Source organism: Pseudophryne corroboree, chromosome 9 (genome assembly GCF_028390025.1).
Source record: "Pseudophryne corroboree isolate aPseCor3 chromosome 9, aPseCor3.hap2, whole genome shotgun sequence".
NCBI lineage: Eukaryota > Metazoa > Chordata > Amphibia > Anura > Myobatrachidae > Pseudophryne > Pseudophryne corroboree.
The window spans coordinates 335,307,463-335,379,551 of record NC_086452.1 but is presented as its reverse complement, the minus strand read 5'-3'; the positions used below and the strand labels follow the sequence as shown (position 1 = coordinate 335,379,551).

Sequence of the window (72,089 nt, the reverse complement as noted above, 5' to 3'; positions counted from 1 at the left end):
CAGTATTATCCCGTACTTGGACGATCTCCTGATAAAGGCGAGATCCAGGGACCAGTTGCTGCGAAACATTGCTCTCTCCCTGACAATTCTTCAACAACATGGTTGGCTCCTAAACTTGCCAAAGTCGCAGTTGCTTCCAACAACGTGATTGTCGTTTTCGGGAATGATACTGGACACAGAACTTCAGAGAGTTTTTCTTCCAATGGAAAAGGCTCTGGAGATCCAGAGTCTGGTCAAACAAGTTGGAAACCAGCAAGAGTGTCAATCCATCAATGCATTTGGTTGCTGGGGAAGATGGTTGCAGCCTACGAGGCCATTCAGTTTGGCAGGTTCCATGCCAGAGTGTTCCAGTGGGACCTGTTGGACAAGTGGTCCGGGTCCCACCTACACATGCACCGGAGGATAATCCTGTCTTCCAAGAGCAGGGTCTCACTCCTGTGGTGGCTGCACAGCTCTCACCTCCTAGAGGGGCGCAGGTTCGGGATCCAGGACTGGATCCTAGTAACCATGGATGCAAGCCTCCGAGGCTGGGGGCAGTCACGCTGGGAGAAAACTTCCAAGGAAGATGGTCCAGTCAGGAAACTTGTCTCCACATAAACGTTCTGGAGTTAAGGGCCATTTACAACGGCCTTCTGCAAGCAGAACATCTTCTTCGAGATCTACCCGTACTGGTCCAGTCGGACAATGTAACAGCAGTAGCATACATAAACCGTCAGGGCAGAATGAAAAGCAGAGCGGTAATGGCAGAAACCACAAGGATTCTCCGCTGCCCGGAAAAGCATACAAGCACTCTGTCAGCGATCTTCATTCCAGGAGTGGACAAATGTGAAGCAGACTTCCTCAGCAGACATGATCTCCATCCAGGAGAGTGGGGCCTCCACCAAGAAGTCTTCGCAGAGGTGACAAGTCGTTGGGGAGTTCCTCAAGTAGACAAGATGGCATCTCGTCTCAACAAGAAGCTTCAGAGATATTGTTCCAGTTCAAGGGACCCTCAAGCAATTGCAGTGGATGCACTGGTGACACCGTGGGTGTTTCAGTCGGTGTATGTATTCCCTCCACTTCCTCTAATTCCAAAAGTTCTAAAGATCATAAGAAGAACAAAGATTCGGGCGATCCTCATTGTCCCAGACTGGCCAAGGAGGGCTTGGTATCCAGATCTTCAGGAATTACTCATAGGAGATCCCTGGCCTCTTCCTCTGCGTGAGGACCTGTTACAACAGGGGCCGTGTGTGTGTCAGGACTTACCACGGCTACGTTTGACGTCATGGTGGTTTTGCGCAAAATCCTAGCCCGTAAGGGTATTCCCAGTGAAGTCATTCCCACACTTATTCAGGCCAGAAAAGAGGTAACGTCTAAACATTACCACCGTATTTGGAGAAAATATGTTTCTTGGTGCGAATCCAAGAAGGCTCCTATGGAAGAGTTTCAGCTAGGACATTTTCTCCATTTTCTACAAGCAGGTGTGGATGCGGGCCTAAAATTGGGCTCAAATAAGGTACAGATTTCAGACTTATCGATTTTCTTTCAGAAACAATTGGACTCCCTTCCAGAAGTTCAGACTTTCGTGAAGGGCGTGTTGCACATCCAACCTCTATTTGTGCCTCCAGTGGCACCATGGGATCTTAATGTGGTGTTGCAGTTCCTTCAATCACATTGGTTTGAACTTTTACAGAAGGTGGAGTTGAAGTTCCTCACTTGGAAAGTGGTCATCCTGTTGGCCTTGGCATCTGCAAGGCGGGTATCTGAGTTAGCGGCCTTGTCTAACAAGAGCCCTTATTTGATCTTCCATGAAGATAGAGCTGAATTGAGGACACGTCAGCAATTTCTACCGAAGGTGGTTTCCTCTTTCCACATGTACCAACCTATTGTGGTACCTGTGGCTACGGACGCTTTCGCTGAGTCAAAGTCTCTGGATGTGGTTAGAGCTTTGAAGATTTATGTTGCCAGAACGGCTCAGATTAGGAAAACAGAGGTTCTGTTTGTCCTGTATGCTCCCAACAAGATTGGGTGTCCTGCTTCCAAGCAGACCATTGCGCGCTGGATCTGTGGTACGATTCAGCGTGTTCATTCCATGTCAGGATTGCCGTTACCGAAATCGGTGAAGGCCCATTCTACTAGTAAGGTGGGCTCGTCCTGGGCGGCTGCCCGGGGGGTCTCGGCGTTACAGCTTTGCTGAGCAGCTACTTGGTCGGGATCAAACACTTTTGCTGAGTTTTACAAGTTTGATACCTTGGCCGATGATGACCTCAGGTTTGGTCAATTGGTGCTGCAGAGTCATCCGCACTCTCCTGCCCGTTCTAGGGCTTTGGTATAACCTTATGGTTCTAATGTGACCCCAGCATCCTATAGGACGTTGGAGAAAATAGGATTTTAATACCTCCCGGTTTATCCTTTTCTCTTAGTCCATAGAGGATGCTGGGCGCCCGTCCCAGTGCGTACTGTATCTGCAGTTATTAGTTGTGGTTACACACATGTTGTGTTACGTTTTTATTGTCAGCATGTTGCTGCAATTGTTCATGCCGTTGGCTTGTGTTCTGTTGAATGTCACGTTGTGCGGCATGCTTGAGGTGTGAGCTGGTATGAATCTCACCTTAGTTTAACAATAAATCCTTTCCTCGAAATGTCCGTCTCCCTGGGCACAGTTTCTATAACTGGAGTCTGGAGGAGGGGCATAGAGGGAGGAGCCAGTTCACACCCTTTCAAAGTCTTAAAGTGCCCATGTCTCCTGCGGATCCCGTCTATACCCCATGGTTCTAATGTGACCCCAGCATCCTCTACGGACAAAGAGAAAAGGATTTACCGGTAGGTATTAAAATCCATGTGATCAATAGGGCTCTCACCACATTCATTTGGGCGAATAAACGCCCACTCATTGTGCTTTTTAAGCCAAAACAGCCCCCCTTATTAGGAGGTGTAAACATGCCTTGACCAGAAGACTACTCTTTGGCAGCCAATTATAGATATGCTATGGACTGGATGAGGGGCAGTGACAATTATGTTAATATGACACTTGAACAGTCTATGTTACCCTATGGTAATTTATTAAGCCTTTTACATTTTCTGATCCTGCACTATTGGCTTCCTTATGGTAGAATCCATTATTATAGTCTCCTCATAGAGCATGGCCCTGCTACGGAAATGCATGGGCCTCACTGGTATCTTGGAGGCTTACGTTTGATATCAGTTTTTGAATGCTGATTGTTCTGTGGTTCAAACCTTATCCAACTTAAACAAAAATTCCCAACCCAACCCTTAATTTTCCACTGTTCGCTTACTTCCAGGTAAGAAGTTTTGCGTAATATTTGATTCCACGTTTAAGACTGATTTTACCTTCCCCTTAGACAACCAGCTAAGATTGTGTATTCACTCCTCCTGTTCTACATCTTTGATATATACACATACCAGGTGTAGGCTAGATCTGTCCAAACTTACAACTGGATTGGCTAAACAGAAAGATACCTTGCCTGGAACGGATCTTCAAACTGTACTTAAATGGCATGTGTTGCTTAATAAACATTTGGGGCCAAATGTAATAGAGTGAGAGTTTCAGAAAGTGAGAGATCTGATAAGTATTTTTCAGTTTTTTTAAAAGTGGCAATCATTTACACTGCAAAACCAGGTTGATCTTGCTGTGTAAATGATTGCCACTTTAAAAAAACCTGCAAAACCTTACTAAATCTCTCACTTTTTGAAACTCTCACTCCATTACATTTGGCCCATGGTGTCTTCCTCATATGCAGAAATGCATTTAAAAATTCTCCATAGGACTTACTATACCCTTCGCCTTAGATTTATTACGGGTGCTTCTAATGATTCCTTAGGTTTTAAATGCTCCTCAATTGATGCAGATATTGTTCACTATCTCTGGGCCTGCCCCATACTTTAAACATTGTGGAAAGACATTAGTGACTAATGTCAATTTGAATATCCCCTTTACTGCTACCCTAGTCTGGGCTATTTGGAATCAGTATGCTGACCAATACTCCTCGCTATCCAAGGGTACCATATTATTGTTAGCACATATAGCCGCAGCCACAAAGAAAAATATATTATCCCGTTGAATACATAAAACTATATTGTCCCAATTAATACTTAAGGGCCGTACAGAGACAGACATGGAGATGTGGAGAGCGAACCACTCAGCACAGCGCGATGTGTACTGAGTGAGGGGTGGGGACACACACGGGGGGGGGGGGGCTTAGAAATTAAGTGAATGTCGCTCTGTGTGTACCCTCCTTTATGCTCCCCTGATTGTCCTACCTTTATCAGATGGATTGGGTGGAGTGTTCAGTGGATGCAGAATCTCGCTCTCCAAAAAATTTTGCTGTCTGCCTGCCATACATTGTCACCCTTCCGTTGCCCACTAGAGATCTTATACGTAAAGTGGTCAGATTCACTACATGGTATCATGGTATAACTTGCACGAGGATCTCCGCCTTTTTAATTAATTCTGTCGTATTGCCTACACTGCTCCTTTTATACACTATCAGTGACCATCATGGCTTTCTTTTATATTTTTTCAGTCACATTTTTGACTTTATTGTGTGTTGTATATTCTGTTGCAGCAGTGGTTCTTATATTTTTGTACTGTTGTATGTGTGAAATTATTCTTAATAAACACATAAAAAAAAGAAAAAAAGAAAAAAAAAGAAATGAAGTGCTCGCAGCTAATAACAATGTTTATTGAGTTTCTCCGGGATACCAGTGAGTCTAGTTATTTGTCATCAGAACATATGAATTAATAAATGGTTGGATACTGTCCAGAACCCTTGGACAAGCCAGGATGGTTGGCTGGTAAATAGTATATAGTAAAGCTTTCTCATTCTCATTACATCTGATGCTACCATGCCAGGCAAATGATTAAAAGGGCAATCATTTAGTAGGCATGGTTTAGTCTTGTAAACGAGTGCACCTTTAAAAAACAGTTTAAGTTCAGCTGGCATCCTGCCGACCAACTTAGTGATGCTAGGGAATAAGGTCCTAATTTAGACCAGAGGTTTGCGAACGGATAGTTGCCGCCCAGAGAAATCCACCCCGTGCAAGTCTGCGTACACCATGCAAAAAGCTTTGCAAACGCCAGTCAGCTGCAAATCCGTTCGCAACTCATTCAGTGTTTTTTCCAGTCTGTGCATAGACCAGGATTTACTCCTACGGTACGAAAGAAACAGGCTGATCGGGCCAGAAATGACATCACACACCCTCCCTGAAATTGCTTGGGAACACCTGCGTTCTTCCTGACACTCCAAGAAAACAGCCAGTTACCACCCCGAAACGTTTTCTTCCTGTCAATCAATCTGCTTTCACCTAGCGATCAAAAAAGATGCCGGATTGTTTTGCAGTTTGGCCCCGCGCTTGTGCATTATGATCTGTACGCATGCGCAATCGTTCGATAATTGGCCACTTTGCAATTTCGCACAACAGCGATCAGGCCTGAATTAGTCCCTAGGTCCCAATACACAGTACTTTGAATGTTGATTAGATATATATACTAATACACAATAGAGCCTTAAGATCAGGTGTGTGAGAAATCTCCCCCAGTTTTTGTTAGGGTGGGGGTAATATTAAAATTAGTGAGTGGGAGGAAATTTGAGCAGATAATGAATAGTGCATGGAATTTTGGTTATTTCCTGCTCTGCAACAACATGATCGTGACAATGGGCCTGATTCATGTTTGTAAGTAAAGCATCTGGGCAAAACCATGCTGCACTGCAGTTGGTGCAGATGTAACATGCAGAGAAATTTAAGGGGCTGGGCCTACACACGTTGCGATTTTGGCTATGGCTGATTTTGACTTTGCGATGTCCCTTGAACTCCCCGGTGGCCAGAACCACCGATATTGACTATACACTCGGTGCAATTTTGGCTATACTAGAAATAGCTCATTCAAATACTGGGCTATGATGACATATATCGGTATCGCAGGCTTTTATTGGTCAGTGCTGTACACATGTACCAATATGCAGTAGATTGTTAACTTTCTAGTCAAAATTGAGCTGCCTGCACAGTCTATATTTTCCTGCGATACCGACCCACGGGAGCGCGCATCGGCATCACAAGCTGTATACACACGGTGCAGTATGTACTATGTTTGACTATATAGTCCATATGGGTAGTCCATATCGCACAGTGTGTATGTAGAATTGGATGGGATATATTTTTTTGTATACGGTATATACTGGCTACTTTTGCATGTAGCCCACAAATACTTAATTTTTACACTGCAATTTAGTTTTCAGTTTGAACATACCCCACCCAAATGTAAATCTCTCTGCACATGTTGCATCTGTCCCATCAGCAGTGGTGGAACATTTCAACAGAGGAGGGGTCCCACTCCTCTTAGAGGTGCATTAATGCCAGCGTCTACTGCGCATGCACGGACCACCATGTTCTGGAGTCGTAATCTCTACTGCGCATGTGCAGTGGCTATTTTGGTGGAGATTTATGCACCGCGGCTGCAGCTCTGACACGGAACTCCAGAAGGGTAAGTAATAAAAACGTGGGTGCAAAGTGTGTGGTGTGGGCCTCTCCTGAACCAAGGGCCCATGTGCACCACACACACTGCACCCATTATGGAAACGCCAATGCTGCAGTGCAATATCATTTTGCCCAATTGCTTGCTTTTATTGCTTTGCTTACAAGCATGAATTAGGACCAATGCAGGGCCGTCTTTTTGTATGTGCTTAATAGGCAGTTGCCCAAGGGCCCATGGAGTATAAGGCCCTAGGCTGATAGCTACGGGTCCTCTTTTTCGGCCCTGGGGAACCAGAGATATCTGACTTCAAAGCAGTGGTACCCATCTGAGCCTGTTAATTGATCTTCCTAGCCAGATATCTCGGATTCTGTCTGACTTACAGCTTTTCTGAGGGAATATACACCAAAAGCTGGGACTATGCCCTTTCGGTGGACACTGGCAGCTTGTCTCTGCTATGCCCAGAACCAGAGATATTAGCTTTCCAGCAGCTGATCCCTGTTCCTGCTCCACACGCCTTGTATGCAGTTTTATATTTTCATCAGTGGGTTGCTCTGGCTCCTGTCCTGAACTCTGATCTTCAAGTCCCTAGTACCTCCTGAACGGTTGGACTCTCAGTTGTTTATCCCACTGAATGCTAAGAAATCTATTTCTGGGAACTGGAGATATCTGCTGTCAAGCAAGCTGCCCTCCCACCAGAAAATGATGAGTATTAAGCCCACTCCACTATCCACCCCTCCCCTGCATATTAAACACCCCAAACCACCTTGAAAGTCATGTACTGGGGCCCTTTCATTCAGCGTAATGCCCCCTTCTACAGTTTTGTGTTCTCCCTTCCACCCCATCTCCCACCATCTGTGCAGTAAAGGAGGAATTAGCAGAAATTACTGTTCCAGGTCCTACATGCTGAGTAGAAGATAGAACACCCCTATCTCCCACAGGACATCAAAGCTGCTGCTGATAGCACCCCCCACCCCTACCGCTGGAGGATGGGTAGGGGCCCCAGTGCATTGCTTTGTCCAGGTGCCTACACTGCTGTTAAGACGGCCCTGGCCCAATGTACATGTTCATTCAGATTTAACTATAGTATCATACAGGGCAAGGGTTGTGTGCATATTGTCTCACATTATGTAAATTAATCCTGAGGAAACAATTTATTAATTTTGGTAGATTACATTTATGACCAAGAAGAATGATGTCCAACTAGTCATTACTTATTACCAGATACTCTCAGGGGTAAGTTTACTAAGAATCGTATTTCACCCGAGATCTAACACGGGTGATATCAATCAGACATAAGTGGTTTTTGAAACTAAAGCACAGGAATTTTCTATATTCCCATGATTTAGTTAATCATGTTTTCCGACAGTATGTGCTTGCGTTTGGCTGCCATGTTTGCCGGCAGCCAAACACTCCTGTACATGAAGCCTGCACAGAGCAGTGAGAACTTGCAGTGCTTCTGTGTTAAAAATGTATAAAAAGAAGTTAAAAAATAGGATTTTAATTACCTACCGGTAAATCCTTTTCTCGTAGTTCGTAGAGGATGCTGGGGTCCACATTAGTACCATTGGGTATAGATGGGTCCACTAGGAGCCATTGGCACTTTAAGAGTTTGAGAGTGTGGGCTGGCTCCTACCTCTATGCCCTGCTACCAGACTCAGTCTAGAAACTGTGCCTGAGGAGACGGACATCTTCGAGAGAAGGATTTTACACAGATAGTGGCGAGATTCACACCAGCTCACACACAAGGCAAACCAAGCTAACCAGCTTGAAACATCAGCAACGGCTGAACAATATTACTTACCAATTAACAAAACAGTACTTAACCAAGAACTAAACAGTACTGAACTAAGTAACAACAGCAGGATCACGAAGCGCTGGGCGGGCGACCAGCATCCTCTACGGACTACGAGAAAAGGATTTACCAGTAGGTAATTAAAATCCTATTTTTTCTTACGTCCTAGAGGATGCTGGGGTCCACATTAGTACCACGGGGATGTACCAAAGCTCCCAGAACGGGAGGGAGAGCGCGGAGGCTCCTGCAGAACTGATTGACCAAACATCAGGTCCACAGAGGCCAAAGTATCAAACTTGTAGAACTTTGCAAACGTGTTCAACCCCGAACAAGTAGCCGCTCGGCAAAGCTGTAAAGCCCGAGACACCCTGGGCAACCACCCAGGAAGAACCCACCTTATGAGTAGAGTGGGCCTTAACAGACGTAGGACACGGCAATCCTGCCATAGAATATGCATGCTGGATAGTGAACCTGATCCAGCGAGAGATTGTCTGCTGAGAAGCAGGACACCCAAGTTTCTTGGGATCATACAGGACAAACAGAGAGTCCGATTTTCTGTGACGAGCAGTCCTCTTCACATAGATTTCAGAGCACTTACAACATCCAAGGACTTTGATGAAACTGAGGATTCAGTAGCAACTGGCACCACAATAGGTTGGTTGATATGAAATGCCGACACAACCTTTGGAAGGAACTGCGGATGTGTCCAGAGCTCAGCTCTATCTTCATGGAAGATCAAGTATGGGCTTTTACATGACAAAGCCCCCAACTCCGACACACATCTAGCAGAAGCCAAGGCCAACAAAGTGACAGCCTTCCACATAAGAAACATGACCACAACCTCCTGTAGAGGTTCAACCAGTCTGACTGGAGGAACTGCAACACCACGTTAAGATCCCAGGGCTCCGTAGGCAGCACAAAGGGAGGTTCGATGTGCAGAACTCCCTTCAAAAAGGTCTGAACCTCAGGGAGGGCAGCCAACTGTTTCTGGAAGAAAATGGATAGGGCCGAAATCTGGACCTTTACGGATCCTAATCTCAGGCCCATATCCACACCTGCTTGGAGGAAGAGGAGAAATCGTCCAAATTTAAACTCCACCGTAGGAAACTTCTTGGATTCACACCAACACACATACTTTTTCCAAATGCGATGGTAATGCTTTGACGTTACTCCTTTCCTAGCCTGTATCAGGGTAGGAATAACCTTGTTCCGAATGCCCTTCCAAGCTAATATCTGGCATTCAACCTCCATGGCATCAAACGTATCCGCAGTAACTCTGGATAAGCGAACGGCCCCTGCTGCAGCAGGTCCTTCCGAAGAGGAAGAGGCCTCGGCTCTTCTAGCAGTAGATCCAGAAGATCTGCATACCAAGCCCTTCTTGGCCAGTCCGGAGCAAAGAGGATTGCCTGAACTCTTGCTCTCCTTATGAGTTTTAGAACTCTTGGAATGAGTGGAAGTGGAGGAAACACGTACACTGACTGGAACACCCACAGAGTCACTAGGGCGTCCATCGCCACTGCTTGCGGGTTCCTCGACCTGGAACAATATCGCCGAAGCTTCTTGTTGAGACGAGAGGCCATCATGTCTATTTTGGGTACGCTCCAAAGATCTGTTACCTCCTTGAACACCTCCGGATGGAGACCCCACTCTCCTGGATGGAGATCGTGTCTGCTGAGGAAGTCCGCTTCCCAATTGTCTACTCCCGGAATGAAGATTGCAGACAGCGCCAACGCGTGTTTTTCCACCCAGAGGATGATTCTTGTTACTTCTGACATTGCAGCTTTGTTCTTCGTTCCGCCCTGTCGATTTATGTAAGCCACTGTCGTTACATTGTCCGACTGCACTTGGATGGCCCAATTTCTCAGAAGATGGGCCGCTTGGAGAAGACCGTTGTAGACGGCTCTTAGTTCCAGAATGTTTATTGGCAGGCCAGCTTCCAGACTTGATGACCTTCCTTGGAAGGTTTCCCCTTGAGTGACTGCGCCCCAGCCCCGGAGACTTGCATACATGGTTAGAAGGATCCAGTCCTGAATCCCGAACCTACAGCCTTCCAGAAGGTGAGGTAATTGCAGCCACCAGAGGAGTGAGATCCTGGCCTTTGGTGACAGACATATTCTCTGGTGCATGTGTAGATGAGATCCCGACCATTTGTCCAGGAAATCCAGGTGGAAGGACCGAGCATGAAATCTCCCGTACTGCAGAGCCTCGTAAGAGGCCGCCATCTTCCCCAGAAGGCAAATGCACTGATGAACTAACACCCGGGTTGGCTTCAGGACATCCCGTCCATTGTTTGTATCACCAATGCGTTTTCCTCTGGAAGAAACACCCTCTGCACTTCCGTGTCGAGGATCATTCCCAGAAAGGACAACCTCCTGGTTGGTTCCAAATGTGATTTTGGAAGATTCAGGATCCAAACATGTTCCCTCAGAAGCTGGGTCATGAGAGCTATGGACAGTAACAGCTTCTCCTTGGATGATGCCTTTATCAGCATCGTCCAGATATGGAGTTATGTTCACCCCCTGTCTGCGGAGGAGAACCATCATTTCCACCATCGGTGCTGTGGAGAGGCCGAATGGCAGGGCCTGGAATTGAAAATGACAGTCCAACAGTGCGAATCGGAGATAAGCTTGATGCGGCGGCCAAATCTGAATGTGGAGGTACGCATCCATGATATCCATGGATACCAGGAATTCCCCCTGATATCACCGCCCTTAGAGACTCCATTTTGTACTTGAACTCCCTCAGAAAGGGGTTTAGTGATTTTAAGTTCAGAATGGGCCTGACCGAACCATCTGGTTTCGGTACCATGAAAATAGTAACCCTTGTTTTGCATCTGGGGAGGAACTTGTACAATAACCTGTGCCTCCACTAACTTCTGGATGGCTCCCTGTAGGATAGCCCTGTCTGCCGGCAAAGCTGGCAAGCCTGATTTGAAGAACCGGTGAGGAGGGAGATCTTGAAATTCCAGCCCGTACCCCTGGGACACAATATCTTGTACCCAGGGATCCAGGCCAGACGAAACCCAGAGTCTCGCCCCCACCAGCCCTACCTCCAGGCCGCGTGGTCCACCGTCATGCTGAGGACTTTGGCGTACCTGAAGTTCTGTTCCTGGGAATTCGCAGCAGCAGGTTTCTTGGATTTTGGTCAACATTCTCTAAAGAAGGTGTTGGACGGTATGGCCTTTCTTTGTTTTAGCAACCCAAAAGGACTGTGATGCAGCTGAAGAAAAAGGTTTCTTCGTAGCAGGTGCAGCTGAGGTAAGAAGGTGACTTACCCGCTGTAGCCATTCAGATCCACTCATCCAATGCTTCCCCAAAGAGAGCCTGACCTGTGGTAGGGTCTCCACACCTCTCCTGGATTCCGCGTCGGCAGACCACTGGTGCAGCCAAAGTCCACTACAAGCTGAGACAGACATGGAAGATATCCGTGCAGCCATGGAACCCAGGTCTTTCATGGATTCCACCATAAATCCTGCAGAATCCTGAATGTTACGTAAAAACAATTCAACATCACCTTTATCCATTGTATCCAAATCCTCAAGTAACGTGCCTGACCACTTTACTATAGCCTTGGAAATCCATGCACAGGCAATAGTGGGATGTAGAATCGCCCCTGAAGCCGTGTATATGGATTTGAGCGCTGTATCAATTTTGCGATCAGCCGGCTCCTTTAAGGCGGTAGATCCTGGAACAGGTAAAACCACCTTTTTTGAGAGTCTGGATACAGACGCATCCACTATGGGTGGGTTTTCCCATTTTTTCCTATCCTCCTCAGGGAAGGGGAAAGCAACCAGAACCCTTCTAGGGATATGGAATTTTTTCTCCGGCTTTTCCCATGCTTTCTCAAAAATAACATTTAATTCTTTGGACGCAGGGAAGGTTAGCGAGGCTTTCTTATTGTCAGTGAAGTAAGCCTCCTCAACCTGCTCAGGTGTTGTATCAGCAATATTCAACACATCTCTAATAGACACTATCATCAACTGCACCCCTTTAGCAAGAGATGCGGCCCCCCTCAGCACATCCCCATCACCGTCTGCCCTGTCAGAATCGATATTCGTGTCATCTTGCATAATCTGGGCAAGAGCACGTTTGTGGAAACCTACGGAGGGGGGCCCTGAGGTAACATAACCAGACCAAACTGCCATAGAGTTCTGTAAAACCTGAGTTGCAGATTCATTCTGTGCAACCCTAATAGAAATCTGAGAAATCATAGATTTGATAGAGGATAACCATTCAGGATCCCTTGCTGGTATCTGTGCTAAAACAGTGCAATCCTGATTACATGGAATGAGATCATCCTGGGAGGACATATACTCTGCAGCATATGACACAGAGTCCCTGGACATAGCTAAATGGAGACCACAGACACTCCACACACACAGAGGGGAGGACAGAGTTTCACCCCCAAGAATGGCAAGAGAGACACAGAGATTGGTGCCAACCCACACACAGCGCTTTCAAGGTATAGGGATACCCCAAACAATGCTGACTGTGCACCTTAATAGGTTACACAGTCTGTACACAGCCTCCCCCCTTCTACAACTTACTGGTACTGTAAGAGATAGCTAGAGTTGATATGGAGGGACTGCTCTTCACTGACAGTGTTTCTGTCGGCAGGAAAATGGCACTGAATGCTGTTGGGTCCACCCTGAGGAGAAGCTCTGCCCCCTTAATGGCGCTGTCTTCCCTCACTTCTGGAGATTATACTGGCCTGAGGAATCATGCTGGCAGCGATCGTGGAACCCTGACAGGCTTAGAGGTCAGTGTAGGGTGTAGGCACTGGCTCAGGGAGCCCCTCACAGCACCACACTATGTACCGCTGAGCCTCGGAGCGCAGTTAGTACTGCGCTCCATACCCTGTTGCCGCCATCTTCATACCAGCTCCCCGCTTGATGGGGGGGGCAGTGACTGACTCGCCACTGATCTTCTGGCTCTGTAAGGGGTTGGCGGCATGCTGCCAGGGTGAGCGATCCCCTGTGGCGGGGAACGTTCGATCCCCTCAGGATCTCAGTGTCCTGTCAGCAGAGATAGTGGCTCAGACCCCGCAGGGCGGACACTACTCCCCCACTTAGTCCCATGAAGCAGGGAGGCTGTTGCCAGCAGCCTCCCTGTAAAATAATAAGCTCTAAAAATAAACTTTTACCAGAGAAGCTTTGTAGAGCTCCCCTAGCTGTGACCGGCTCATCCGGGCACATTTTCTAAACTGAGTCTGGTAGGAGGGGCATAGAGGGAGGAGCCAGCCTACACTCTCAAACTCTTAAAGTGCCAATGGCTCCTAGTGGACCCGTCTATACCCCATGGTACTAATGTGGACCCCAGCATCGTCTAGGACGTAAGAGAAATAGAAAAAAAAACTGTGTTGGGTCCCCCCTGTCACAACTGAGGGCTGAGGCTGACCAGAGTAAGCCTCAGTTGTAGGGGCTGAAGTGTAGGAGAACTTCGAAGGCTGTATTGGGTTCTTAGATATGCAGACTACCTCTGGAACAAATGCCCGAAGGCGTGACCAAGACATCTTTGTAAAAAAGTTAAAGAGTTTTATTAATGCTCAGCAGTGCTAGGCAATGATACAACGTAAACTGTAGAGACTGGTGTAATGCCAAACAGGATGAATACTTGAGATAGTTGAGAAATAATTTGACACCAGTGTGATGGAAAGTCTATTGCGGAAACACTGGTGAAGCTGGAGATGTACAACAGAACAACAATGATGACTTGAGATTAGTGTTAGGAAACCGGTGGAGTACTGAGTATTGTAGAAAGGCACCGATAGTGACTTGAGATCGATGAGAGACACCGATGGTGACTTGAAATTGATGAGAGACACTGATGATAATTTGAGATCAATGAAAAGAACTAATGGTTACTTGAAATTGATGAGAGACACTGATGATAACTTGAGATCGATGAAAGGAACTGATGGTGACTTGAAATTGGTGAGAGACACTGATGATAACTTGAGATTGATGAAAGGAACTGATGGTGACTTGAAATTGGTGATGGAACACCAGTGGTGACTTGAGATCGATGTTAGGACACTGCTGGAAACTGGAAACTGGAAACTGGCAGCTAGAAGCTGGTACTGGATCACTGCCAATTGCTGGACACAATGCTGGTACACTTGCAAAGTCAGGCTGCACCGCCAGATGGTAGCTGGTGCGGGTCTCTAGTGGAGCTGAACTCAGGAGCTGGAATACCTGGAACAATAGCTGAATAACCACAATAGAGGAGACATGTAACACAGGGTTTGACAACCAAAGCACTGACCTCTTTCCAGGCTAAGAACAGGATATTTATACCTGCTGGGAAGCAGGGATTGGCTGGCTTAATTAAGCAGAGTCCAGAGCACAGTGGATAGGATGAAGTAACCACATGTGACTGGGAAAACATGGCTGCACCCATGTTAGCCTTTGGAGGGAAAGTGTGTTTGGTAATTCCATGTGGGGACAACAGTAATGGCGGCGGAGACCGCAGAGAGCAGAAGACGCCAGACTGAACATCACACGGCAATGGCGACAGAAGCTGAAGCGCCACTCTGGCATGTTACACATAAGTAGCCGTGGTAATAGCGGCGGAGGCCGTGGAGGGCTGGGGGCACCATGCTTAGTGTTAAACTTGTGAAGCTGTTGTAATAGCGCAGCGGGATCACAGGGAGATGATATGAAGTGGAGAGATCAGCACACTACACGCTTGGAATGCAGATAGGATCCCACCCTGGAATGCTGGGCCAGCCTCAGGAGACACTTGAAGGGTAAGTAATGATAACCAGTTATCTGGATCGTGACAGCACCCCCCATTTAGGAGTGGCCCCAGGACACTTCTTAGGCTTGAGAGAAAATCTGGTGTGGAAATCCCGGACCAATTTCAGAGCATGGACATCCAATGCATTAGTCAAGGAACGAACCTCAGGGCCATAGCCCTTCCAATCAATCATGTACTGAAAATGACCGTACCGAAAACGTGAATCCAGAATCTTAGCGACCTCATACTCAACACCACGTTGAGTCTGAACTTTGGGTGCAGTTGGAAGCGCAGAATGAAAACGATTCAGGATTACTGGTTTAAGGAGAGAAATATGAAATGTCCTGGGAATCTTCAGGAATGGAGGTAACTTGAGTTTATAGGCAACTGGATTGACAACTTGCTCAATCTGGAAATGACCAATATAGCGAGGAGCAAACTTCATACTCGGAACTTTCAATCTTAAATTTCTAGTGGACAGCCAGACATGATCACCAGGCTTAAGAGGATGAATTGCTCTACGTTTCTTATCCGCAAACTTCTTGTACCTTGAGGATGCTTTTAACAGGGCTGCCCGAACATTCTTCCAATTTTTGGAAAATTGATGAAGCGTGATATCAGCTGCAGGCACAGATGTTGCAGGAAGCGGTTGAAATTCTGGAACCTTTGAATGGAACCCGTAATTGGTGAAGAATGGCGTAGAAGAAGATGAAGAATGGTACTGATTGTTGTGACAGAATTCAGCCCATGGAAGAAGATGAACGCAGTCGTCTTGAGAAGAGGATACATAAATTCGAAGGAAGACCTCCAAATCCTGATTCACCCTCTCAGTTTGACCATTAGTTTGGGGCTGATAAGCAGTGGAGAATTTTAACTTGACTTGGAGTGCCAAACACAGACTTCTCCAGAATTTGGCTACAAATTGAACACCTCGGTCAGAAATTATCTCTTCGGGTAGGCCATGTAGTCTGAAGATCTCCTGGATGAAGACTTGAGCCATCTTGGAAGCTGATAAAAGACCGGTAAGAGGAATGAAATGAGCCATCTTGGAAAACCGGTCAACTACCATCCAGATGGTATTGTACTTGTTACACTCTGGAAGATCTGTAATAAAGTCCATTGATAAATGGGTCCAAGGACGGTATGGAACAGACTTAGGACAAGATGCAATAAATTCAGTAATGTCCTTTTTTAGGGTCGGCCACCAGTATTATCTGGAAACAAATTCTAAGGTCTTCTAAGGTCTTCTGAATACCCGCATGTCCGGCAAAGCGTGAGGAATGTGCTCATTGCAAGAGCTTCCTTCTGAGAACCAATTTTGCGAGGCTTTTCCCTGGCGGAGCCATAGAGTCCATCCTCGCTGAGGAGAATGCCACTGGATCGATAATAAGATGCTTGTCAGTAGATTCAGACTCATTTTCTTGCTCCCAAGAGCGGGAAAGGGCATCAGCCTTTACGATTCTGTGACCCTGGACAAAACTGAAGTTTGAAGTCGAACCTGGAAAAGAATAGTGCCCATCGAGCTTGATGAGGATTAAGACATTGAGCGCTTTTTAAATACAGAAGGTTTTTGTGGTCCGTCAAGATTGTAATAGTATGGGAAGCTCCCTCCAGCAAATATCTCCACTCTTCTAAAGGCGAGTTTGATAGCCAAAAGTTCTTGGTCGCCAATGGCGTAATTGTGCTCAGCAGGAGAGAACTTTTGTGAGAAGAAGCCACCAGGGTGTAAGTGCCCATCCTCGGCTCTTTGAGACAGGACTGCCCCCACTCCAACAGAAGAGGCATCCACCTCAAGGGTGAAAGGTAAGCTGGTATCTGGCTGTTTCAGAACTGGAGCGGAGATAAACTGTTGCTTCAGAAGATGGAAAGCTTGCGTAGCCTCTTCCGACCACTTAGAAGGATTGGCACCCTTTTTGGTAAGAGCAGTGACTGGTGCCATAATAGTAGAAAAGTTCCGAATAAACCTCCTGTAGTAATTGTCGAATCCTAGGAATCTCTGAATACCCTTAAGCGTTGTGGGTGTCGGCCAATCACGGATTGCTTGGAGTTTCTCAGGGTCCATCTCTAGTCTGGAAACGGACACAATGTAACCCAGAAACGGAATGGATTTGACCTCTAAGACACAGTTCTCCAACTTACAGTACAGCTGGTTGGCACGGAGACGGGACAGAACCTCCTTGACCCAGAAGCGATGTTACTCTGGTAGAGAATATCTCAGAAGATCTCATTGACGAAGTGTTGAAACACAGCTGGAGCGTTACTGAGTCCAAAAGGCATGACGAGGTACTCGTAATGTCCGTCATGGGTGTTAAATGCGGTCTTCCACTCCTCGCCTTTCCGGGTACGGATGAGATTGTATGCACCCCTCAGTTCTAATTTAGAGAAAATGGTGGCTCCACTGACACGGTCAAACAATTCAGTAATAAGAGGCAGAGGATACCGAATCTTCACAGTAATGTAATTTAACCCATGGTAGTCAATACAGGGCCGCAGGCCACCATCTTTCTTCTTTACGAAGAAGAAGCCTGCCCCAGCTGGAGAAGAGGAATTCCGGATAAACCCTTTAGCAAGGTTTTCTTTGATGTACTCTTCCATAGAGTGGGTCTCTGGTAATGACAACGGATACGTACGTCCCCGAGGTGGAGTCTTCCCCGGAATGAGATCGATAGGGCAATCCCACTCCCTATGAGGGGGAAGAATATCTGCAGAGGATTTGCTAAAGACATCTGTGAAGTCTTGGTATGGAGGAAGCGGAACATCAGAAGACTTGGAATAAGATGTACACAGTGGAAGTACTTTCTGAAGACAGGTCTTAGAACAGGAAAAACTCCATGCCAAGATATGTGTAGTTTCCCAATCAATTTGAGGGTTATAGAGACAAAGCCACGGAAGGTCTAAAACCACAGGATGTGTGGCCTTTGAAATCACCAGGAAGGAAATCAGTTCAGAATGAAGAGCTCCTACTTTCATACGAATAGGCAGGGTCTTGGAGAAAATGATTGCATCAGAAATCCTGCTGCCATCCACGGCAGTCAAGGATATGGAAGACGAAAGTCTCTCGGTGGGTAGCGACCACCGTTTTACGTATTCTTCAGTCATAAAATTCCCAGCTGCTCCAGAGTCCAACAGAGCAAGGAGATTCCTGAAGCGCTGAGCAACCTGAAGTGAAACTGGAAGATTACAACACATGGAGATGGAGAGGACTTCATTACTTCTAGCTAACCATCTCCCTGGCGGGCTAGGACTTGGAGTTTCCTGGATGCTTTGGGCAAGCATTGATGACATGAGTAAGAGCAGCACAATACAAACACAGATGTTCAAATAGGCATCTTCTACGCTCTGCAGGTGACAGACGAGAATGCCCTATCTGCATGGGCTCATCCCTGGGTGGAGATGACTGACAAGGAGAGTGAGCAGTAGAATTCCTAGGAAGTGAGGACTTCCCTTGCTCATTCGCCCTTTCACGAAACCGAAGATCAACTTTGATGCAGAGGGATATGAGCTCATTAAATTTTGAAGGTAAGTCTCTAGTGGCAAGCTCATCCTTAATTCTTTCAGATAACCCATGCCAAAAGGCTGCATAAAGAGCATCATCATTCCAGGAAAGTTCAGACGCTAGAATCTGGTACTGTACCAGATATTGACCGACTGTCCGTGTCCCCTGACGTAGCCGGAGGATCTCAGAGGAGGCTGATGTCACACGACCTGGTTTGTCAAAGATACACCTAACGGTTGCCACAAAACTAGTATATGATGAAGCAAGGCATCAGATCTTTCCCATAGAGGTAATGACCAATCTAGAGCTGAGCCACTAGGGAGGGAGATGATGTAAGCAACCTTGGTGCGGTCTGTTGGAAAATGACCAGGCTGTAGTTCGAAATGTATCTCACACTGATTTAGGAAACCCCGACAGGCTTTTGGGGAACCATCAAATTTGGCAGGTGCCAGTAAATGGAGACGTGGAGCAGAAATGGGAATAGTGGGTGGGGAAACCACCGAAGGTACTGCAGTTGGCACACTAGACGCCCCTGAACCATGGAGGGTTGTTTGTATCCCATCCACTCAAGAGGAGAGGTCCTGGAGACAGTGAATCACATGGCCCTATGCAGCCTCCTGATGTTCAAGGCGAGCTGCAAGTTCTTGTATCGGCCTGGTTGCTTGGACCTGATCTCTGGCCGGATCCATTAGGTCAGTGCTTACTGTCACAACTGAGGGTTGAGTCTGACCAGAGGAAGCCTCAGCTGTAGGGGCTGAAGTGTAGGAGAACTTGGAAGGCTGTATTGGGTTCTTAGATATGCAGACTACCTCTGGAACAAATGCCCGAAGGCGTGACCAAGACAACTTTGTAAAAAGTTAAAGAGTTTTATTAATGCTCAGCAGTGCTAGGTAATGATACAACGTAAACTGTAGAGACTGGTGTAATGCCAAACAGGATGAATACTTGAGATAGTTGAGAAATCATTTGACACCAGAGTGATGGAAAGTCTATTGCAGAAACACTGGTGAAGCTGGAGATGTACAACAGAACAACAATGATGACTTGAGATTAGTGTTAGGAAACCGGTGGAGTACTGAGTATTGTAGAAAGGCACCCATAGTGACTTGAGATCGATGATAAGGCACCGATGGTGACTTGAGATTGATGATGAGGCACCGATGGTGACTTGAGGTCGATGAGAGACACCAATGGTAACTTGAAATTGATGAGAGACACTGATGATAATTTGAGATCGATGAAAAGAACTAATGGTTACTTGAAATTGATGAGAGACACTGATGATAACGTGAGATTGATGAAAGGAACTGATGGTGACTTGAAATTGGTGAGAGACACTGATGATAACTTGGGATTGATGAAAGGAACTGATGGTGACTTGAAACCAGGGTGACTTGAGATCGATGTTAGGACACTGCTGGAAACTGGAAACTGGCAGCTAGAAGCTGGTACTGGATCACTGCCAATTGCTGGACACAATGCTGGTACACTTGCAAAGTCAGGTTGCACCGCCAGATGGTAGCACTGACCTCTTTCCAGCCTAAGAACAGGATATTTATACCTGCTGGGAAGCAGGGATTGGCTGGCTTAATTAAGCAGAGTCCAGAGCGCAGCGGATAGGATGAAGTAACCACATGTGACTGGAAAAACATGGCTGCACCCATGTTAGCCTTTGGAGGGAAAGTGTGTTTGGTAATTCCATGTGGGGACAACAGTAATGGCGGCGGAGACCGCAGAGAGCAGAAGACGCCAGACTGAACATCACACACACGGCAATGTCGACAGATGCCGCGGGAAGCTGATGCGCCACTCTGGCATGTTACACATAGGTAGCCGTGGTAATAGCGGCGGAGGCCGTGGAGGGCTGGAGGCACCATGCTTAGTGTTAATCTTGTGAAGCTGTTGTAATAGCGCAGCGGGATCACAGGGAGATGATATGAAGTGGAGAAATCAGCACACTAAACGCTAGGAATGCAGATAGGATCCCACCATGGAACGCTGGGCCAGCCTCAGGAGACACTTGAAGGGTAGGTAATGATAACCAGTTACCCGGATTGTGACACCCCCGTAAGCATAACCAGCACCGGGCTCCTTGAGCATGACCTGATTCTAAAATTACAGGGGGGGGGGGGGGGGGATGTGTGAGGTCCCCCTGTATTTAAAGAACCATCACCAGGCTCTTGGACCAGTCCTGATTCCAAAAATATGAGGGGAACGGTGGGGAGATGTAGGGGCCTCCCATATTTTTGTAACCAGCACCAGGCTCCACTAGCTATGGAGATAATGCACAGCTGGGGAACACGTTTATATTGGGCCCAGTGGCCGTAGCATTACTCCCCCAACTAGTCAGCCCTGGCTGTGGATTCCTGGGGGAGTGGGGCCCCCCAATAAAGAATCATAAAGTACAAGCATGCCGGGTATTAATGGGCCCGCTGGTACCTGTAGTCCCCCTGTAAAAGAAATATTAAAACAAACACAGGACATATACACTGCAGAAAGTAAAAGTATCTGACAGGATTCCGAGGTCAGTCATGTGACTGTCGGCATCCCAAGAGCAGGCATTTTATACCCAATCTATCATTAACAGTAAATGTTGTAGATGGGATATGCCAGTGTTTCCCCATCTCAGTCATCAAGGCACACTAAAGCCCCATACACACTGGGCGATAGACTAGATGATATGAATGATAATGTTCTTTTTTAAAAGATCTATTGTTCATATCATTTAGTGTGTATGCCTGAACGATGCGCACACCTGTGGGTCATTCCCGTTCAGGCATTATCTACCAAACATGCAGCTCAATTTCGTTGAGCTGCTTGTTCGGGGAATGTGGGGGATGATGTCACTGAACGATATCGTACAGTGTGTATGCACTGGCGATCTCCCCTAATTAGCAATCAGCAATATAGTGCTGATTCCTAATTAGGGTAGGTCACTGTTAAGGAAGCCACCAGGGTGGTACTAGGTGGCGCTGTTGCTCTTGCCCAGCAGTCCTTTAGCCTCCTGCAGCCAAAGACTTTGCCTATAGCAGCTGCCTTTCCCGGGAGGATTAGGTCCGCCCAGTACTCAGATGCCCCCAGGTTTTTATGATAGACAAGGCTGCTGTGGGAGGCTGGGCAAGGCAAGTACGGAACTGGAGTCAGACTGGGACACAAAAGGAAGGACCAGACACACAGGACAAACAATAACTTCAGCACACTACCGTGTGCGACTGGAACGGGATCACTGCGGCAGATGGTACACACTAGCGCCACAGTACTGGAGAAGGGAAACCAAGCACTGGGCACTGAACCGTAATGGCTGAGGTGATAGCAGTGATGTCCCTGGTAGCGTCTAAATATAATACAGGCAGACAGAAATACAGGACCAGATAGCACGCAATACAGGAACTCACAAATGGACTTGCTGGACCGGACTGCAAACCAGCTTCAGCACAGGCAGACAGAAATACAGGACCATACAGCGGACAGGCACCAGCTACAGATGTACAAACAGACAGGACTGGAATACTGAAGTGACCACTAATAGCGACACCAACGGTATGTATAACATGGTGGAATAGATGCTACAAGTGACACAGAAAGACATACTGGCAAGACACGGGTAATAACACAGGGTACAAAATTAAAGCTCTAATTGAGCAAATACAGACTGGAGTATTCCGGATTGTGCACAGAATCATGTACATAAACAGAAGCTCTTAACAGAGACAGTGTAGACTGGAACACCCAGGATCAGGCACTTGCAGGGAAACAGCAGGTTCAGAGTATGACAGGATTACACAAACTGTTCAGGGTTCATCAGGGTTTGTCAGGATAAACTGAGCAGATTAGGTTTGTACAGAATCAGGATAAGGAGTGAGTATAACCAGCAGCTAGGTCTTAGGCCGGCTGGGTAATAAAAGACACAAGATCCAATCAGGACAGCCAAAAAGGACAAGCTTCCTTAATGAGGAGAGTCACTGCAGGTGAGCAGCCTGACACAAAAGGCCTGGTGTTAATGGCCTAATTATGCAGAAGCTGGACTGCACACAGAAGACATAGGAGTCAGGCTGCAATTACACAGACCCACCAGAGGTGACTTGTAACAGTCGCTCAGTGTTATGGGGCTTAACAGTTCAGCATATTTAATTATTATAAACTAAGTGGTAAGAAAAAGTTTTAACTTTCCATAACAAACAAACAAACAAACAAACAAACAAACAAACAAACAAACAAAGAAAGAAACATAATAGAACATAATAGTCGGAGACAGAACTGCACTTTCTACGCACACATTCTCCCACCTAATGGTAAGGCACCTGTCTCTTCTTCCTGGCAGCTACTCTCTGGTCCAGTGTTCTCAGCACTCAGATGTCCACATACTGTAAACTTGGTAGAAGAAGTTGCTATACTGGACGTGTGCAGCAGCTTTGCTTTGCCCCTTAAACTGCATGTTGTGGCAGCAGCTATAGTAATTGTATTATATACTATTGTTGTCATGGTCATAATTTGAGATGCTGGCTAAGAGGTGGAAGGGTATCCGGGCAATCAGAAACCCCCCTGCTTTTACCTAAGAGTGAGTATGAGTTTGAGTGTGCAATGGTGTTAAAAATCTTTAACTTTCTATGGTGTGTGTGTGTCCTGTCTTTTGGCCTAATTCAGACTTGATCGCTGGGCTGCTAATTTTGCTGTCCTGCAATCAGATAGTCGCCGCCCAAGGGGAGTGTTAATTTGCCCATGCAAATGTGCGATCGCATGTGTACGCCGTGCTACAATAATCCCTCAGTCACTGGACAGCTGCAAATCCGATCGCACCTCGCTCTCTGTGTGCAGTCTGTGCGCAGTGCCATGAGAACAAGCTGATCGGGTCCGGAGCGGACGTCACATACCCTTCCTGAAAAAGCTTGGGAATGCCTGCGTTTTCCCTGACACTCCCAGAAAACAGTCAGTTACAACCCACAAATGGCCTCTTCCTGTCAATCACCTTGCAAACGCCCGTGCAATTGGAATTTTCGCACCAGCCTGTTGCTGTTCGGCGATGCCTGTTGTTGTTTGGTGACACGCGTGCGCATTGCGGTGCATATGCATGAGCAGTCTATCGATAATGGCCCGCTGTGCAAAAATGCATAGCAGCGATCAAGTCTGAATCGGGCCCTTTGCTTTTATATTTCTTTTATAGGGGGACTACAGTTACCAGCGGACCCTTTAATGCCCCGCATGCTGGTACTTGTGGTTCTCCAAGTGCCAGCATGCGGGGAGGCTTACTGGGACCTGTAGTTCCACTTGTAAAAGACAATATTAATTCTATTTTTTACATCTGAATTGCTCTCAACTTGGCACCCAACGCCCAGGGGTGCTGGAGCAGACTTCATCCCTGGCCTTGGGTGCCATAGAGGGAGAGAAAACTGGGACATGCAACATGTAGATTTCATTGAGTATAATTTCCACCTCTTGTTTCTAAGTGGTAAATGCAATAACACAAACATGACTTTAAATTAGTAAAAACAGTTATATTTTTTAAGTTGCATTAATCGATTGATGGTTGGTTTAATGACGTATTTGGTTAACCACAATCTTTACTCTTATTTAAGCACAACTTTAATTGTACCGTGGGTTGGTGGCAGAAATGATCAGATCAGAAAGGTCTCATATATATATATATATATATATATATATATAAAAGACCTTTCTGAGAGATATATATATATATATATATATATATATAATGCAAAAATGGGAGCACTCACCAGTCTTCACACAAAGTTTATTGATCAGACCATCAGCAGGGTACAGGTACCATCAGTGGTGGACTGATTCGGTGGTTTTGGTCCATATTGGATATCACACCCCAGTATGAGATATCAAAACGTGAGTGTGGACTACATTGGAACTAATATATATATATATATATATATCATAGTATATATATATATATATATATATATATATATCTTTATAAAGGTGAGAAGTTCTGATTATTTCTAATAAATATTTAAAATGCCAGCGTTAATATATGCTGCGGACGCAAGGCGCATCTTATTACCATATACGATAAAAGTGCACTGTACATTGCAAACACTGCATCCCTTGAGAGAAAACAAGCACTCGTACACATAGGCTCAGGTCCAACACTCAGAGATGTATATATTTGATATTAAAAGGGTATGCATACAATATAACACATGTACAGTATATATATATGGTTACAGTGTTACAATTTCACAAGGAGCAGTTGTAGTTATATAAGGATCAATTACAGCCAGCATACTTTACCCAGTCCCTCAATACACAGTCCTCTCCATCTTTGAATCGGCCTCAACAGCAACTAAACAGCAAACAGAAACTTCTTGGGTGAGGGGAAATGCCTAGATACTGTGTATTGGGGGGGGGAGTACATGTCTTGGACTGAGTCTTCTGTTATTGGTCCAGGGGAGGGAAATCTCTCATTCATGATGTGTCATTGGTCAGTTCATATGCAAGCAACGTCCAGCCTTGAAGATGCCATCATAGGGGTTAGCCACTGGTTTCTTTCTGCACACACGCTGTCTTTATTCTAATAACAGTGACTTTAGATTTCATACATTTAATCATAACTAATCGTTGCAATGTGCTACAATCTAACCACAGCTATCAAATTAACACACTCATTCCCCTGATTATTTTGACACTAAGCATGATATGTTTATCTTGTTCCATTCCAATAATACATATATATATATATATGATGTTATAACTCTCTTATATAAATACATTATAATGTCTGGTGCTTGACATGTTTCATTTATGTGTTATATGAAATATGTGTTTAATATATCTTTGTGGCTTGTCTGTGTGAATGAGTATGCTACCATATATCGCTCACGCACAGCGACCCATCTGTTTGGAGTTTGTATTTGGTGTGTATATAATATTTTTGACTTCGACAAAGGTTAAATGACAAGGCACACAGTTTGCGTTGACTATATCATTTTATGATTAACTTTATTAACTTGTTTTATGCTAAAATATAGTGGAATTTTCTTCTTCTTTGTGCTCAGAATAAGCCGTCATTTTCATTTCTGTGCTGGAAAATAAAGAATAGTTTAGTACACAACATAGTGGATAATGCACCACCTCCAGTAACTTATAAAGATAATAGAGGTTACCAATGACAATGTAGGGGAACAAGAACACGACAATTTTTAAAGGACTCACTGTTTATATAAATTGTATTTAGCAAATATTCTATACAGGTATGCTACCAAAAGAAATTAAGGAAGTTTGAAAAACCAGTTGGAAAATAGCTTCCTCAGAGAAGAAGAGCATGAAGTGGGACATACCTGAATGTCCCTGTAGCTAGGACAAAGGGGGTCATTCCGAGTTGATCGCTAGCTGCCGTTGTTCGCAGCGCAGCGATCAGGCTAAAAATCTGTATTTCTGCGCATGCATACGCACTGCAATGTGCACACGTGATGTACGGGTACAAAGGCCTTTGTGGTTTTGCACAGGTTCTAGCGACGTTTTCATTCGCACTGGCGGCCGCAAGAAGATTGACAGGAAAGGGGCGTTTCTGGGTGTCAACTGACCGTTTTCAGGGAGTGCTTAGAAAAACGCAGGCACAAAATGTTTTTGCAGGTGCTCTGCTGCACAGGCGTTCGCACTTCCGCAAAGCGAAAATACACTCCCCAGTGGGCGGCGACAATGCGTTTGCACGGCTGCTAAAAACTGCTAGCGAGCGAACAAATCGGAGTGACCACCAAAGTCCTGACTGCTAAAGACAGTCTCCAAAATCATACCACACGTCCTGCACACATCAAAATTCCTGTTTTGTGGCCATTGGGACCTTTTTTCTGGTGCTTTCTATAAAAATATGGTGCCACTCATTGGCGTGTCTATAATTGGTGCAGGGCGTATGATGCACATGAGGGCCCACACCACAAACACCCTTCACCCATACAAATATACTTACTTGGCCAATGCTGCAGACAAGAAATCACAGAGAAAATGGTGCAGTGCCCATTTTCCCAGAGATTTGTGCATGCGCAGTAGACTGTGGCACAAAGCCAGTCCACTGTGCTGCAAGAGAGGAGGATGCCTGCGGGAAGTCTGTACACAAGCCCTCTCCTCTTCTAAACCACCCACGGTGCCACCACATTTCCAATGATATTCTGCAGTTATTGCACATGTGGAAAAAAAAACTCTTGCAGTGCTCCACTACTTTTAATTTCTCCAAGGGGAAGGAAACTCATGGAAATTATGTACTGGCCCATTACTGTGTTTAAACACCCCTGGATCTTTGCTATGTTTAGTAAAACTATAATTTGTAGTGTCAAAGTCAGAAAAATGTTTCTATACACATTGCCATATTTGCACCTCACCCTGGTACGCGCTGCGCATGCGTGCGCTTTCCCGTGAAGGCGCATACCCGCTACTGTGTGCACTCGCTCGCACTCGGTATGCGTATTTACGGTAAAGAGTATGTAGTCGTAGCGTGCGACTCATTCGTTACACATTTTTATAAATAATGTATTTTATAGATCATGGTCCCTTTGATAGATTCTGAAAGTTTGGTTAATATAGAATGTCCCTGAACGGAGGGATCCCTCTTTGTATTGTGCGAAGGGTCTAACAGGAGTCATACAGTGGTGTTTGGTACCTATCGGAAGAGTATTTAAATAGCAATATTCCGGTGTTGGTTTGGAGCGGATTAATCGCTCGTGCGAATAGTTATGGACATAAGAAGTTACGTCCATTTATTATTATTTGTTCTTACTTAGTCATGCACCTGAACAGTTGGAGACAGGTATCAGTGAGTCTCAAATGGCTCTTTGACCTCAGAGATCCCCCAAACAATAGTTTGCATGTTGGGAGGGCCTCATATCTTTACATGCATAAGGTAAGCACCGGAATAGTAATTGAAGATCAATTGTACTCCAAATCAGTATCTTTCCCGCAGACGGAGTACAATAGTCTTTAATTACACTGAGCTTTGAGACTCAATGAGGAGGGCCAACACCTGTGTTTTCGAATGGATTAGGGTTTGTATCCAGGAGAATGAGGGCTGAGATGTCATTGTCTCAACTGAAAGTGGACATCATGAATATAGAACAAAACCCAAACAGGATTCTGTTTTGTATTCGTCAAACAATAGCTCTCCAGAAGACAGGAATGTGTTGGTCATCACCCATTGTGTTGCATAACCAAGGCCACTGATACAACACAGCCCACCTGTATGAATCAACCTATGACCTTTGTTATAATGCGAAGCCGAATTCCTGCGTCCAATGGACAATGAGATTGTAGGGACCATTGGATTGCATTGTGTGAGTAGCATAAAAGACGGGCCTGTGGCATCCAGCTGGCACTTCTCATCAAACGGTTCTCATTGCTGATAATCGGGAAGCTGGCTGTCCAGAAGCGCTTGCGATCGTTACCCTTGTGCGTAAGTTTCTCTCCGTAATCATTGTCTTTCTGTGAGCCATTTCTCTCATCTCTCTCCCTATCTCTCTCTCTCTCTCTCTCTCTCTCCGTCTCTCTTTCCATCTCTCTCTCTCTCTCTCCGTCTCTCTCTCTCTCTCCCTTCTCTTTTCTCTCGTATTTTCCCTTGATTAGTATTGTATTGTATTGTATTTCTTGTATAGTTATTTGGTTAGGAAGTCTCTGTTATATTGTAGTGTATCATTTGTACTGTGATTCTTTTTGCAAGTATAATAGTCATAATACAGATAATAGGCTTTGGACCCTAAACAAGTATCTGTGTATTTTCTCATAGTGTTAAGTGTTCACTTGAGCGTCGGTGACGCTCAAGCAGCTTTGTAGTTAGTCAGGTTACACAAGGTTGCACTTACACCCTGTATTCACATTAAGGTATTCTGTGTACTTCATTGATAAAAGGTTTAGACATAAAGGTATAGCGTTGTGAGCGTCTGCGCCGCTGGTGATCTCCTCGTGGTCTCGAGCGTCCGCTACGCCATAGCGAATCATTACTCTAGTCATCACCAATAACGTGCTGTCCTGTGATCACTGGGCCGTGAGCGAACGTGACGCTTGAGCGTCTCGCCTACGGCTAAGCGATCGTTACGCAACTAGCGTACCCTTACGGTACTTCTTAAGTAAACAGCGTACTGTGTTCTTAGACTTCATTAAGGGTTGTTTATACGACAAAGGAATTTAACATTGTCAATTGGGGGACTCGTCCTGTCCTTCTCATATCTGCACTAGGTAGATCAGCAGACATTATCCCCCAGCAAAGGGTGGGAGGTTGTCTCGCAGTGCTGACGGGATAAGCATCTGCTTCACTTAGATAAAGAGTGCTGAAGGAATCCGGGAACCGGAAGTAAGAACAAAACGCTTGTGTCTTTTAAAACTGTTTATTTCTCTTCTATCTTGCGTATACACGCACGCATACATATATATCTGCATTTCTTTTTCAATTTCGTATATCACTATTCCTGTTTGCCAATTTTTATAGTTGATAGAAAGTACTAAAAGAGACTTGCTGTTATTTCATAGTTTAAGAATAGAGGTAATAGTTAAAAGTGTAGACAAACACACAGGTTTGCCTGGGAGATAAGGCAAAGCCAGTGGGGTACGCGGTAGATGATCAGGGATCGTTTACATTGATAAAAGAAATTGTGTTACGGTGGATCTTTTGTTTTGCGTACACGTGTCTCTAACAAAGACTAGCGTACGCAATCCAAAGGCAGACGCACGCAGCGTACATTACGCAACGTAGCGTCCGGTTACGCCCACGTAGCTCAAGTTGTGAAAAGGCGATAAGTAACGCGACGCGGTAAATAACGCAAATCTATTTTTGGAAAATTTGAAATTTAGTTTAACAGATCCTGCTCCTAATTGGTAACACAGCTGGGCTAAAGAAAATTTCTGCGCAGAAATAGATATAGAAACGAAAGTGTACATGTGTTGAGTGAGTGTGTTTTTTATTACATAAGTTTATATAACTTAGAGGTTGAACCAAAAAGAAATCGGGTAGGACATACGTGTAAGTGACATATACGGTGGCTAAGGAGGCATCCTTGGTTAAATAAAATATGAGCATTAGAGTATAGCGGACCAGTATACAAGACCAGGAGGTCATAACAGACCAGGAGGTCATAAGGAGACAAAGAAGTCCGCTATAAAGGTACAAGAAGCACAACCCCGGGGGTTGGTGCTAAAACCCATATAGGCCATTGGAAGCTCTGGCTGAAGGAATTCGCAGCCGCAATTTTCGATTCCATTGATCTCTCAGTACATAACAGGTAGTGCTTATGTACTGAACGATTGTACCGCACGTAATTGTGTGCAGTAGTTAGTAATCTGACCTAATACCATTAGAGTAAAGTGGTCACAAACGCTATTTGTACATTCTGACGTGATTTGTGTAATTTTTTATTTTTAAAGGGAAGTTCGCTGGTCACTCAGGAACTATCTAACAACCCCACCTTTACTGGAAAGAGTAAGTGTCCTGCGGGTAACCCTCATATGTTCCAGTAAACAGAAGGTTTCTGGTAGGGCCCTGTATCGAGTACGCCAGCACCATATCGGTGTGATCAGGTCGTATTGGTCGAGGTGGGCGAGTGAGTGGGGTACTCGGTAAACCGCCACCGCCGGCCTATTTTGAATAATTTGGTTTGCTGTAAGGGTTCGCTGAAGACCGTGATATAAAGATCAAAGGAGTAGTAAGCAACACCTGCAGATTATGGGGGCCAATTGTTCAGGTAGGGGGCGATCAACCTCGGTTCGGGTTGATTCAGAGAACCGACCAGTCGGGTCGGCAAGGTACATCATGTGTGAAAAATACGGAAGTCACACAGAGGTTTTATGTGATGAATGGGAGAGAATGACTGTACAAGACAGGGAGAAATTCCCAAGAATAGGTAGCTTCAGTCCAGAAGTGTTACAAAATTTAAGGAGGAGGATATGTCTCATTGAACCAACAAAGAGACGAAGTAAACATTATGATTATTTGCAGTTATGGCAACAGGAAGGTGAATTACAAAGAGAGTCAATTGACTTTTCTGACTCTTATCTTGAGAAGAGAGACATGGCATCAGGGAGGATTGTGGTTGCGGAGAAAAGCACAAGGTTGAACAATAAAAACGCTCTTAGCAACTGTAGTATAGATCATAAGAATAAGTGTAATAAATGTAACAATGATTATTGTAATGTTGTTGAATGTACAACTATTAACCTATGCAAGTTGCACCCCATGTCAAACTTTCCCCAGGAATACAAACAAGAAAGTGAGCACAGCACAATGTCGGCACCTCTTCCAGAAGCCATCCTACAAGACATCCAGGTGGACACGATCAAATCGGTAAAGGCAATAATCAAACCCCCTAACGGAGGGTCAGGTGAGGTCGTGTCCACAGGTACGTACAATGTTTTATATCACGCACAAACAAATGTACCCCATATTGTAAGACCAAAACAAGGTGATGTAGCTGAGTTCGATCCGGTCAGGGTGATTGCAGTCCCCAATGGGAAGACTGGCGATCAGGGAACCATTCCCGTCAAGGACAGTGCAATGCGCCATCCCTGGTCCCGGACAGAATTGAGATCAATCATATCTGATTACCCAGATCCTAGGAAAGATCTAACTGTATGATCAAAGATTCACAGAAGGTATATCAACTCCCTAGACAACGACATAATCATGGTATCCAAGGAATCAGGTAGGTACAGGGAAAGCGGTTGATGGTGATGAGCATCCAAGCGTTTGAGGAGGCATCAAATCAGCCAAGACCCCAGTTCACTGACACTTGGAGAAAGCCAAGGATCTGTCACCATTGTAGAAGAGAAGGGCATTATGCCAACAACTGTAATAACCCACATAAAGTTAGACCCCCTAGACCAAGAAATGAGCAAAATTACAACACACACCATTATAATCAGAGATCAGATAGGAGGAATTTTGAGCCACACCCATGATAGGTAGTCAAGAAAGATGAGCATACGACGGATGGTAAGCCTGAGGTAACGGTTAACAAAGTGGGAGGTCATTCACTGAAGACACAGGAATGACCAGGTGAAAAGTTGTAAATGTATTTGTGAAAAATGTTTTTTTTTCTCTCTCTCTCTATCCCCATCTCTGACGAGTAGTGGTAAGAATTCACACATTGCATATCCACTTGGTCCTTGCAGAAGTCTACCAAACCCCAGCATGACCTCCGCCACAATGTATTTCTGGCCAGATACAGACAGTGGAGTAATGCAGGTGCTGGTGGGGAGGGACTGCTCAAGGAGACCATTAGACACATAGATATGACAGCCTAATAAGTCTGACAATGTTTTTCTAATGCTAACAATGTTTTCTTAAATGTTGACAATGTTTAAAAAAATGTTTTGTTTCTCTTTTCTTATTGATGGTTATTGTCGAGTTATGTAATGTATATATGCACATGAATTGTTCTCTATCTCTTTTGTTTTTTTTGTGTTTTCTCTCTCTTCTCACTCATGTTTCCATGGTTTAAAGATGCTATGTCACCCCTCAGTTGGACCAATGGTAATGCCAGATTTTTGCTCCTTACAGAAAGATCGTCGGTTAGGAAGGGAATATTGCATCACCAGAATGTTCGTTTGGAAGACTGAGAGACAGCACCTTTGAGAGGACAGCAGAACAAGAAGAACAACAAGACGAGAGAACTTATTATCGTAACAAGTTCTCTCCCCCTCAAACTGTTTTCTTATACCCCCTTTACAAATTTCTTCTTTTCTCCTCCTGTAAGATGGACTTGCCCCAAGAGACTGTGATATGGATTTTCCCGTTAACCATGATGTTGACCGGAGCAGTCTGTTTCGGTGAGAGTACCAGTGAGGTCGAGAAAGGATCCAGAAAGGTCCTGATGACTGAGACGGAGGTGTAAATTTCCAATAGCAACCCAATCACCAAGCAAAGGCGAGTACCGGGCACGATCTAACAACCATGTTATCTGTAAACATTTTCTTTGAAGGATTGTTAGTTAAAAAGAAAACTGTATCTGTAGGCTCTGTAACTATAATGCCAATCCAGTTTTAATATCCATATGGACCGGCATCCATTGAGTGACTATCACTCCTTAGTGGGTAGTGTGTTAAATAAAACAGATTGTTGGGTATGCTCTCAAGTACCTCAGGGTCATAGTAAATCAGGGCTAGTACCATTTCCTTTAACGGTAGGGGAGGTACTTGAGCTAAATGGTGGGAGACCGGTGGACAGGAGGTTTAATATCTCCAGCCCTCCTAGTTTGAAGCTCCACCAATACCATGTGGATAGGTCCCTCTTATGTTTCAACATCTCCAATCCCCGAAAGCCGGGAAATTGGGAAGTGTCATGGAGCAACTTAACCATGACCTTCTCGCATAGAGCAGATAGAATGCCTACAGATACAGAGCTTGTACGCCACATAGCCAGTAGAGGAAAATCTTTCCGGTATAGATACACCCTAGGAAATAGAATTACTAGAGTTGGAGAAGTATCACCAGGATACTGTGCACATATCGTACAGTCTGATACGTGCATTAAGCAGATGGAAGAATTAGGGTCAGGAGATTTCACCTGGAAGGTTTGTAATATGGTCATGTCCTTCTCCGTCCCATATGTTCTCCCCGATGATGCATATTTCATATGCGGGAGAAAGGCGTACAAGTGGCTTGCCCCAAACTCTGAAGGATTGTGTTATATTGGAAAAGTATTGCCTGAAGTGATGACTGTAACACATGACAAAATGAAAGACATACACCGTGGTGCCCAAGCTCCTTATACTCACACTCATTACGAGCACCGAGTTAAAAGACACCTGTCAGAAAGGTTAGAGCATCCGGCCTCTGATCTAATCCATGAATCCACCGGGATTCAGGTTCTGGTAGCGTTAGATTTCACTCGCACCGCTCGGGGAGTGATGAATTATAGATACATTTCCGCACTCGCCAATTTGTTAGATAATATCACTGAAATGTATGATGACACGTTCAGATACACTGGAAGAGAACTTCAAGCTTATAAAACAGAACTAGTTCAGCATAGGATGGTTCTTAATTATCTTACAGCAGTAACAGGCGGATATTGTGTTACATTGGCAACACAGTACGGCATAAAGTGTTGCACGTATATCACAAATAGCACCGAGGATCCGGTAGAGGTCATAGACCAAAAGATGGACGATATTCTCCAATTGAAGTGGGAATTTCGTCGAAAACACAATCTCACCCTTGCTGCTGTAGGTAATGAGCTGACTGGTTGGGTGCCATGGTTGAACCCGCGAAATTGGTTCTCCGGTTTAGGAGACTGGGCTCAAGGAGTCAAAATGGATGTTGGAAAGTTTCTCCTATGTATTTTAGGTGTTGTTATATCTATTGGATTGATATTTAGATGCGGGCAGGCTTTAATGAGGTGCAAACAAAGTACAAAAGTGATGAGCTTGAGGAGTGAGGAAACTGTAATTAACCTGGATTTGATTTATGACCCAATGATAGAAACCAGGATGTGATGAAAAATGCGATTATACGGTCCGTTTCTTTCACCTGTTTTTCTGCTTTTCACCAAGGTACAAAGACCCCCTTGGACGAGGAAGTTGACGAGACGCTATACAGACAACAGACAAGCACCAAAGATGAAGTTTTGACAACCTATGATATGGACACTTGATGAACTTTGCCATGGATCCCCAGTTTCCCTAGTATTTTTAAACTCACGCTAGCCCAACATTTTTGTAAATCTGATGGCACTGACAAAGCTATTTGCTCATGCCCAAGGAGCAATACAGCGCAAAGAAGACGACTCTCAACAGATACCGAACAAAACTTCAACAACAGATGTACATTTCCCTGACATAGAATACCACCGCATTTACCGTAATTATGTCTTTTCTTCATTTCTACAACCCTCAGGTAATGACACACATAGTCGATAGGGAATACAGGCACAGATATCAGCAACCACATACTTCCCCCATTCATGTATCATCAACTAAAATGTGCATCCCCATTTTGTTACAACTGAAAGCTGAAATGAGCTCGGTAAAGTTTGACAGCCCATCCACAGACCTGTACCACGGGATAAGAAGGAATTCAAATGTATACTTCGCAATACCTCGAAGCTTGATTTACCACACGTACGGCACGATGATACATGACCCTCCAAACATGGACTCATACACACATGCTTCTGCTTTCTCACTAGGTCATACCCTCTTCACACCTGCTCCACTCTTCTTCCTTACCCCACCATGGAAATCAATTAACCCCCGACTTACATTTTTCTCCTTTTGAAATGTTTTAGAAGGTGGCAGTTATTATTGACTGCCAAAGGGTGGACTGTCAAAGTCAGAAAAATGTTTCTATACACATTGCCATATTTGCACCTCACCCTGGTACGCGCTGCGCATGCGTGCGCTTTCCCGTGAAGGCGCATACCCGCTACTGTGTGCACTCGCTCGCACTCGGTATGCGTATTTACGGTAAAGAGTATGTAGTCGTAGCGTGCGACTCATTCGTTACACATTTTTATAAATAATGTTTTTTATAGATCATGGTCCCTTTGATAGATTCTGAAAGTTTGGTTAATATAGAATGTCCCTGAACGGAGGGATCCCTCTTTGTATTGTGCGAAGGGTCTAACAGGAGTCATACAGTGGTGTTTGGTACCCATTGGAAGAGTATTTAAATAGCAATATTCCGGTGTTGGTTTGGAGCGGATTAATCGCTCGTGCGAATAGTTATGGACATAAGAAGTTATGTCCATTTATTATTATTTGTTCTTACTTAGTCATGCACCTGAACAGTTGGAGACAGGTATCAGTGAGTCTCAAATGGCTCTTTGACCTCAGAGATCCCCCAAACAATAGTTTGCATGTTGGGAGGGCCTCATATCTTTACATGCATAAGGTAAGCACCGGAATAGTAATTGAAGATCAATTGTACTCCAAATCAGTATCTTTCCCGCAGACGGAGTACAATAGTCTTTAATTACACTGAGCTTTGAGACTCAATGAGGAGGGCCAACACCTGTGTTTTCGAATGGATTAGGGTTTGTATCCAGGAGAATGAGGGCTGAGATGTCATTGTCTCAACTGAAAGTGGACATCATGAATATAGAACAAAACCCAAACAGGATTCTGTTTTGTATTCGTCAAACAATAGCTCTCCAGAAGACAGGAATGTGTTGGTCATCACCCATTGTGTTGCATAACCAAGGCCACTGATACAACACAGCCCACCTGTATGAATCAACCTATGACCTTTGTTATAATGCGAAGCCGAATTCCTGCGTCCAATGGACAATGAGATTGTAGGGACCATTGGATTGCATTGTGTGAGTAGCATAAAAGACGGGCCTGTGGCATCCAGCTGGCACTTCTCATCAAACGGTTCTCATTGCTGATAATCGGGAAGCTGGCTGTCCAGAAGCGCTTGCGATCGTTACCCTTGTGCGTAAGTTTCTCTCCGTAATCATTGTCTTTCTGTGAGCCATTTCTCTCATCTCTCTCCCTATCTCTCTCTCTCTCTCTCTCTCTCCGTCTCTCTCTCCATCTCTCTCTCTCTCTCTCCGTCTCTCTCTCTCTCTCCCTTCTCTTTTCTCTCGTATTTTCCCTTGATTAGTATTGTATTGTATTGTATTTCTTGTATAGTTATTTGGTTAGGAAGTCTCTGTTATATTGTAGTGTATCATTTGTACTGTGATTCTTTTTGCAAGTATAATAGTCATAATACAGATAATAGGCTTTGGACCCTAAACAAGTATCTGTGTATTTTCTCATAGTGTTAAGTGTTCACTTGAGCGTCGGTGACGCTCAAGCAGCTTTGTAGTTAGTCAGGTTACACAAGGTTGCACTTACACCCTGTATTCACATTAAGGTATTCTGTGTACTTCATTGATAAAAGGTTTAGACATAAAGGTATAGCGTTGTGAGCGTCTGCGCCGCTGGTGATCTCCTCGTGGTCTCGAGCGTCCGCTACGCCATAGCGAATCATTACTCTAGTCATCACCAATAACGTGCTGTCCTGTGATCACTGGGCCGTGAGCGAACGTGACGCTTGAGCGTCTCGCCTACGGCTAAGCGATCGTTACGCAACTAGCGTACCCTTACGGTACTTCTTAAGTAAACAGCGTACTGTGTTCTTAGACTTCATTAAGGGTTGTTTATACGACAAAGGAATTTAACATTGTCAGTAGGAAGAGCCGTCTTAACAGCAGTGTAGGCCCCTGGGCAAAGCAATGCACTGGGGCCCATATCCATCCTTCAGTTTTAGGAGTGGGGGGTGCTATCAGTGGCAGATTTGATGTCCCGCAGGCTGTAGGTGGTGTTCTATCTTCCACTCAGCATGTAGGACCTGGAGCAGAAATTTGTGCTAATTACTCCTGCACTGCACAGATGGTGAGAGATTGGTCGAGAGGGAGTACACTAAACAGTAAAAGGAGGTATTGGGCTGAATGAATGGGCCTCGGTACATGACTTCCCAGTGGTAGGGGGTGTTTAATACGCAGGGGATGGGTGGACAGTGGAGTGCGCTCAATATTCATCATTTTCCAGTGGGAGGGCAGCTTGCTTGACTGCAGATATCTCCAGTTTCTGGAAATAGATTTCCTAGCTTTCCATGGGATAAAAAAAAAACTAGAGTCCCACCTTTCAGGGGGTACTGGGGACTTGGGGATCAGAGTTCAAGAGCCAGAGCAATCCTCTGATGAAAATATAAAACTGCATATCAGGCGTGTGGAACTGGAATAGGGATCAGCTGCTGGAAGGCTGATATCTCTGGTTTTGGGCATAGTAGAAGCTGCCAATGTCCACCGAAAGGGGAGAGTACCAGCTTTTAGATTATACTCTCAGAAAAAACTCTAGATATCTGGCTAGGAAGAGTAATAAACAGGCTTACTACTGAGAACACCACCATGTTAAGCTGTGCTTTCCAATAAGAGCACCACCATGTTAGGCTGTGCTTTCTACTGAGCAGCACCACCATGTTAGGCTGTGCTTTCCACTGAAAATGAAATCAGTAACAACAGTGTCTGCACCTTTAGCTGCTACAGTCTAAATTCCCTACCTGACATGCCCACAGTAGTGAGGCAGCAAGGATCTCTCATGAACCAATCTTGAGACAAGTTATCCAATACGGTTGTAAATACAATGTGTATTATTGTACCCACATCTGTGTTCTGACTCACCTTTCAAAGGCTAGATTTACAATGTTAGTGATGCCCATGATGTCCATGGAATCCATGGTGTCCATGATGTCCGTGGAGTGCGATATGTCCGTGGAGTCCATGGTGTCCGTGGAGTCCATGATGTCCGTGGAGTCCATGATGTCCGTGGAGTCCATGGTGGTCGTGATGTCCATGGTGTATATGTGGACCTATGTGATGGGGTGGATGATGATGGTGGTGGTGGTGGTGTCCATGTGCTCCTGAAACAAAATATGCTGTAAGTCTGAGTACTAGTTTCATAGTTAATCTTGTAGAAATGCAGATATTGATCAAATAAAGTATGGAAGTGATTAAAATAAGCAATGAACTCTCAATTATTTATCTGCGAAACATTAAAGATATAACATGGTGTTATTTGTGACATTGCAGTAGTCAGGGCCGGATTAAGGGATGGGCGACAGGGGCGGTCATCCCGGGGGCCCCACATATTAGTGGCCCCCACACAGTGTGTTTTGAATTGTAGGAGTCTCCTCCTGATGGCTCAGCTGTTCAGTATCAGCGGCCGCTGAGGAGCTCCGGCACAGTCAGTCTCGTGGGATAGAGAAGGGAAATCTCACAAGATAGTGATTGTAAGCTGCCGGAGTGTGCTGCTAAGCCTGCGCTGCTCCATGAGTGACTTCTCGGCTCCATCCAATGTGTGTCTGTCGCACCGGGAAGGGGGGTGGGGTTGCAAGAAATATTAGTAGTGTGGGCCCCCACAACTTGCGTTGTCCAGTGACATGCCACCACCTGAGTGGGGAAATAACCCGGGCCTGAAGCATGGCAAGCGCAGTGAACCTGCGAGGGGACACGCTGCGCTCTCGCCATGGGTATTCCGGCTGTCGGGCTCCTGACTGCCGGGATCCCAACAGCTGGGATATCATACTGATCCCTGTAGCAGTCAAGGCAATATGCTTGATAATTGTCTAAAGTAGTATCATATGAAAGATAGTGTATGTCTGTAGTTTATAGAGTAGTCCAGTGTTTTCCAAACGTTTCCATTACAGTCCATGTTTTAAGGATATCCATGCTTGAGTCCAGGTGGTTAAATCAAATGGACAGTTGTACTAATTAAGTTAAATGTGCTCAAGCATGGATATCCTTAAAATCTAAATTGCAATGTCAGAGTTTGGGAAACTGCAGTAGTTAATTTATGTGATCGTTGAAAGTTGCAAGAGTAAAGGCCCATATAGACGGGCCGATGTGGGGAGAGATGTGTGCTGAGCGAACCGCTCAGCACACATCTCTCCCGCCGCTCAGCACAGCGCGATCTGTGCTGAGCGTGCGGGGGGAGACGGGGGGCCGCTCACTTCACCCAGCGGGGGAAGTGAGCGACCCGCTAGATTGGCCTGCATGCAGGCCAATCTAGCAGCGGCGATAGCGATGTGCGGGGCCGCGCATCGCTATCGCTGAGGGGGCTACACACGGAGCGATCATGCTGATATTCTAAGCAATCTAGTCAGATTGCTTAGAATATCGCTCCGTGAGTACCCCCCTTAAGGGGCAGTACACACGGGAAGAGATGTGTGCTGAGCAATCTGTCACAGACCGCTCAGCACACATCTCTCCCCCCGCTCAGCACAGCGTGATGTGCACTGAGCGAGGGGGGTGGGACGGGGGGGGCGCTCATTTCACTGAGTGGGTGAAATGAGCGATGTGCTAGCCCCGGCGATAACGACGCGCGGGGCCGTGCATCGCTATCGCTGTGTGGCATACACACAGAGAGATCCGTAGTTAAAATGTGAGCAATCTAGTCAGATTGCTTAGATTTTAAGCACGGATCTCTCCGTGTGTACCCCCCTTAAGAAGAGTTCTGGGGCTGAAAAACATTCCTTTGAAGAAGGGATGGTTATATCCTGGTAGGGGATATAGAAAAGCAATCATATATACATAATTTCTAAATGTGAATACTATTGCAAATAACAGTCACGTGTGATTGATTGGAGATCCTAACCTTGGTTTGAATTTCCCATTATGACGAGTCTGAAGAAAATGAAAAAGCAAACAAAAATTATTAATGCAACATAAACATTTCTGTCAAAAACTACTATACTCTATGGGTTGTAGTTATGTGACTGGCGGTCAGGAGACTGACGATCAAAACACCTTCCCCTACATGCCGCCCCCTCACTAACCCGACAGTTGGCATGCCGACCAACAGGGACTATTCCCATTCATGGTTGTCCACGACACCCACAGAGTGGGAATAGAACCTGTGGCAAGCGCAGCTTGCCACCGAGTCCGCAAGGTGCTTGTTGTGTTCACCCCGCTGGCATTCTGCGTCCGGGATCCTAGCCGCCCTTAACGTGATACACACCCTGCTTTATGTGTAGTGTGATTGTACTGTTATCTGTGTACTTGCTTCCTATATTACTATATATGCTCCAAAGCAATATCCTTTTTCAAATAGAAGAAAAATAATAGAGATTAGTAAGGGTATTCCCCATTTTAATTATTGCCATCTGGGAACACACCAAGATAACAGAACAATAGCGTACCATGAAACTCCTCCATGGAGTCATTACCTAAAGTTCTAATTACTTGAATCTTCATTAGGTATACTTGTGGAGTTAAAGTAAAAGCACATGATCTATGCTCACAGAACTTCTTTGAGACTTGTCATAAATAATAATAATAACACATGGAATAATCATTTGTTTATTTAGAACTTCTGACCAATAGGACACAGGGGGCTGGCTAAACTTGGACTTTTTTTTAAAGGGGAAATCACTTACAAGGCATGGTTTTGCCATGTAAGTGTTTTCCCCTTTAAAAAAACCCACGAGTTCGACGGCCATCATTACATCCAGCCCCAGGTGCTAAACATTTGCAGAAAATACGGTAAACATGAACATAATACAGAGGTGAGGCAGCCATATTGTGCCAAGATGACTTTTCCTTTGAATTGAAAATCCTGGGTTACTGCACATGAATGCGTAAAAACCTGGGATTTTTGTCAATGGAAATGGCTCAGTCACTTGAGAATCCTTCATGGGTACCTGGCAGGGTTTTACACAGGAAGGACCCGGGTGAGCTGCAGTGTAAATGAGTAACCCGGGTCATGCGACCCAGTACCCGTTTACAGCATGTCCCACGGGCAGTTGGGAGGTTGGAAGATAACCTGTCACAGCTGCTGCTCGTCTACCCCACACTAAGCAGAAGAGCCGGTGAAAGTGAATGGATGCTGGGTGCATATGCACAGTGTCCATTCAGAGACGAAGGCTGGGGGGCAGAACAGCAGCTGCCCCATGCCCTAGTGCCTGGCTCACCCCCAGCGTGATGTGGAGCATCACCGTGGCATACTGGAATGTTAGGAGACAAAAGATACTGGAAAGTTCCAAAAGCCATTTGATTCTAATCAGTGAGTGGAGGAGTTTATGAGCCAAACCAGTTAAACCAGTTCTGGCAGACCCTGCCACAGTGAGGGGGGTTTTAGGACAAGGAAGAAAGGACAGGCTGGAGTTCAGTGTGAGCTGAGAACTGGAAATGGAAGGCACAGGCTAAGTGTCCAGGCCAGGACGAGAGCCCATGCTAGGGCTGTAGGACAGGCATGGCATCCCACAGCCCCTGGCATTATGGAGCAGCATGTAGGTGCTGCTAGGTAGAGCAAGAGATACCCAGATTCACAGTGAGAGAGCAGCAACAGCATGAGCTATCAGTAGAAGAAACAAAGGGGATCCCCACCTTCAGGGGTACCCTAGCAGCAGGACGGGAGGAGTGAGTCTCGGGAGAGGACAGTCTGGGTGAGTGGTAGGAAACTACGTGAGGTGTGAAAGGCCCCCAGCGATGAGTCCAGAAGAGATCCCACTTAAAGACTGTAGAGATCCCCCAGCGAATAGGGGGAGAACGCACCGAAAAGAATCTCAGTTTGCGGCCACCACACTAATGATTCCCAGAGACTGCGCCAGTATGTAATGTAATGTAATGCTGTCCAATCATTGTTTATGCTGTTATTGCCACTGAAGCGAATGTAAGGAAATGCTGAACTGCTGTAATCTGATACATGTTGAGTAATCCAAAATTCAAAATCTCACATTTTTGGGTCCACTACTGAAATAATGACATATATATTATATTATGTGTATACTATATATAGATATATTATATAGATATATAATATAATATACATATAAATATGTCATTATCTCAGTAGGGGAACCAAAAATGTGTGATTTTGAATTTTGGATAAGGGATACTCAACCTGTATAATCAAAACAAAGTTCGTGCTGGAGGGAGAAGAACAATGGATTAAATGTTATTACTGTGATGACCCTGTCTGATCTTTAAATAAACTGCTTGCTGTTTGTGATGAGATGGCCTGGCATTCAATGCTTTACAATCACTGATGAACCTGGCGCTGCCCGGGTATCACACCATCAGTGGCCTACCGGGGGCCAACAAGATGACTGCACCCTTGTGTAAAAGGCATATTGCCTTGTGATGTGAGTCACACTTCCATACTGTACATGGGCGAAGACTGACCATGCGCTTTATTGTTAAAGATATCATTTGAATAGTCTTTCAAAGTAACAGGTCTTTACTGCTTGGCCTCTCCCAGCATTAGAAATTCTATAAATACTGCGCTTTGTGCATTATGGGAGAAAGCAGGAAGAGATCATTCTCATCCCTGATTAGAAAGTGCACATAATGACATCTTAAGATGTCACTATGGGGGTCATTCCGAGTTGATCGTAGCTGTGCTAACTTTAGCACAGCTACGATTAGGCACTCAGACATGCGGGGGGACGCCCAGCATAGGGCTACTCCGCCCCGCATGTCAGTGCCGCCCCCCCCCCCCCCCGCAGAAGTGCAAAGGTATTGCACAGCGGCGATGCCTTTGCACTTCAAGAGTAGCTCCCGACCGGCGCAGCTTTTGCGTGCTGGCCGGGAGCTAATCGTCGCACCCTGACCCGCAGCGGCTGCGTATGACGTCACGCAGCCGCTGCGAGCCGCTCCACGCATGGTTCGGCCACGCCTGCGTTGGCCGGACCCCGCCCATGAAACGGCGGGCAAACGCCGCCGTTCCACCCCCTCCCGCCCGGCGACCACCTCTGCCTGTCAATCAGGCAGAGGCGATCGCAGCCCAGCTACAACCTTCGGCCATCTGGCATGCGCCGGCGCACTATGGCGCCGGCGCATGCGCAGTGGGTACCCGTTCGCTCGGCTGCGATAACAAGCAGCGAGCGAACGGGTCAGAATGACCCCCTATGTTTTAAAAATAATAATTTAGCATTGTAAAACTATTTGTTTACTCTTTAAATTGCAAAAGTGTTCAGACCCCATTGTTAGCTATGAGGTCGGCACTTTCAATCCACACAGTAGGGAGCGAAACAGCGGTGATCTTACATCTTCTCTGCTGTTTCTGCTTTTTTTTTTTTTGTGCAAACTGTTTTTAATAAGAGGTAAGAAATTTAACACGGGGTAAATAAGCAATACAATGGATTGCACTGTACAACAAACTGAAAAATCAAGTGCAGAGTACAAAGGTGGAGGAATGTAACCGAAACTAATAGTAGGAAGAAAGAAAAAAAGTTGGAAAGGGAAGGGGCTAAGAATGCAAAACAAAACAAAAAAATAAATAGGATTTTAATACCTACCGGTAAATCCTTTTCTCTTAGCCCGTAGAGGATGCTGGAGTCATCATAGAAGCATGGGGGTATAGACGGGATCCGCAGGAGACATGGGCACTTTAAGACTTTGAAAGGGTGTGAACTGACTCCTCCCTCTATGCCCCTCCTCCAGACTCCAGTTATAGGAACTGTGCCCAGGGAGACGGACATTTCGAGGAAAGGATTTATTGTTAAACTAAGGTGAGATTCATACCAGCTCACACCTCAAGCATACCGCAGAACGTGGCATTCAACAGAACACAAGCCAACGGCATGAACAATTGCAGCAACATGCTGACAATAACATAACACATGTGCGTAACCACAACTAATAACTGCAGATACAGTATGCACTCGGACGGGCGCCCAGCATCCTCTACGGACTAAGAGAAAAGGATTTACCGGTAGGTATTAAAATCCTATTTTCTCATACGTCCTAGAGGATGCTGGGGTCATCATAGAACCATGGGGTTATACCAAAGATCTAGAACGGGCGGGAGAGTGCGGATGACTCTGCAGCACCGATTGACCAAACTTTAGGCCTTCATCGGCCAAGGTGTCAAACTTGTAGAACTTTGCAAATGTGTTTGACCCCGACCAAGTAGCTGCTCGGCAAAGTTGCAATGCCGAGACCCCCCGGGCAGCCGCCCAGGATGAGCCCACCTTTCTAGTAGAATGGGCCTTCACCGATTCCGGTAACGGCAATCCAGCCGTGGAATGAGCATGCTGAATCGATTTACAGATCCAGCGTGCAATGGTCTGCTTGGAAGCAGGACACCCAACCTTGTTGGGAGCATACAGGACAAACAGAGCCTCTGTTTTCCTAATCCGAGCCGTTCTGGCAACATAAATCTTCAAAGCTCTGACTACATCCAGAAATTTTGACTCAGCGAAGGCGTCAGTAGCCACAGGTACCACAATAGGTTGGTTCATGTGGAAAGAGGAAACCACATTCGGTAGAAATTGTAGACGTGTCCTCAATTCAGCTCTATCTTCATGGAAGATCAAATAAGGACTCTTGTGAGACAAGGCCGCTAACTCAGACACCCGCCTTGCAGATGCCAAGGCCAACAGGATGACCACTTTCCAAGTGAGTAACTTCAACTCCACCGTCCGTAAAGGTTCAAACCAATGTGATTGAAGGAACTGCAACACCACATTAAGATCCCATGGTGCCACTGGAGGCACAAACGGAGGTTGGATGTGCAACACGCCTTTCACGAAAGTCTGAACTTCTGGAAGGGAGGCCAATTGTTTCTAAAAGAAAACCGATAAGGCTGAAATCCGTACATTAATTGAGCCCAATTTTAGGCCCGCATCCACACCTGCTTGTAGAAAATGGAGAAAACGTCCTAGCCGAAACTCTTCCATAGGAGCCCCCTTGGATTCACACCAAGAAACATATTTTCTCCAAATACGGTGGTAATGTTTAGACGTTACCCCTTTTTTGGCCTGAATAAGTGTGGGAATGACTTCACTGGGAATACCCTTACGGGCTAGGATTTTGCGCTCAACCACCATGCCATCAAACGTAGCCGTGGTAAGTCCTGGCACACGCACGGCCCCTGTTGTAACAGGTCCTCGCACAGAGGAAGAGGCCAGGGATCTCCTATGAGTAATTCCTGAAGATATGGATACCAATCCCTCCTTGGCCAGTCTGGGACAATGAGGATCACCCGGATCTTTGTTCTTCTTTCGATCTTCTTGGAATGAGAGGAAGTGGAGGGAATACACCGACTGAAACACCCACGGTGTCACCAGTGCATCCACTGCAATTGCTTAAGGGTCCCTTGACCTGGAACAATATCTCTGAAGCTTCTTGTTGAGACGAGATGCCATCATGTCTACTTGAGGAACTCCCCAATGACTTTTCACCTCTGCGAAGACTACTTGGTTGAGGCCCCACTCTCCTGGATGGAGATCGTGTCTGCTGAGGAAGTCGGCTTCCCAGTTGTCCACTCCTGGAATGACGATCGCTGACAGAGCGCTTGTATGCTTTTCCGCCCAGCGGAAAATCCTTGTGGCTTCTGCCATTGCAGCTCTGCTTTTCGTTCCACCCTGATAGTTTATTTGCGCTACTGCTGTTACATTGTCCGACTGGATCAGTACAGGCAGATCTCGAAGAAGATGTTCCGCTTGCAGAAGGCCATTGTAAGTGGCCCTTAACTCCAGAACATTTATGTGGAGACAAGTTTCCTGACTTGACCATCTGCCTTGGAAGTTTTCTCCCATTGTGACTGCCCCCCAGCCTCGGAGGCTTGCATACGTTGTCAGCAGGATCCAGTCCTGTATCCCGAACCTGCGCCCCTCTAAGAGGTGAGAGCTGTGCAGCCACCACAGGAGTAATACCCTGGTTTTGGAAGACAGGATTATCCTCCGGTGCATGTGTAGGTGGGACCCGGACCACTTGTCCAACAGGTCCCACTGGAACACCTTGGCATGGAACCTGCCAAACTGAATGGCCTCATAGGCCGCAACCATCTTCCCCAGCAACCGAATGCATTGATGGATTGACACTCTTGCTGGTTTCAGAATTTGTTTGACCAGACTCTGAAGTTCCAGAGCCTTGTCCACTGGAAGAAAGACTCTGTAGGTCTGTGTCCAATATCATTCCCAAAAACGACAACCACGTCGTCGGAATCAACTGTGATTTTGGCAAGTTTAGGAGCCAACCATGTTGCTGAAGAACCATCAGGGAGAGTGCAACGTTTTGCACCAACTGGTCCCTGGATCTCGCCTTTATCAGGAGATCGTCCAACTATGGGATAATCGTGACTCCTTGCTTGCGAAGGAGAACCATCATCTCCGCCATCACTTTGGTGAAAATCCTCGGAGCCGTGGACAGACCAAACGGCAATGTTTGAAATTGGTAATGACAATCCTGAATTGCAAACCTCAGGTAAGCCTGATGCGGAGGATAAATGGGAACATGTAAGTAGGCATCCTTTATGTCCACCGACACCATAAAATCCCCTTCCTCCAGACTGGAGATCACTGCTCGGAGAGACTCCATCTTGAATTTGAATTTCTTTAGGTAGAAATTTATGGATTTCAGGTTTAGGATTGGTCTGTCCGAGTCGTCCGGCTTCGGGACCACAAACAGGCTCAAATAAAAACCTTCTCCCTGTTGTGACTGGGGAACCCTGACGATAACTTGATTTTGACACAACTTTTGTATTGTGTCGCAAACTACCTCCCTGTCCGGAAGAGAAGCTGGTAAGGCCGATTCGAAAAAACGGTGAGGGGGAACGTCTTGAAACTCCAGCTTGTACCCTTGGGATACTATTTGTAAAACCAATGGGTCTAGGTCCGAACAAACCCAAAACTGACTGAAGAGTTTGAGACGTGCCCTGACCGGTGCGGACTCCCGCATAGGAGCCAAACGACATGCGGTGTAATTGGCAGAAGCCTGGGAGGACTTCTGCTCCTGGGAGCCTGACAAGGCTGGTGATCGTTTACCTCTTCCCCTTCCTCTAGTAGCAAGTAAGGAAGAACCTCTGCCCTTTCTGTATTTATTGGGCCGAAAGGACTGCATCTGATAGTGATGCGTTTTCTTTTGTTGTGGAGGAACATAAGGCAAAAAGTATGACTTACCCGCGGTAGCTGTAGATACCAAATCATCAAGGCCGTCACCAAATAAGGCCTTACCTTTATATGGTAGAGATTCCATACTTTGTTTTGAATCAGCATCAACATTCCATTGGTGAATCCTCAACGCTCATCTAGCTGAGACTGCCATGGCATTGGCCTTTGATCCCAAAAGACCAATATCTCTCGCAGCTTCCTTAAGGTATGCTGCAGAGTCCTTGATATAACCCAGCGTTAAGAGGATGCTATCCCTATCTAGGGTATCTATTTCAGAAGACAAGTTGTCTGCCCACTTTTCTATAGCACTACTTACCCACACAGACGCAATGACAGGTCTAAGTAGCGTACCTGTGGTCGCATAAATGGACTTTAACGTAATTTCTTGTTTACGATCTGCAGGATCTTTAAGGGCCGCCGTGTCAGGTGACGGGAGAGCCACCTTTTTAGACAAACGTGACAGGGCCTTGTCCACAGTGGGGGGGGGGGGGGGGGGGGGTGACTCCCACTTTTCCCTATCCGCCGAGGGAAACAGATAACCTACCATAATTCTTTTGGGATTCTGAAACTTTTTGTCAGGACCTTCCCAGACTTTTTCAAATAGCGTGTTCAGTTCATGAGAGGGAGGAAACGTCACCTCAGGTTTCCTTTCCTTATACATACAGACCCTTTTATCAGGGACAGCCGGGTCCTCAGTGATATGTAGAACCTCTTTAACCGCCACAATCATGTACTGAATGCTCTTTGCCAATTTTGGATCTAATCTGGAATCGCTATAGTCGACACTGGAATCAGAGTCCGTGTCGGTATCAGTGTCTGCCAACTGGGTCAGTTTACGTTTGTGCGACCCTGAGGGGACCTGACTTTGCAATAACATATCTTCTACAGATTTCTTCCATGTCTGGGTCTGAGACTCAGACTTATCTAGCCTCTTACTAATAAGAGCCACATTAGCATTCAAGGCGTTCAACATATTTACCCAATCCGGCGTCGGCGGTGCAGACAGGGTCACCCCCGCAGCCGTTTGTGTCCCTAATACAGCCTCCTCCTGGGAAGAGCCTTCAGCCTCAGACATGTCGACACACGTGCACCAAACACCCACAGACACACCGGGCATATAGTGGACAGACCCACAGTAAAGTCTGAGAGACACAGAGGGGATTTGCCAGCTCACAACCTTGCGCTAAATCAATGGGTCTGAAATCACCAAGAATTTGCCTCAGACCTAAAGCGCTTTTACAATCACATATATACTGCACCAATTGACCTGCCTCCCCCACGTTTTGTACCCCTGGGACTTGTCAGTGTGAGGAGGACCAGCGTCTCTGCAGCCTGCGGAGAGGAAATGGTGCCGTGAGCTGTGAGGAAGAAGCTCAGCCCCCTTAATGCCACGCGTCTGTCCCGCTTTTTCTGATATTTATACTGGCGGGGGTTAGGACAGTGCCGTGGCACTAATGTCCCCTCTTGCCAGTGGAATAATGAGGATGATTTTAGCTGCCCCGGGCGCCCCCCCCGCGCCCTGCACCCTGTAGTGCTGTGTGTGGGAGCTCGGCGCACAGCGTCTGCCCGCTGCGCGGTACCTCAGAAAATGGCGTCAGTGAAGCTGAAGTCTTCTTTTCTTCGGTTACTCACCTGTCTTCTGACTTCTGGCTCTGAAAGGGAGTGACGGCCGGCTGCGGGGTTAGCATCTAGGCTTACCCAGCGATCAGCATCCTCAGGAGCTAATGGTATCCTGTAGCCAGAAGCAGAGCTCTTGAACTCACTGGAAGTGGGTCATACTTCTCTCCCCTAAGTCCCACGAAGCAGGGAGACTGTTGCCAGCAGCCTCCCTGAACATAAAAAACCTAACAAAAAAGTATTTTCCAGAGAAACTCAGTAGAGCTCCCTGTAGGGCGTCCAGTCTCCCTGGGCAGAATTCTAAAACTGGAGTCTGGAGGAGGGGCATAGAGGCAGGAGCCAGTTCACACCCTTTCAAAGTCTTAAAGTGCCCATGTCTCCTGCAGATCCCGTCTATACCCCCATGGTTCTATGATGACCCCAGCATCCTCTAGGACGTATGAGAAAGGTGGATGTGAGGACTTGCATCTGTTTCTGCTTTTTATAAATATTGAGAGACTTTTTCTCCAACTTAAAGTAGGCCTAAAGGTCTTTAGAGTTTTAGAATAGAGCCCTATGCACTTTGGGCCTAATTCATGTTTGTACATAAATAAAATGTATAAAAGAATAAGGAAAGAGAGCACACACAGGAGAAATTGTCTCATCAAACTCTGATGTTGAAAGAAATAGACTCTGTGATTGAAGTTTTAGAAATTAGACATGTGGGGTGCCATTCAGAGAAATATCATCTGACCATAAAACAGTCTACATTCAATTCATCCTTGCACCTTATGGAGCTGGGCAGTGGAGTAACTAGACACTTTAGCGATGTGTGCAAGAAACAGCATTGGCACCCCCCTCCCATATTTAAAACAGGGCCAGTGCACGTGGCAAAAATATAGGGTTGTGGCTTCATGGGGAAGGGGCGTGGCCACAAAATAATACCAATTCATATAACAGCAAGTAGAGTCAACCTTTTACACATTATGGCAGGTAGAGTCCCCTTTTACACATTATGGCAGGTAGAGTCCCCTTTTACACATTACGGTAGGTAGAGTCCCTTTTTACACATTATGGAAGGCGGAGCTCCCTTTTACACATTACGGTAGGTAGAGTCCCCTTTTACACATTATGGCAGATGGAGGCCACATTTACACAGTACGGCAGGTAGAGTGGGGTGTCGTACGGTATGCCGGCGCTCGGGCTCCTGGCGCCCAGCATACCGGCACCGGGAGCCAGACCGCCGGCATACCGACAGCGTGGTGAGCGCAAAGGAGCCCCTTGCGTGGTCGCTGCGCCCGCCACGTGGCCGTGCCCGCTGCGGGCACGGTGGCGCGCTACGCGTGCCACACTATTTTATTCTCCCTCCAGGGGGGTCGTGGACCCCCACGAGGGAGAATAGTTGTCAGTATGCCGGGTGTCGGGATTCCTGCGCCGGTATACTGTGCGCCGGGATCCCGACATTCGGCATACAGAAGACCACCCGGTAGAGTGCCGTTTTACACATTAACATTTTATTTGGCATAATCATTACGCTGCAAGCAATTTATCCAGTGTCTCTTTGCCCCTGTAGAAAGGGGGACAGCACTTTATAAATGTGTGCTCACTTATCATTGCGGGACGTGCTAAGATAAAGGCAGGGGAAGGAAGCGTTGTTGGAGGGCCGTCTGACAGATCTGGCTGCTGCCGACGCTAATGGTGATCTGAGTCCCGCATGAGAAGCAGAACTCAGAGAATCTAGGGTGGGCGGGACTTTTGTGGGAATTTTAGGTGCGGATGGAGCACTAGGAACAGTGCCTTGTAGTAAAAGGAGGCAGGATGTAGGCAGGGTATCTGTCCCTGAAAGTTCTGTACTCACGCTGCAGGAGAGATAGTCACAGCCTGGCACCTCTGTCCCCAGAAGTCCAGCGCTTATGCCGCACCAGCGCTTCCTGCTGTCAGAGTACAGTGGCCAGCGTGACATCTTCACAATTGGGATAGTGGAGGACAGTGCACCCACAACACAAATGCGTTGTGGACAATGAACCATGTGCCCACCGCTAGTTACGGCCCTGGAGATGGGTTCTTAGTGGTGTGAGCAGCCACACGACATAATGATACATCACTAGGAGTTGAATTGCTCGCAAAGAATATGAACATATTGCAAAATGAACAGGTTGTTCTGAGGGTGAAGCGGAATCCCTTCACTACACTTACACTTAGTGGGTAAAATACAGATTTAGATATACAAATGTATCTCTGCACCGGATCCCAAAGCGAGCCAAAACCTCAGTATCCCGCTGTCGGGATCTATGGAAGACCGCTGATTGGCTGAGAGTGCACTCTGTCATGGCTCAAAGCTAATCAGCGTGTCCCCATTGGCTACAAGGGGGAACGATAGATGCCCCCACCACGATAATTGCGCCACAGCCCGCACTTCCAACACTCCCACACTGCCGGTCCCCCTGCACTGCTGACACTGCTGGCACCCCTGTACTGAGGACATGGCCGGCAATCCTGCACTGATGACACCTCCGGCACTGTCAACACTGTCAATGCTGACACAGCCTGTACCCCCGCACTGCCAACACCTCCACACAGAGGACACAGCCCACACTGCCGACACAGCTTGCTCCTCCATACAGCGGACAACAGCGGCAAATTTACTCATTACAAGCAGACTGTGCCGGCGGAGGAGAGGAGCAGCTCTTGGGGCAGCGGAGAAGGAAGAGGAGGGAGGGGGAGGAGGCAGGGATCCGCAGCAGCACTATGAAATTGGTGGCGGCGCCACTGCAGCAGTCCCTCTCCTTCCACATAGGCTGGCCGCCACTGTTGTGAATTCTGGGATGCGTTTCCCTCATCCCAGCATTCACAGCGGTGGCGGACAGCCAATGCGTAAGGAGCGGGACAGCTGCATGCGGCGCCACCTGCAATTACAGTGCGCTGCTGCGGCTCCCTCCTTCCCCTCCCTCCTCTTCCTTCTTCCCTGCCCCTGGAGCTGCCAGCACCAAGGAGCCTGACTGCCTGAGCCAGTGGAGAGATGGTAAGTATCAACTATTCTTTCTGTCTGTCTGTCTATCTATCTATCTATCTATCTATCTATCTATTTACCTAATGTGTAAAAGGGGGACTCTCTGCCGTAATGTGTAAAAAGGGGACGCTGTCTGCCATAATGTGTAAAAAGGGGATGCTGTCTGCCGTAATGTGTAAAAAGGGGACGCTGTCTGCCGTAATGTGTAAAAAGGGGAAGCTGTCTGCCGTACTGTGTAAAACGGGGAGACGCTGTCTGCCGTAATGTGTAAAAAGGGGACGCTGTCTGCCGTAATGTGTAAAAAGGGGACGCTGTCTGCCGATATGTGTAAAAGGTGGACTCTGTCTGCCGTAATGTGTAAAAAGGGAACGCTGTCTGCCGTAACGTGTAAAAAGGGGAATCTCTCCGCCGTAATGTGTAAAAGGGGCTCTACCTGGTGTAGTGGCGCTACTGTGCGGCATAATTTGAATAATGGAGACTACTATAATATGAAATATGAATTGGTATTATTTTGTGGCCACACCCCTTCCCATGAAGCCACGTCCCTATATTTTTTGCGCACGCACTGCCCCTATTATACATAAAGAGGGAGGCGCCGATGCCCTATCTTGCACACAGCGCTAAGATGTCTAGTTACGGCACTGCTGTCTGTTAACTACTTTAGAGCAAATCTCATCAAATTTCTGTGTTTGATTGTTTTCTATTGCTAGTATTTGCAAGTTGATTCTATTGGTTATTGCTAATACAGTACTAATCTCTAAAACATTTTTAAACAGAAATAACTGCTGTGTGTTTGCGCCGCTGCTCTGTTGCTTAATTTGCCAGCCAGACGTGTTGGTGAACAATATTGTGAGCTGTGAGGTGGTCAAAACTGACTGGAAATGAGTGGAAATTAATGTTATTGAGGTTAATAATACTGTAGGAACAAAAACACCGCCAAATTCTGTTATCTTAGCTGTTTTTATGATTTTTAAAAAAAAATACAGATCCAAAACCAATACAGATCCACAACACGCGAGGGCGGTTTTGGCAAAACCAATACAGATCCACAACACGAAGGAGATACAGATCCAAAACCAAAACACAAAACCTGAGAAAAGGCCCGCGCACATCTCTAATATAAATACCTCCCAACATACCCTCTCCAGGAAGGACAGAGTACTCTGTTCCTGGACTGCCCTCTTTATTTATGATTGCCATCACCTTTCTTATCCATTGCATCACCTCTCTTATCCTATTCAAAATAGGTGCCGGCAATCTAAGAGATAAATTCAGAAGCAGAGCGTTTTGTCTCTCCAGGAGAGGGTTATGTTGGGAGGTATGTATTTACATAGGCAGACACAGTTACCTGGAACCCCCCCCCCCTCCCCTCCACTTAGCTCATACCATGATAATAATAGCTATATTATGTTTATCATTTTTTACTAGAGCTCTATGTCCAAAGGATCTCCTCAGTATAGCAAATTAAATAATGAGCACCACCTGTGAATCTTTTACAACGTGGCAGCATACAATTAACATACCTCCCAACTGTCCCGATTTTTGCGGGACAGTCCCGTTTTTTGGGGACAGTCCCGCTGTCCCACGTGCGGGCCGCAGTGTCCCGCGGTGGGGGGCAGTTGGGAGGCTCTGTCTCTCGCTGCCCTGCTTAGCTATTCACTGAAGACAGAGGGAGAAGGGGCATGCCAGCAGCTCACAGAGCGGTGGGCATGCCCCCTCAGTGACGAGCACGGGGGCGTGGCTCGCGATCGCGGTCCTCCCGCGAAGCCACTCCCCCTTTGCCGCGCGTGTGTCCATCTTACTGCAAGGGCAAAGTTGGGAGGTATGAATTAATACTCATGTGCACCAACTAGGATTTCTTGAAAACACACACTGTTGGGGTACACTGCTATAGACAATGAATATTGTTAATTGCTAATACTGTATAACATACAGTAGCAGATCTTGCCACGGGCAAGCAGGACTTTTGCCCGGGGCGCCGCCTTCCGGAGGGCGCCGGCGCCATCCGGAGGGCGCCGCACCATGGCAAGATCCGCTGCTGCTGTGGTGCCCCCCGCTCCCGCGGCCCGCTGTCCGTTGTGAAGGGAAACTAGACGCTACGCGTCTAGATTCCCTTCGTGGGCTGCCAGCTGTGAAGGGAAACTAGACGCTACGCGTCTAATTTCCCTTCCTGGAGAGGACCTTCACTGTAATGATATGCGGTGCGCGTTGACGTCATCGCGCACCGCACAGCAAAGGTCCTCTCCACGAAGGGAACTAGACGCTTAGCGTCTAGTTTACCTTCGTGGAGAGGACCTTTGCTGTGCGGTGCGCAATGACGTCATCGCGCACCGCACATCCTACAACAGTACAGGGGGCGTAACTGACCACGCCCCGTGTACGAAGCCACGCCCCCTAATGCCGCCCGGGGCGCCAGAAGCCCCGGAACCGGCCTTGATAACATACACTATCCAGTGTTTAAGGAGACCAATATGTACATATACAGTATATCCAGGCTCTTCAGCCACTCCGATGTTCCAGACTTGAATTCTGGAGTGATTATTTTTGCCTATTTTCTAAGCGATCTGACGAGATACAAGCTATCTGACTAGATACAAGCTATTGTAATACAAGCTATCTAGTAAAGTAGTATAGCTTACACAATTGTCCTGGGTGATTTGTAATATACTGTAGCATTGAGGACATGTGAAGTTAAACTATTTCTAAAACTGTTACAAAATTAGGTACTAGGAGATACACTCATTTTATAAATCCGGTATGGCAATGCTTTATCTATATATGACTTTGATATACTGTAGGCACTAAGGCATGGGTCTTCAACCTGCGGCCCTCCAGCTGCTATGGAACTAGACATCCCAGCATGCACTGCCTCAGTTTTAGCATACCTTAATAGCAAAACTGTGGCAGGGCATGCTGGGATGTGTAGTTTCACAGCAGCTGGAGGGCCGCAGGTTGAAGACCCATGCTAAGGGGTACAAGTACTAAGCAGTGATAAAAGTGGAGAAGTGAACCAGTGGAGAATGCTCTGTATACTTACTATACTTATAGTATTCAAATTATAAACTTCACGTCAATGCTGATTGGTTGCCATGGGCAACTTCTCCACTGGCTCACTTTTCCTTTTTTTTTATCACTGCTTAGTACATCTCCCCCTTAGGGCCTAATTCAGACCTCATTGCTCCTCTGCAAATTCCAGAGGTTTGCGATCGCATAGTCGCCCCCCTCAGACAGAGTGCAGGCCTGCGTACGCAGTGCAAAAAGCTTTGCAAACGCCGGTCAGCTGCAAATCTGTTCACAACTCACTTGCCATCTAAGGTTTTTTCCAGTCTGTGCGTAGCCCAGGACCTACTCCTACAGTGCGAAAGAAACAGTCTGATCAGGCCAGAGCTGACGTCACATACCCTCTCTAAAAACGCTTGCAAATGCCTGCGTTTTTCCTGACACTCCCAGAAAACGGGCAGTTACCACCCCCAAAAGTCCGCTTCCTGTCAATCAACCTGCGTTCGCCTAGCAATAAAATAAGATGATGATTTCTTTCGCAGTTTAGCCTTGCACATGCACTGTATGTGTGCGCAGTCGTTTGATAATCGTCTGCCTTGCGAATTTGCACAGCAGTGAACAGGTCTGAATTACCCCCTAAATTTTTTCCTCTACAATCTGTTAATTGTGTATCTTGGAGATAAGGCATATTTAACAGGTCATCAGTACTTGGAAATCAAACCCATTTATTTACAGTAAATTGTAACTAATAACAAGTAGATACTATTTAAAGCATTGCACGTACCTTCCTCTGGTACACAGAGATCAGTGATTGCGTTGGGATGAGATCAGTTGTCTAGATGGTAAATCAAGTGTTATACTGTAGCTTAGAGACAACATCCAGGTTTTACTTGTCAGCTGAGATCACTGTTATTTCATCAACAGTCCACTCCCTGAGAAGACACTCCTCAACACCTAGGCAAATACCTCCTTTATTAGTATGTAGAGAGAGACAGTCAGAACAGTTTGTAAACTGACACTTGCTCGGGTAAAGGTCGCACAATAAAAACTTTAATGAAAAAGCAAAGATCTGTAAGCATTTTTACCATAGTTAACATAATTGTTGTATACTGTATACATATCTATCTCATATTAAACAGTACAGAAATAGATGCTACTGTAGTTAGACCATTGGAAAAATACACTAGTGTAGATTTGAAAAACTGCACTTTTTTTTATTGATTTTACGTGCGATTTGGCAACTGCCAGATTTACTGAATGACAAACCACACATTAGCTATGCAAAACTTCCCTTTAGTAAATTTTCCCTCCCTCAAGAAATAATTATGGCTCACTGGGATAGAAAAATAATTTAAGAAAGTGCCTGCTACATTTTGTCACAAATTGACATGCCATTGACATCCCTTCCAACTTTCTAAAGTTGGGAGGCAGGGCACATATGAAATTAGGGAGTGTGTCCTTGTAGATAGCAGGCGTGACCTCACGGGAAGTGCAGCAATCACTAAGATGAGCAGCGGTTGAGAAAGGGTCTCCCAACTCACCCCTCCCCTGTGGGACACTGGAACCCATGGGTGGGACAGAAGAACAGTCCCAGAAAAACGAGACTGTGCAGCCAAAATCAGGACAGTTGGGAGGTATGCATTGGGCCTGATTCAGGTCTGGTTAGGCCAGCGCCCATCGATGCAAAGTACTGATTTTCGATACTTTCTGCATGTGCAGGACACATTCTGTGCATGCGGAAATGGGTCCTTCAATATAAGATGCAGAGCGGCAGCAGACTGTGATTGACTGTCTGCTGCCATTTGTGGAGCTGGTAAAAGGGGTGGAGGTGGCCTCTTTTTGTGAAAATAGAGGCATGTTGCCGCCGTTTAGGGGGAGGGAAAAGGTCAGGGATCTGATGGAGGTTTCCTAGCCTCTGCGATGGGTAGCTTGCGTGGCATCTTGGGTGCCGTAAGTCACCCGATAGTGACTGAGTGAGCCCATACTGCATCCTAGGATGCAGCTTGGATCATTACTGCAGCAGGAGGCTTGTAAGAGATGCTTCCTGCTGCATCACCATACAGTGCTATCACAGCAGTAGTGACATACATGGCGACTTTTTCTGAGGTAGCAGTCAAGTCAGCTGACCAGGGGGCAAGGCTCTGCAAAAGGGATAATTCTGTGGACGTGGAGAGGCGGTGTGGGCAGGTGGGGCGGCAGCGGGGGTAATCGCAGATGAAGGGGGTATGGGTGCGAGGGGTGAGGGGGTTGCAAGCAAGTTGCTGGAAAACTTGCCCATTTTTCCAGGTGGCCGAGAATGTAACCCAATTTTCGGAAGCCTCCCGGCCATTCCGGGACAGTAGGCAAGTATGAGTAGTGATAGCAACCAGAAATGGATTTAGGGGTCAGGCCCATGGCCAGATTAACAATGGGATGACATCTCCAGGCCTCCAAATAAAAATAGGCCCTTCATCATGACAGCATGATGATGGTTAAACACCAGCGGCACAGCTGTCCACACGATTGGCCATAAATCATAAGCATTAAATTATATCTTTATTTTTCACACAAAATAAAACAATTTTTGTACATTTACATATTTAGGGACACATTGGGGCTGATAATGTAGAGGGTGTACATGTCTACATGGCATTGACCATGCCCACACAGCATTGGTCACACACCCTCTGCTTTTTGTAATAGGCCCTTGAACATTTTCAGCCCAGGCCCATGAGGCCCTGATCAGGCTGCACTTAGGCACACCATTATTGGCTGCCCCCTCTCTAAAGAAAAAAAAAAAATTATACGTTTCTTACTATTAAAACCCTCCATATGTCCCTATAGCCTTCTAATTAACCCTTTCATAGCTCCCTCCAGTTTCCTCCATATCTCATTGCCCTCCTTCCCTCCACAGCTCACAATGCTCTCATTAGACCTCACTGCCCCCTACTGTTCACATTACACCCTTCACAGCTCACTGTCCCATCACCTCACCCTCCTCCCCGCACACTGTTCCTCTACTCCTAATACTGCATACACACCAGGGATATGCGGTCAGGTAAATGGCTCAGGAGGCACAGGCTAGTACTAGAGCCAGATTTACACACAATATATGAGGCAAGGGTTCATGTGGGCATTATACACAGGTGCAGCAGTATATACTGTTAGAATTTTGATGAGACTGAGTTGATCATATTCTCACCCTCCCGCACAATCTCACCTCTCACAATCTCATTATCTATTGATGGCACGACTATCTCCTCTAGCCCCCAAGTACGCTGTCTTTGCGTAATCCTTGACTCCTCCCTCTCCCACAAACCACACATTCAGCACCTCTCACAAACCTGTCATTTTCATTTCCGGGATTAGAAACTCTCACCCAGCATGCCACCAAGATCATTATCCACTCACTGATTATTTCCAGACTGGACTACTGTAATCTCCGCCTAACTGGCATCCCTGACAATCTATCCTCTCTCCTACAAGCCCTTCACTGGCTCCCCTTCACTTTCAGAATCCAATTCAAACTTCTCACACTCACTTACAAAGCACTCTCCCACTCTCCTGTCTTCTGATTACTCCCTCCCACTCCTATCTCCAAGATTTTTCACATGCTGCTACCTTACCCTGGAATTCTTTACTTCTCCCCCTCAGACTCTCTACCTCTCTACAAAACTTCAAACGGGCTCTAAAGACCCACTTCTTTACAAAACTCAGTGAAATCTCATCTAAATCCTCTGTTCCACGCTCGGTCTACCCCAACTGTGTCACCCCTGTCTTTCTGTCCCTCCCTTTTAGAATGTAAGCTCTCACGAGTAGGGCCCTCTTCCCTCATGTGCTTATCCTTTTCTTACTTTAATAATCCTCAACTGCCCCAAATCCTTCAGTTTTCGGCCACCCTGATACTACATCAGTGTCATCTGCTGATGTAGTTATGTTTAATTACCCTGTACTTGACCTATATTGTCTTCAAATGTAAGTCACTGTTTTCCTGTTTTTGCATATGTACTCTGTAATTGGGCGCTGCTGAACCCTTGTGATGCCATATAAATAAAGGATAATAATAATAATAATAATAATAATAATAATATGTGCGGTGGGCACTTTTTGAGTTTTCTGCTTTGGTTTTGGTTCTGGTTCCAAGCTCGTGTTTTGGATCTAGATTCGTTTTGCCAAAACCACCCTTTCGTGTTTTGGTTTTGGATCTGGATGATTTTTGAAAAAACAACAACATGAAAACAGCTAAAATCACAGAATTTGGGGGTAATTTTAATCCTACGGAATTATTAACCTCAATAACATTCATTTCCACTCATTTCCAGTCTATTCTGAACACCTCACAATATTGTTTTTAGGCCAAAAGGTTGCACCGAGGTGGCTGTATGACTAAGCTAAGCAACACAAGTGTGCGGCACAAACACCTGGCCCATTTAGGAGTGGCACTGCAGTGGCAGACAGGATGGCAGATTTAAAAAATAGGCCCCAAACAGCACATCATTTAAAGAAGTAAAAGAGGTGCAATGAGGTAGCTATATGGCTAAGCTAAGCGACACAAGTGTACGGCACAAACACCTGGCCCATCTAGGGTTGGCACTGCAGTCTCACAGCACTAATGGCGGATACCGGATGCATGTCTAACACCAACATAGCTGTCAAGGCCTCAGTTGTCCGCTTTGCAACAGGATGACTGCTGTCATATTTCATCTTCCTTGCAAAGGACTGTTGGACAGTCAATTGCTTACTGGAAGTAGTACAAGTGGTCTTCCGACTTCCCCTCTGGGATGACGATCAACTCCCAGCCGAAACAATAGCAGCGGCAGCAGCAGCAGTAGGAGGGAGTGGTTCTTGATCTTTTCCTATTTTATCCTCCAAATTTTTGTTCTCCATTATTTTTCTGGAGTTATATAACAAAATGCAGCAAAGGAGAGCGTACCTCTACACCACACAGGGCAAACCCTGTAAAAATTATTTGGATTAAATATTAATAACCCCTTTATTTGGAGTAAATAATATACAGCACAGGACAGCACCACTGAACTTATATGGCAGCACCACTGGACTAGACTTATACAGCAGTACCACTGGACATATATGGCAGTATCACTGGAATTAAATAGCAGTACCACTGGACATATACAGCAGTATCACTGGACTGGATTTATACGCCAGTACCACTGAATTTATACGGCAGTACCACTGGACATATACGGCAGTATCACCGGACATATACGGCAGTATCACTGGAATTAAATGGCAGTATCACTGGACATATACGGCAGTATCACTGGGCTGGATTTATACACCAGTACCACTGGATTTATACGGCAGTACCACTGGACATATACGGCAGTATCACTGGAATTATATGGCAGTACCACTGGACATATACGTCAGCAACACTGGATTTATACAGCAGTATCACTGAACTTATACGGCAGTATTACTGGACTGGATTTATACGCCAGTACCACTGGATTTATACGGCAGTACCACTGGACATATACGGCAGTATCACTGGAATTATATGGCAGTACCACTGGACATATAAGGCAGTATCACTGGATTTATACGCCAGTACCACTGGAATTATACGGCTGTATCACTGGACTGGATTTATACACCAGTACCACTGGATTTATACGGCAGTACCACTGGACATATACAGCAGTATCACTGGAATTATATGGCAGTACCACTGGACATATACGGCAGTATCACTGTATTTATACAACAGTATCACTGGACTTATACGGCAGTATCCCTGGACTGGATTTATACGGCAGTACCACTGGACATATACGGCAGTATCACTGGACATATACGGCAGTACCACTGGACTGGATTTATACGGCAGTATCCCTGGATATATATGGCAGTACTACTGGACTTATACGGCAGTACCACTGGACTTATACTGCAGTACCACTGGACTTATACGGCAGCACAGGGACACCACCACTGGACTGATGCAGCACAACACAGCACCACTGGACTGGACTTATACAGCAGCACTGGACAGTTGGCAGCAGAGGACACCACAACTGTGACTGGACAGATGCAGCACTAGACACTACCACTGTTCTGATGCAGGACAACACAGCATAAGACACTACACTGGACTGAGCAGCACAAGACAGCACTGGAATAGCCACCCCACTTTCCCTCCCGCACAGATGCTGAGGATGGAGACACGTCCTCTCGCTACACTTTCCAGTGAAAATGGCGGTGACGCGCGGCTCCTTATATGGAATCCAAAACCTGCGAGAATCCGACAGCAGGATGATGATGTTTTGCCTCTTTCGGATTTCCGAGTCTGGTGGGAAGTCTCGAGCAGGACTCGAATCTGGGCTTGGGACGTGAAGTTCGGGGGGTTTCGGTTCTCTGAGAACCAAACCCGCTCATCTCTAGGTTTAAATCACAGGTCCTGATAGTGTACCAGGCTCCAGCTACTGTATTCTGAGTTCTTAGTAGATAGACAAGAAGAAGTGCCTATATAGGAGGCTCCAGCTATGGATAAACATGAAGGTGTTTTGAGAAAAAAGAGAAAGGAAATGTACTTTTAAAAATTATATTAATAGCGTTGTATGGAAGACAGTTGATTTGAGAAATGTTTTTGAAAATTTGTTGCCTATAAAGGCTGTGCATGAGCATCACAGAGTTCAGTTTGTGTGGTCCTGAGTACCGACTGTACATACAGCCTTCTTACCAGACGTGGCATTGGTGAGGCAGGGGCAGATGTATTAAGCCTGGTAAAGTGATAAATTGGAAGGTGATAATGCACCAGCCAATCAGCTGCTGACTGCCAAGTTATAGGCTGGTTTTAAAAAATGACAGTTAGAAGCTAACTGGCTGGAGCATTATCACCTTCCACTTTATCACTTCTCCAGGCAAAATACATCTGCCCCTCTGTCTGTTAAGTTTCTTGGCTGAGTCTGGAGAAAATCTACACAGCATCTAAAGATTAACCCTCCATAGAGTAGATTGTGTTGAAGTGTTGGGAATTTTGTTGCAATGGGACAGAAAAAGACGCCATGGCACCCACGGGGCAGACCCCGTTCGACATCACGTCCAGGGGAAGACGGAAGTGATCTGGCGGACAACGGACTGGACAGCGCCAACGCTGCTCTTCTGTACACGTGGGGGACACTAGCTTTTTAAAGGTAAGTGGGCTATTTTGCGGACTAGACAGCGCCAACGCTGCTCGCCCCGAAAGGTTGGTTTCTTGTGACAATTTTCCAATATATTTGATTGCTACATTTTTACTGAATCTGTGAGTGCTGCTGCTTTTTTCCTCTAGTGCATTATTCTACGGAGGGCACCACGGTTTATTGCAAGTTTTACTTAGAGTACCGGACAGTTATATATATATATATATATATATATATATATATATATATATATGTGTGTATAGATAAAAGTCCGCGCATGAACCACACAGTCTCAGGTGTTAATTATCAACATGCAACGCAGGCTCATCCACTCCAGCCAGGAGATAAGGATTTCTGAAAAGTTGCAAGTAAGGAGAGCGCACTCGTGAATACACGGATAAAACAACTTTACTAATCTAAATATCCACATACATGTAAGTATCAGAAGGCAAACTTAGCCGGTTCCACAATAACGGTCACTCGGGTACAGCGTCGTCCACATAGTGATGTCTTGAGAAGGGAGCTCGCCGCCGACCTGGACACTTAGCGGTATGATGTACAACAGTCCACGCAGGTAAGCCATGACCCAACGCGTTTCGTCATCAAAATGCTTTTGCAAGGAGGTATAATTGACAATTGTGGTCCACAGGTCTCTATTTTTAAAGACCGAACTCACTCCTCATTGGACAATCATTAATTGGTACTTTTAAAGGGCTACATAACCCAATGTATATACATCCATTAGCAGCCAATAAATTATATAAAAAAACACAATAATATATAACACACATTGATCCATTTAAGAAAACACATAAAAAAATGTACAGCCAACAGCGGTATTTCATCTTATCTGCCGGCAACACCTGTACAAGTAATCACTTCATAAAACTAATAATAATATATAGTTAAGCAACACATACATAACAATTTCATTACTTTTAAAAAACTGTTATATCCATTAGCAATTAAAAAATACTATTTTAATTAAAAACAACCGATCATTGTTCAACAGCAGCCGTAGTTTGTGATGTTACAGTTTACTATAGAGAAAAAGAGAGCATTAGATACATTTCATCACACTCGTATTTATATAAAGCAGGGGTGGGGAACCTTTTTTCTACCAAGGGCCATTTGGATATTTTTAAAATCCTTCGGGGGCCATACAAAAATTATCAACTTCAATTAGCCTGCCCCCAGTCACTAGTTATGCCCCCAGTCTCTTGTTATGCCTGATTAGATTTGCCCCCAGTCAGTTGTTATGCCCCATTAGATATGCCCATTGTCAGTTGTTTTGGCCCATTAGATATGCCCCGTCAGTTGTTATGCCCCATTAAATATGTCCCGTGTAGTTATGCTCCATTAGATATGCCCCCTGTAGTTATGCCCCATTAAATATGCCCCCTAGTAGCGCCGCTTACACACACACACATTAAAAGGAAAAAACCCCACAATGCTCACCAGCCCCGCTCCTGCTTCCGGACCACTGTCCTCCCTCTCCTCGGAACTATGGGAGAGATGTCATGACGTCTCTCCCATAGGTGAGCGTGGCCGGATCAAGTGGCTTTGAGGGCCTTATACGGCTCTCGGCCTGAGGTTCCCCACCCCTGATATAAAGCATGCATAATAACAAAGGGACCAATTTTCTTTTTTCAATAAAAGGCATTCCAGAAAGAATATATATATATATATATATATATATATATATATATATATATATATATATCCTACACTTAAAAGAAATAACTTTCTTTATAGAACAATAGGATCAGGGCCCTCATTCCGAGTTGTTCGCTCGCTATCTGCTTTTAGCAGCATTGCACACACTAGGCCGCCGCCCTCTGGGAGTGTATCTTAGCTTAGCACCATAGCGTGTGTGCGTCCGCTACAGTCGGCTCCAGTGACAGACACTAGAGGTCATTATTGACCTCTATTGTCTGTGCGGCGATGCTATGGGAGAGACGTCATGACGTCTCTCCCATAGAGAGGAGCCGCGGGAGGCCAGACGGAGCAGCAGCAGCAGCGGTCGGGAAGCAGGAGCGGGGCAGTGGTAAGTATTGTTTTTTTTGTGTGTGTGTTTGACAGCGACAGGGGGCACAACTACTGGGGGCACAGCAGCATAGGGCACAACTACTGAGGGCACAGCAGCAGAGGGCACAACTACTGGGGGCACAGCAACAGGGGGCACAACTACTGGGGCAAATCTACTGGGGGAACAACTACTTGGGCAAATCTACTGGGGGCAGAGCACAGGGAGCACAGCAACAGCGGGCACAACTCCTGGGGACACAGCTACAGGGTTCAAATCTACTGGGACAAATCAACTGGGGGGCACAACTACTTGGGGCAAATCTGGGGGCATAACTGTGGCCAGGCCCCTCCCCTATGAAGCCCCTCCCCTATTTTTTGCCACGTGCCTCCGGCGCGCACTAACTGTTTTGCCGCGGGGGTGGGGTGGGGGAACGCCAGTGGAAACTTATGCACTGGGCGCCACAAGGTGTAGAACCGGCCCTGAATAGGATATATTTCAGGGAGGACGTAAGGAAAAACATGGATAGGACTGAAAGGGGACGCGGCATCATACCTGCTGAAGCTCAGTACAAATCAGAACGTTTAAGGATCCATGCCGGGTATAAGCTAACTATAGCATGTACCCACGGACTGAAATGTATCCAAACTAACTATGCAGGTACAGTGATGTCACAGCCCTCATTCAACCCATCCGGTGATAGCGTACCTAAAGTATAGATCCAGATATCTCACCAATATTAACTTGCTCAATGGCTTTAAAAGAAAGATTTTCTACTCTAGAATCACAGCAGTCTAAAAAGTGTCTGGGAACACTGTGATTGAGAACTTTATTGGTAATATTGCGGGTGTGTTCTAAAATTCTTACTTTCAACTGACGCTTCGTTTTTCCTACATAACACCAAGTGGATTTCAGTTATTTATAGATACTAATAAGTTTGTGCGGAACGTGACCTTAAAGCATCATTTTACTAAAAGTAATAAGGAAAGGAGAGAGGAGGTAGTTAATACGGAGCATAGTGTGTTGAAAAAGGGATCACATTTTTATCCGGTGGAATCCAGAGGGGGATTTGTAGAATCCTTTTATAGTTTGGTTAAAAAAGACATGGACATTTTGTGTTCTGAACCCTCGTATATGAAGGACAATCTTAGTAAGGGTGAGAGGAAAGCTATTAAATCCTTGGAGAAAGACAATCAATTGGTAATCAGGATGGTGGATAAAGGGGGGGGGGGGGTCGTTTTATTAAATAGATCAGATTATGAAGAGGAATGTAATAGATTATTAAGTGATGTAAAGTTTCGTATATATTAATAGAGAGTGATCCAACGGAGCGGATTATAGATGAAATTGGTATTCTATTGAATAAAGGTTTTAGAGATAAGGTAATAACTTTTGAGGAATATAATTATATGCTTAATACGAAACCAAGAATTCCTATTTTTTATTGCTTGCCAAAAGTGCATAAACGTTTAATTAAACTTCCCGGGCGCCCAATAATGGGGGTAATTCCGAGTTGATCGCAGCAGAAACTTTATTAGCAGTTGGGCAAAACCATGTGCACTGCAGGGGAGGCAGATATAACATGTGCAGAGAGAGTTAGATTTGGGTGTGGTGTGTTCAATGGGGGTCATTCCGAGTTGTTCGCTCGCTAGCAAATTTTAGCAGCATTGCACACGCTAGGCCGCCGCCCTCTGGGAGTGTATCTTAGCATAGCAGAATTGCAAACGAAAGATTAGCAGAATTGCAAATAGAAAATTCTTAGCAGTTTCTGAGTAGCTCGAGACTTACTCCTACACTGCGATCAGCTCAGCCCGTTTCGTTCCTGGTTTGACATCACAAACACGCCCTGCGTTCGGCCAGCCACTCCCCCGTTTCTCCAGATTCTCCCGCGTTTTATCCTGGCACGCCTGTGTTTTCCGCACACTCCCTGAAAACGTCCAGTTTCCGCCCAGAAACACCCACTTCCTGTCAATCACACTCCGATCACTTCAACGATGAAAATTCTTCGTTCGGACGTGAGTAAATCTACTAAGTTTTGTGCTAAAATACTTAGTGCATGCGTACTGCGTACCATGCGCATGCGCATTTTTGCCTTAATTGCTCCGTTGCGAAAATCGGCAACGAGCAAACAACTCGGAATGACCCCCAATCTGCAATCTAAATTGCAGTGTTAAAATAAAGCAGCCAGTATTTAACCCACCCAAATCTAACTCTCTCTGCACATGTTATATCTGCCTCCCCTGCAGTGCACATGGTTTTGCCCAACTGCTAACAAAGTTCCTGCTGCGATCAACTCAGAATTACCCCCAATAGCGGGTATAGATTCAGTGAGTTCACAAATATCGGAGTATGTGGATCTTCAAATTAAACAATATGTCACTGTGTTGAATTCATATGTTAAAGATTCTACCCAGATATTAGGTGACTTAGGGTCATTTAAATGGGAGACTAACTTTTATTGGGTTACTATTGACGTGGAAGCCCTCTATACTCTGACAAAAGTTTTTAAAAATAAAACTGAAACGTTAACCTGCCGAGGCATCCAGCGCCTGAATTTACTTGATGTATATAAGACCTATGAGTGCCACCCGTTTTTGCAAGACTATATATATATATATATATAGTCTTGGAAGATCCTGCACTCTCATCAAAAGTAATAACGACGGCGGGTGCTCCTAATGACCAGAGAGGCCACCAATATACCACAACAACCACCTAGGTGGAAGGTGCACTCACGCCCAGAAATTAGTCTCTGAAGTCACTTGTAAATTCAGTATATTTTTATTCGGGTTCACTGTTGATGCCGTATTTCATCGACGTTTCGGTCCTTATGCGGACCTTTATCAAGATTGGCACTTAAATCACCTATACAATCAGAAACAGTTACAATTAATATGTATAAGAACCCAGATTTATTCAACACCAACACCACCAGTGCCTCCCAGGCCCTGAAGACTGTCACAAAAACCAGAAAACGTATTAAAAAGCTGTTTTTTTATATATGTAAAAAAGAGATACTTGGAAATAATCCACGTGTGATGAAAGAGACACCTCCACCATTAGGACTATCTGTTTAGATAGGCAAATGATTACCTGGACGGCAAGCCAGATCACTCAGATGTGTGGAATGGCCTTCAAAGTTGGCAACATGCCTGATCACATAATGAAGTTAAAAAGCCTATAACGTAGGGGAAGCTGCAAGGCGTAGTCACCTATTAGATAAATAACAGAGTAACTACACCATAAGAAAATACACTAACAACGTCATTTTGGAAAAGATCATACCTAGTTACATGTAGAAATAGCTCATGGCAGCTTGTGGGCTCTGTACATGTGTCAGACACTCAGTCTGTAAGGAGGCACAACAGGAAAAAATAATCACCAACCGTAATCATGTGTCAGAAGGGAGCTGCAGGAGAACCATACTCACTGCTCAAGTGTCCAGAGCCAAATGGAAGCTGCATAAAGTTCAGCCTCAGCTGAGCACTATTTAAGGATCAACCACAGGAAGTGCCAATTAAGGAGATTAGTATAAACCCAGTCTCTCATTAACTGATCACCTCTCAGATAACTAACTCAGACCAACTGGGAAAAAAGTTACAGGGTTCACAGGACAGGCAGTGGCTATCGCTAACGCACGGCTACTTAAATGAGTGTATTTTAACGATTTGGAAGGGCAACTGCCGGAGACGCGTCTTTTGCGTTCCACCGACCGGAACACCATGCGTTCCATTCCGCGGAAGAGGCGCTGGCCGGAAGTCTCTGCGTTCCACTCGCGGAAAGAACCGTAATTAGGCTTATCCACTGGCTAATGTTTAAAGGAGGTGTACAACCTAGAGGGGGGTGTTCTCAGAGAATGAACACTCCCCCAGGTGGAATCATCAATGTACAGGTTCACTCATAGCTCACAGGGACTCGGAGGTATACCGGAGGTCTCCTCACGTATAATCCTGGATTAACCTATGTGTAGCCTGTCAATCACCACAGAAGAAAAAGAGTGCAAATGTAAATAATGATCCATAATATGAAATGTCAAAAATGTCAAAAATGACATAAGAGGGCACCAGATCAAATGACCACAACTCACCCTACGCATACAAACTAACATATATCTGATCAACAAAGGCAAATTGAATACTGATGTGAGTGTAATATCTTTATAGTAATACATTGGTATAATGTAGTAAAAGATTTTAAATAATAAAAGGGAATAGTGGGTGGTGTGGTCATTGAAATTGGTGGACCCTCGTGACTAGTATAGGACCTGGGAAGGCTCCGGGAAACAACAGAAAAATATATATAAAAAACATAAGCAAGGACGTATAAATAACTGTCCTTACTTTCTTAATCTATATACATAAAAAGAACATACAAAAATGAAAAAAATAAAACATAGAACATATAAAACACAAATCGAAACCCAGCCTGTATGTGCTGATTGTATCACAGTGCCCTATGTCCCTGAAACATACAAAGTGTGTTCCAAGGTATCCAATCAACTATGGCAAAATAAAATTCTAAAGAAAAATATTAAGGGGGTTGGCCTCATTGAGGCCCTTTGGTGACACTGTATTGAGTTTGTGTATCCAAAAGCTTTCCTTCTGTTTAAGTAACAAGGTGCGATCGCCTCCACTAACAGGTGGCGGCACCCAGTCAATCAGCTGACACTTCAGGGCAGATACTTGATGTCTAACTGACAAAAAGTGCCGTGCTACCGGTTTGTCAGAAAAGCCCACATTGAGGGCCGTGTGTATGGATGACCGATGGTTTGCCATCCTGTCGCGAAAGGGACGCGCGGTTAGTCCGACATAACATAACCCACATGGGCACTTTAGAAGGTAGACGACATGATCCAGTCGACAGTGGAGATGATATCTGATAAAGATTTTTTTCCCTGTGTGTGGGTGATACAAAAAAGGACCAGTGATCATAGATCTGCACGTTGTGCACCCCCCGCAGGAAAAACTGCCAGGTTTGGCTTGCATAAGCTGGATTTGAGATGTGTTCTGTTCAGGGAAAATCGTGGGTCTCATTAGTAATTGCTTTAGGTTGGCCCCTCGTTTGTATGCAACCATAGGAGCAGGTGTTTTAAGAAAAGGCAAACTGTTGTCGGTGGCTATTATTGGCCAATGTTTCCGTAGGGCCTTTCTGGTTGCACTTGTGGAACCATCATACTGAGTGGAACAAATCATCCGATTGTTACGAATGGGGTTTTTAACCTGTTGTCCATGAAAAATGCTGTTCGCTTTATTGAGACAGCGAGTAAGTACACTGCTAGTGTACCCTCGCTCCAGAAAGCGAGAAGTGATCTCGTTACATTGTTGATCTTTGAGTGCTGCGTTGGAATTGATCCTCATGGCTCTGAGGTACTGGGATATGGGCAATCCTTCTTTGAGGGCTGGGGGATGATGGCTGCTAGCATGCAAGGTCAGATTGCGGTCAGTGGGTTTACGGTACAACGAGGTGTCCAGTCGGTCACCATTTCTGGTGATACTGACATCCAGGAAAGTGATGTTAGTGGCCGATACTGTGTATGTGAACTTGATAGGATTATCCAAAGCATTCAATTGGTTCACCATGTCAAGAAACTCAGACTCGGTGCCCTCCCACAGCAAGAAGACGTCATCAATGTACCGTTTAAAGAAGGCAATCTTGTGCCCATACCTAGGTAACAGGTACGTATGTTCATAGTGCGCCATGAACAGATTAGCGTAGGCGGGGGCCAAATTCGACCCCATCGCGGTTCCGGCGATTTGAAGAAAATAATCATTTTTATACATAAAGTGGTTGCACGTAAGAACCAATGAGGTCAGTTCCAACACAAACTCAGTGGGGTAATCTTTGCAGGGGCTGTTGGAAAGAAATTGACGTATAACATCCAAACCTAAGTGGTGTGGTATAACGGTATAAAGGGACCCCACATCCATAGTGGCCAGAAGAGTGCCTTCACTAAGATGGGTAAATGTCCGTAGATGTGTGAGGAAATCCCCAGTGTCCTTTAAATAGCTATCAGTTTTTAATACCAAAGGCTGTAGGATACTGTCAATAAAGACAGCAATTGGCTGTAACAGAGAGCCTTCCGCGGCAATAATGGGTCTGCCGGGAGGGTGAACTAATGTCTTATGAATTTTGGGCAGAGTGTATAGGATGGGACACCTGGGTGAATTGATGGTCAAATATTTTAATGTGTCTTCACTTATGTAGCCCTGCTCAAAACCTAACTTCAGAAATTGATCGATTTTAGATTTAATTTTAGGAACCGGATTGGTGGTTAATTTCTGATAGGTCATGTCATCTGCTAATTGTCGGTTGATCTCCATGTCATAGTCAGTCCAATCTTGGACGACTATTGCTCCTCCCTTATCCACCGGGCGGATGACTATATGGGGAGAATCCTTTAAAGTTTTTAATGCTTTCCTCTCGGCTATGGACAGGTTATCAAACATCCTTTTGGGGGGTGAGCTCTCAGAGTCTCTTTGGACTAACCGTAAATAAGTTTTGATGCTGGGATTGGAGGATGGAGGATCGAATGTCGATTTGGGTCTGAATTGAGGTATCTCTTTGTTAGTGGATTTGTTAGCAAAGAACTCCCGCAGACGGAGGGAGCGGCCAAATTTATACTGATCTATAGTTTGTTGGAATGAATTAATTCTGCATGTGGGGACGAAAGATAAACCTCGGGCAAGAAGTTTAGTTTCCGCTGGACTCAGTTCTACGCTAGATAGATTAAAGACATTGTCACCTACTGTCTCCTCCTCCCTCTTCTCTTGGTACCCCCCTCTCCTCGGGTGCGGTCTGTGCCGCTTCTGAGAACCCTGGAACGGGTAGAGGAGGCCTCTCCTCCTCGATCTAAAAAACGAGTGGAGTCGTTGTTCCCTTCGTAATAATCGGTGTCTGAGGTAGAGGCGGAGGAAACAAATTCATGGGCAAAAGGTTGGGCCCTTCGCCTAGTGTATTGTCTATTCTGACGTTCACTAGTATTGTTTCCAAGTAACCAGCGGTATACAGTATGCGTTTGGTAGTCGTTAGTTACAGTGGACAATTTTTTTCGTTTAAAAGAAATTAGATCACGTTTATAAGTGTCCACCTGTGTCTGTAGACGTTCGATCCAATTTTGGGTTTTGTCATTCTGCAGCACGGTGGTGTGAGATTTGATGGTAATATCCACTTCAGTAGATAATTTCTTTAACTCAATGCCAACTTCCTCCACTACCAGGGTCATGAGGTCAAGCGAACATTTGTTCAATACTCCACACCACCGGCTGCAGAAGACAGGGTTGTTTCTACCCAATGTTGGAACGTTAGAAATACGGAAACCCCGGGGGATTTGTTTTCTCCTGAGGTATTCCGACAAAAATTGACCATGTAAAGTCAAATCAACCTCTTTTTGTCTGTGTTTAAGCACTTTGTAAAACAAATCCACAGGGGTTTCGGCTGGTAAGGCCTCAAACTCTAATTTATCGAATAGTAATTTTTCAGTGTCCTCATCCGTAAATGAAACTATACCAGTTTCAGCTTTGGCCAGTAGGCCATCATCCAACAAATATACCCCGCTCTGAGTCATAACACTCTTTAGACTGGAAAACTCAAACAGGTATAGCAATTAGATTAATAACATACTAAACATGACAAACAAAACATGTAAGGTTCCCGGAAATAAAGGTGGTGATCGGTGAGGAAGTCCAATCCGGTATGTTGGATGGGTGTCAGGAAGTAGGAACTGCATATAGTAGTTCGAACAAATGTAGTCTTGGAAGATCCTGCACTCTCATCAAAAGTAATAACGACGGCGGGTGCTCCTAATGACCAGAGAGGCCACCAATATACCACAACAACCACCTAGGTGGAAGGTGCACTCACGCCCAGAAATTAGTCTCTGAAGTCACTTGTAAATTCAGTATATTTTTATTCGGGTTCACTGTTGATGCCGTATTTCATCGACGTTTCGGTCCTTATGCGGACCTTTATCAAGATTGGCACTTAAATCACCTATACAATCAGAAACAGTTACAATTAATATGTATAAGAACCCAGATTTATTCAACACCAACACCACCAGTGCCTCCCAGGCCCTGAAGACTGTCACAAAAACCAGAAAACGTATTAAAAAGCTGTTTTTTTATATATGTAAAAAAGAGATACTTGGAAATAATCCACGTGTGATGAAAGAGACACCTCCACCATTAGGACTATCTGTTTAGATAGGCAAATGATTACCTGGACGGCAAGCCAGATCACTCAGATGTGTGGAATGGCCTTCAAAGTTGGCAACATGCCTGATCACATAATGAAGTTAAAAAGCCTATAACGTAGGGGAAGCTGCAAGGCGTAGTCACCTATTAGATAAATAACAGAGTAACTACACCATAAGAAAATACACTAACAACGTCATTTTGGAAAAGATCATACCTAGTTACATGTAGAAATAGCTCATGGCAGCTTGTGGGCTCTGTACATGTGTCAGACACTCAGTCTGTAAGGAGGCACAACAGGAAAAAATAATCACCAACCGTAAT

The 72,089-nt window shown here is 45.6% G+C and overlaps 1 protein-coding gene across 1 annotated transcript; it reads right to left on the bottom strand.

Moving 5' to 3' along the window:
• Positions 1 to 24,616: 24,616 nt before the first annotated feature.
• On the bottom strand, positions 24,617 to 55,337 carry LOC134957009 (major royal jelly protein 5-like). Its single transcript, XM_063938794.1, has 4 exons — positions 55,205 to 55,337; positions 39,575 to 39,603; positions 37,603 to 37,841; positions 24,617 to 25,542 (listed from the first exon to the last, which is right to left on the bottom strand). Exons 3-4 carry the CDS (start codon positions 37,773 to 37,775, stop codon positions 25,479 to 25,481), a joined length of 237 nt encoding a protein of 78 aa, XP_063794864.1. The 5' UTR covers positions 37,776 to 37,841; positions 39,575 to 39,603; positions 55,205 to 55,337; the 3' UTR covers positions 24,617 to 25,478.
• Positions 55,338 to 72,089: the final 16,752 nt, after the last annotated feature.

Excerpts from the sequence above, each read along its gene's own strand:
- LOC134957009 (XM_063938794.1), bottom strand. The coding sequence starts at position 37,775 with ATGGACATCACGACCACCATGGACTCCACGGACATCATGGACTCCACG. Across the intron at positions 25,543-37,602 it reads GTAAATCTAGCCTTTGAAAG|CACAGAAATGAAAATGACGG; the intron begins GTGAGTCAGAAC and ends TTTATTTTCCAG.